The 72,089-nt window shown below is 47.0% G+C and overlaps 1 non-coding gene and 1 pseudogene across 1 annotated transcript; both read left to right on the top strand.

The window, feature by feature from the left end:
- Positions 1 to 11,358: 11,358 nt before the first annotated feature.
- TRNAS-CGA (transfer RNA serine (anticodon CGA)) lies at positions 11,359 to 11,432 on the top strand. The gene has a single exon. It is a non-coding gene; the product is annotated as a tRNA-Ser (tRNA).
- Positions 11,433 to 24,866: 13,434 nt separating this feature from the next.
- LOC144123742 (translocon-associated protein subunit alpha-like) lies at positions 24,867 to 39,297 on the top strand (annotated as a pseudogene).
- Positions 39,298 to 72,089: the final 32,792 nt, after the last annotated feature.

The following is a 72,089-nucleotide window of genomic DNA, read 5'->3' on the forward strand; positions in this document are numbered from 1 at the left end:
GGCCGGTGATGGCGACACCTATGCTTAATTTTTTAGCCATATATAACTTACAGAAGCTCCGTTTTTGCTTGAAGTAGCGTCTTTGTGGTTGTAATGAAGTAGAGTATTACACAGGCCAGCTTTATTAACCCTCAAAGTCTCCTTAAACATCGCAGAATTATGTGATTACGACGCATTGCTTGGTTCGCGCAGGCGCACAGAAAAGCAATATCGGTACCAAAGCACATAAACTCTCTCTGACATGCCTCCTGGATAGTATTAGAAAAGGCTAACTGTACACTGAAAAATGATCGGTCACATCAGCGCCAATAATTCTGCAAACAAACGCCAACACGGAAAGATCTTGCTTCTCTGGGCTTACTGCTTCAATTATTCGTATTATCTTCATACAGAACTGGGAGTAAACGAAGCCCCTAGCCAACCACAAAGATTGACCACTCCGTTTTTTTTTATTTGCGTGAACAGGCAAGGAGAGCTTTGTGCTTGACAGCGCCTCCAGTTGCCCCTCTTCTCAAGGGCGAAGAAATCCCTCTAGAACCAACGATTACGCACAACGCAGCTACCATACGCAATACACAACATATAGAATACGATGCACAAACAAGAAATGATGACAGTAAACGAAGCCAAATCGCTTAAATTTCGCTTTCGTAATTTCGACGAACCACGCCTCCTTGCAGTGAAAACAAACCTGTGCAGGGAAGTAGCGTCGAAGCCAGCGCGTCCTTCTTTCGACTATATAGAAAGAGAATAAAGCGGAGTTCATAATTCGTGCTGGCTATTAATACGAGCCCCGAAGCACTGAGGCCGTCATCGAGGCAGCCATTGTTGCTCTCACCCTTCTCCTCCTCGCTCTGTAATTTTGAGCACACGCGATCACGTATTACACAGTGGGAGCGATACGGAACCCAGGCAGCCACCGGCGAAGCCCTTCCGTGGCTGCGAAACGGGCGCCCGTCTGAGGGGTCGCCGCAATCCAATTTTCGGAAGCCTCGCGGGGCACATAGCGGCCGGCGGAGCGGCCTTTTCCGCCGCCGGGTCGCGTGCCTCCAATAAGGAACAAGTCGCTCGCGCGCGTGCTCCCGCCGAGAACACAAGGCGCGCCCCCTTCCCTCTTTTATCCCCTCTCGATTTTTGCTCTTTCTGTCCTTCTCTCCCCATTGGGGAGCGGATGTGGAGGGTGAAATGCGCAGGGAAGGAGAAAACGATGGATCCCTGACCGGGAGGGAAGAAATGGAGCTAAGCGGTGATGAGCGCAAATAAAATGCGGGGACGAAGGGAAACAGCGACTCAGTGAAGGGTAAATGTCACAAAAACAGGGGGCGGAGGGGATGTAAACGCTGTACAGGAACGTGACATGCGACGGGAAAGCAGACGGGAGAGAATGTACCCTGCTGGGGAAGGTCAAAAATGGCCCAGCAGGAGGCGAGGTTGTCACATAGGGAGAGAGAAGAGGAAGAGGGAGGTGGGCAAGAGGGAAAGACATGGCGGAAGCGCGGGGAAGAGGCGGAACGCGCGCAAGGGCGACGCGGCGCGTCTTGCTTGGGGTCGCTCCCTCGTCGGCGCACGCACGCAGGCTCGCTCGGGCCGATTGCAAACGTGATTTATAAGCATTTCTCCCGCAACGAGCCTCCTGAGATGAGCGAGACGCAGCGGTAAAAATCCGAGTGTGCCTTTCTTCCCGCCTTCATTCCCCGTTTCCCTTCCAGCGTTCCTTTATACTTGCGTTGCTCGAATCTTCTCTCTTCGGGCGCGTTCATCTGCAACAGAGTTTAGTGCTGTCCTTTTGGCTGTCACTCCGTGCCGCCGCAAACGGGTTCCTCGCCGTTTCGATACTGTGTTATTGCTGAAAGATACGACCGTTTGGTTGTTCCTGTCTTTGACACATTCGTAAAAGCCGCTGTTCGAGCGAACAACCAATAACACTTGCTGCATTTACGCATAACATTGTTTGATTTTGGCGCCACGGTTGTAACAAACTGAGCAGTATTTTTCTCCTTGCCTAGGGAGAATGTCTCATACAGCACTTTCATATTATGTTTACCCGTCTTTGGTTCATTGACCACGTGTGTGTTCCTTATACCTTGTAGATGTTTTCACGAAATCACTCGAATCTGGTCAAGTACCTAATGACTGGAAACGGGCTAAGGTAATGCCAATTCATAAACAAGGTCCCGAAGATGATGTCACGAATTACCGACCAGTTTCCCTGGCCAGCACATGTTGCAAAACACTTGAGCATATTTTGACCAACCACTTGATGGAATTTGTGGAGGACAACGGCATTCTAGGGACCAATGAGCACGGTTTTCGACGAGGGTACTCAACATCCACAATTCTGACTGAGCTTATACATGAGATTGGTGAATGCATTGACGGAAGGGAACAAATAGATATAATTTTTATCGATTTTCGGAAAGTTTTTTAATAGAATATCGCATAGAAAGCTGCTTATAAAACTGTCCTGCACCCTCGGCAACAATCAGCTAGTGAAATGGATAGAGGCATCCCTATCACAAAGTTAGTTTCATTAAATTCTACTCATAGTTCTAAAAAATCAGTTCGATCAGGTGTGCCGCAAGGATCGGTAATAGGGCCTTTACTGTTTTCCATATATATCAGTAATATGAGCACAATTTTTTCCCCGCAAAGTTGCGATGAAACATTATGCAGATGATACCGTTATGTATTCAAAAATATATTCCTCTTCTGACCAGCAAGAACTTCGCAACCATTTGGAGAAAAATAGTTTCTGGTGTGACGATTGGCAAATGGAACTGAACACATCAAAAACATTTTTTATGCGCATGACACGCAAAAAAAGACCGCTTAATCTTCCCATACAGCATCAATAGCGCAGCATTAACTCAAGTAACTGATGTCAAATACTTAGGAATTCATCTTAAACAAGACTGGACAATGCAGATTGACAACGTTTGCAATAAGGCAATGGGGAAGCTCTGGCTATTGCGAAGAAAACTTCATGATGCCAGTGCAGAGGTAAAACTAATAGCTTGCAAGATGGCTGTGCTTCCAGTGCTTTCCAGTCATGTTTGGGAGGCTTACACTCAACAAAACATTTCAAAATGTGAACGGGTACAAAACAAAGCTCTAAGATTTATCTTCAACTCGTACTCTAGAACCCAATCAGTGTCTGAACTTAGAAACAGGGCCGAGCTGACAACTGTGAAGCAGAAAATGCAGTTTCATAGGCTGATATTCTTTTTTCATGTGCTCACAGGTAGCTGTAAGGTCAATATTGACCGATACATCAAAGCACTGAATAGTTCTGGCAGCAGAACAAAACATTACAAACATATCACACCGCTGAATTTTATAACAAATTCTTTCAAATACTGTTTTCTTGTTCGCACTATTGACGAATGGAAATTACCAAAAGAGGTTGCACAATGTTCGGATTTAAAGGCTTTTGAAAACACCCTCACGAAGTATTTGTGAATGGTTTGAACTGGTATGTTTTTGACCCATATCACATGTCATTTTGTCTTAGTCCCTCCTATAATTTACTTTCCGCTGTTTGCGCCTGCTTGGGACACTGCACCGTTTCAAATTGCTTGAAGTATTACTCGTATTCCTCCTGAGGCGGTGATCTGCTGATGTATTGCATCTTGATTTTGATTAATTATTTCCGTTACATTTGTGGCTTTCGTTTGTAAATGATTTGAAGGAAACCAAGTTTGAACTATGAACTATGAATTTTGAACTATACATTTTGAACCAATTTTGATGCTATGTTGTGCTTTTTACCGTAAATGTTATGTACTGAAGTGTCGCATGCCTGAAAGTAGAATGTAGGTTTGTATTGCGTTTTATATTGTTACACTATCGCAACTCATGTCTTGGCAGCAGCTGACAGTATGATTAAGTAAATAAATAAATATTAAATATAAAAACGCATAACGTTTTTCTTCGTGCAGTTAGTTAACTTGAATAAAATACCTCGCAAAAACTGCTGAGCCAACAGACGAGGCTAGTCTGGGCCGTTTGTACGGTCGTGAGCAATATCAAAGGGAACTAGCTTTTTGAAGATTATTCCGAATTTTCCGATTTCTCTAGGGAATTGGAAAATCCTTATTAGATATCATATGCCAGAGTAAAACTACTTATAAAGCAGTGTAAAGTGTGCTTGTCACACAATGTTATGGAGCGAACAATAAATGAAAGCTCCAACTTGGTTCCCTTTCATGCTCACGGTTTGCACACGAGCGTACGCACGTTTTGATTGAAACAAGCAGATTAACAAAATATGAAACTCATTTAAATGTCCTTAATCAAATTGGAAAGAGGGACAAAGTGCAATTTGGCCACAAAGACAATGCAATGGCAATAAACAAACAAAAATCAGGACTCAGTAGCTCACAATAAAAGCTAATTCCCTCAAGCTAGGTACAAACCTTTGAGAGACGAATAGTTAGCCTTTTTTAGTTGTCGTGGTAAAGGCTTCCACACTTTCGCTCCACACAACGAAACTGAGCGATGTCCAGTGGCATTAGGGCAGTAGGCGAATTGAAACCACTGCTATTAGCAAGGACACTAATTGAGTGTGGGCAATTGTTCCAAATGATGGTTGCCTGCCATTGTACTTATAATTTATGACAACTAAGGAAAAGGAAACAATGCCGTATACTCACGATAGTTGTACCTGACTAATTTGTATTCGAGAGTATACTAACGCGCACTGCTTTTTTCTAGGAGAAATAATTGAACCAACGCAGATTTTTTTTTGTGCTGTGCCGATGACCAGCAGTAGTACGCCAAATTAGCGTGACAGAAAAATGATGGGCGATTCAGGGTAGAGCGTGACAGAAAAATAATGGGCGATTCATGGTAGTTAGGCCAAATGCGAATTTGGTCACTAGCACTTTGGTTGCTATGCCCATATATACGGAAATGGTCATTCTCTACTCCACATTCATAGATCGCTTGGAGTTCTCAAACCATTCTGGCACAGTGGTTCAGCGGTTAAACGATGCGCCACTGCACTGCGATAGCAGGTGCTGTCATCGGTCGGACTTGGTTGCTTGGGTTGGGTTGCAGCCGAGGTTGCTGTTCCCGAGCCTCTTTCGGTTAGCTGAGACGCCACCTGACACGGTGGGCAGGCTGCTATAAATATTAACGGAATGGAGTTGACACACGGTGGAAAAAATTAGCTGCGGTTTAAACTTTGGTTAACCCCGGTGAGAAGCGAAAGCTTCATTCGCATGGCAGCTGCGTTCACAAACGCCACACACACTACCGAACGGATTGCCTGTAAAGCGTCGATGAAATGCCCGATGGGGAGTTGCCACCTGCCACGGTGGGCAGATTGTGATGACGTCAGTAGGTCACATGACCTGCCACGTGACTGCACTGACGCTGCCCGCTTGAAAACCTACCGTAGTGAACCTTTCCCTTCAAAACAACTGTCTATATTTCACCATGTGTCGACTGCATTGCGTTTATGTTCTACCGGATCCATCCGATCTTCATCCCCTGCATATGTGCATATATATATATATATATATATATATATATATATATATATATATATATATATATATATATATATATATATATATATATATATATATATATATATATATATATATATATATATATATATATATGGGCATGTTCAGATAAGAACGGTAATCGAGGTCCCATGACCATTTTTTGTTTTCAATTATATTTTTATATGTGATGGGTAAATGTGTCCACACAAAGGAATGAACCTTAGTTTTGCAAGGAACTTTGTAGTTTTCTCGGAAAAAAATCGTATGTCACAAGAGGTGGAGAATGTCTTTTTTGCCACTTCTCAAAGTTGCAAGTTTGGAGCATCACTGCATGCACAATAAGTTGTTTTCGCGCATAATTATTTTTTCAGTACTTTATTACAACTTGTACTATACGAAGAAATAAAAAAAACGTTTTCTTTCTCTGTCAATCTTCTGAGTAAAAAATCGCAAATTTCGCTTCCGGAGCTGTGCGGTGCCAAAAAGGCACTTTTCAGGGCAGCCTTAGGGCAAGATGCGTAAAGATCTCCCGGCTGAATCTTTTTCTCTGTATTTTTTAGCTACTTTTAATCACTTCAGGCAAGTTTTCTGGCTCTACACTTGACCTATGTTTTTCAATATGGCCTCAAAATTGGCAGAAGTTCGAAAACGTCAAAAAAGTGACAACTTTGATTGAAGTTAAAAAAAACATCATAATCGAATTTTATTACAATTTTCCCTAATAATACTCAATACTTCATAATTTTAAGGCACCAAAAAAGTATTGCATTATATTGTTTTAAAGTATGAAAATAAATACAAAACGGACTTCATGATTTCAATCCATACGACTGCTCAGTATTCCCTCTTAGCATGCGCAATCGTCAGAAGCTGGTTTTAGTGTTGGTATTTTGTAAGTAAATTTTGAACGCTACAGTTTCTGAGTTCATAAGTGTAATTTGTAAGCATTTTTTTCTATTATAATCAAAGGTCTAAAGCTCCTATTCGCTTTCGTACTGTTCTAACGGTGGGACCTAAATTACTGTAAGCATATTTCAGCACGTTATTTTGGAGTGACGTGTGTGTAGGGGTAGTTTATGCAAACAATTAATGAACCCGTCGCACTCTCAAGATGACTTTAACTGCTACCGCCGCTCCAGGGATGAACCGCGCTTGGCAGTCGCTCCTATAGCTATATAACGCCCGGCGCGACCCTGAATTTCACAGCACCATGTGCGCCGCCGCCGCACCGAGGCTTTAGCCGCCACGATCATCTTTCCATCGCAACGCACCGAACGCCTGGCAGTTATGCCTCAGCCTTCGACCTTCGACCGAGATAACCCTTGTGAGCGGATGTTGTTCGGATCTCGAGTTTTGTGTGTCGTTTTCCAGGCCTGGTAGACCTGGTGGGGTCGTTTTCTGTACTCACGTGTTTTCTCTGCGCTGGAGCGCTCCCTCGGCAAGCATACTTGGTATCTCAGTCTCAGCTCGTACGCCAGACCGAAAGAACATCAGTGTCGACGGTGGGCAGCCTGTGTTAAAAATCCATTCATCTGTCCATCTCCTTTTTTTGGAAAAGCAGCTCTGGGCCCTGCATCCGTCACCTGCTCTTCTGTCTCGCGATAATCTCCGGAAGCGGTGAGCTTTTGCATTCATGAAGAGATTTCCGCGGCGAACGTTTTGTGCCGACTACTCAAAAAGGCACAAACAGAGAATTGAAAAAGGACGTAATTTTCGCAGTGTAAAGACACTCAATGTCGCTGCTCTCAAAAAAGTCCTACTTCCCGAAGAAGCTCTCTGAGTACGAGAAAGTGACTTCATCTGTCAGAATTGTTACCGTCGGTTCAAGGAAGACATAGATAATATGCAGGCAGAGTCAACCGAAACATTAGAAGAATTCCGCCCTGGGGAAGAAATCGTAGAAAATTTAAATTCAAGTGTCAGCCTTACCTCCGAAATCTCGCCCCTAAAGCCACCGAGCGCTCTAAAAAAACGCCTCAGACTTTCCTATGCAAAGCGAAAGCAGGAAGAGGTGGCAAGAGCTATGGTGACGAAAATACGATCGGGGATACAGGCAGCATATAATGTCCCAGAGACTTCGCGTGCGTCAGAAGGAAAGTGTGCGCAATGCAGCAGTTGGGAGGACAACCTACATGCTGCCTACAATAGGTGCACGTCCTTTGAAGAGCGTTGCCAGCTGCTGACACTGCTACCACGCAACCTAACCGTGAAATATGTGCAGGAAGTTATTCCAGAGGCAACGAGGTACGTTATCCAAAAATCGAAGAAGATGGTGGATGAGGAAGGCGTATGGTCAACACAGGAGAGATATACAAGATGTAAACTACAACAGGAAGACATTACCACCGTTTTAGAATATTACACCATGGATGAACTCGATTGCTCTAGACAGACTCCGAACAAAAAGGATGTTGTGAGAATCGAGAAGGAAGGAGAGAAAGAATGGATACCTAAACGCTTCATGACGCGGTCCTTGCGAGAAGCATTCCGCCTCTACAAGCAAGCTCACCCTGCCTCCCAGGTTGGCCTCACAAAATTCATATCCTTGCGTCCTAAGTGGGTGAAATGCTCGCCACAGTGGCAAGTGTGTGTTTGTGTGTGCTGTGCAAACTTTCAGTTGTGCCTCGTGGGACTGCAGAACGCGTCCGGAAGGTCGCTTTCTCCCGAAGATATGCAGAGCCTCTGCGTATGCCAGGAACCTACTGCGTCGTGTTTCCTTAGGAATTGTGAGCACTGTCCACAAGATGGCATTTTCACTTCGGAAAATTTTGAAATGAGCAGCGAGGACGAGGTGTTGATTGCTTCATGGGAATACGGTGAGCTCGTTAAAAAGACTCTGACCGCTTCATCATTTATGAGAGAATGTCTAAGAATGACCATGAAATGGATTCCCCACAACTATATTAGATCTGTGCAAGCAAGAGCAATACATGAAGAAAAACACAGCTGCAAGAGAGGTGCAATTGTTTTGCATTTTGATTTCGCCGAAAACTGGACAGTTGTGCTTCCAGACGCAGTACAAGCTTACCATTGGCAGAAAAAGCAGGTGACCGTGTTTACCTGCGTTGTCACGTCAAGAAAATCGACTCGGAACTACGCCGTAATTTCCGACGATATGTCTCATGATTCAGCTCATGCATGCTTGGCTCTGTCAAAAATCAAAGCACACCTCGAAGACAACGCGCCAATCTACACCAAGATAACATATGTGAGCGACGGGGCTCCCGCTCACTTCAAGAATAAATATCAGTTTCATGAGCTACAACGCAGTGAATGTCGAGAGACGAAATGGATGTTTTCGGCCACTGGACACGGCAAAAATGCTTGCGACGGCGTTGGTGGGCTTGTCAAACATCGAGCATCACACCACAACTTGCGGAAGCCTGCAAGTGAGTCCATACAAACAGCCAGCGGCTTCGTAGACGCAATTAAAGGAACGCTAAAGAACATCACCATTCTGGAGCTCCCACAGAGGGAGCTTGCAGACTTTCGCGAAACGAAAAAGGAAGAATGGAAAATGGCAAAGAAAGTGCCTGGAGTTCAGACGCTCCATATGTGGAAGTACGTTCAAACAAATGAAGGCAGTGCATCCTACGTGGCCTCCACCGCTGCTTCGGAATGGAAGAGACTGTGATCTGGTTTGTGCTTCGTGCTGGACAATATACTGTGCGCATACCGACTTCAACTGCTGCCGTTAATTTCTTGTTACGATTTTCTGAATTGCAATCTGCATATAAAGCGGCATCCCATTTGTAAATTGCGTTCCTATTAAAACTCCTCCTGATTAAAAATCTCGCAGATAAATTGTTCCTCTCAGAAGACGACGTTCTGTCTCCTGACATTGCCCTGTAGAACCTTTGAACACAGAGGTAAACAGATGCAGGTACGGAAACGTCGGCTTCAGAAATACATTAATATAAATTTTATATATAAAATTTTTTCTAGGAACCCACAAATTATCTAATATTTTTAAAAAAATCGATTACATACCAATGTACCTTACGATGATAAATTAGAGAATACAAAAAAAAAAACGTTTGACCGCCAGCAGTCAGTTCATCAGGTGAAATAACGAATTTGTTCCCATTTTGACGCATTAAGAACGCCGCTAACAAGCGAGTAGAAGCTGTACAAACATTCAGGATGGTTCGCATATTGTGGTAATTGAAATGTAACCACGTTCAGTGAGTGCTAAATCAAATTTCTGACAGTTACTATTTCTAAGAGGCAGTAATAAGCAATTCTAGGTAACAAAAACATGAACTCAGTTTTGCATTTATTTTTATACTTTAAAACAAAATAATGCAACACTTTTTTGGTGTTTTAAAATTATCGAGTATTGAGTATTATTAGGGCATTTTTAAATAAAATTCGATGATGACGTTTTTTTTTTAAATTCAAGTCAAAGTTCTCACTTTTTTGAAGTTTTTGAACTTCTGCCAATTTTGAGGCCATATTGAAAAATATAGGTCAAGTGTACAGCTACAAAACTTGCCTGAAGTGATTAAAAGTAGCTGAAAAATACAGACAAAAAAATTCAGTCGGGAGATCTTTACGCATCTTGCCCTAAGGCTGCCCTGAAAAGTGCCTTTTTGGCACCGCACAGCTCCGGAAGCGAAGTTTGCGATGTTTTACTCAGAAGACTGACACAGCAAGAAAACGTTTTTTATATTAATCGTATAGTGCAAGTTGTAATAAAGTGCTGAAAAAATACTTATGCGCGAAAACAACTTATTGTGCATGCAGTGATGCTCCAAACTTGCAACTTTGCGAAGTGGCAAAAACGACATACTCCACCTCTTGTGACATACAATTTTTTTCCGAGAAAACCATGAAGTTCCTTGCAAAACTAAGGTTCATTCCTTTGTGTGGACACATTTATCCATCACATATAAAAATTTAATTGAAAACAAAAAATGGTCATGGGACCTCGATTACCGTTCTTATCTGAACATGCCCATATATATATATTAGCAGACAAGGAAAATGAAGTGAGGGGCTCGTTTGACAAACATATTAAGGAAGCCAACAGTCAACGAAATCAAGGTGCATAAGGGAATGTTTCTTTTTTTTAATATCTAGTGCCAATCAATTAGTTTTTTTAGAGAAAATGACTTATAAAGCAGCAGAAAAAACAACCATGCCACCGGTGGGATCCGAACTCACGACCTCCGAATATCGCGTCCGGTGCTCTTGCCAACTGAGCTACGGCGACGGCTGTCCAATCTGCTGCTTTCGTGGGTATTTATGTTTTGCGTGCAAGCGAACCTTGAGAGTGTTCACCAGCGCTACCCTCGTCCATAGCGGTGGACGTAGCACGTCCTGTAATACCGCAAGTGTTACGTAGAACGTCATCTAACGGCGAGGGCGGAAACTGTGCGAGAGCCCTCTTATGCTACCTATGGCATCAAGACTGCCAGAACCGAGGACCTCATTAAGCTATTAGCAGACAAGGCAAATGAAGTGAGGGGCTCGTTTGACAAACATATTAAGGAAGCCAGCAGTCACCGAAATCAAGGTGCATAGGGGAATGTTTCTTTTTTTTAATATCTAGTGCCAATCAATTAGTTTTTTTTTAAAGAAAATGACTTATAAAGCAGCAGAAAAAACAACCATGCCGCCGGTGGGATCCGAACCCACGACCTCACGATATATATATATATATATATATATATATATATATATATATATATATATATATATATATATATATATATATATATATATATATATATATATATATATATATATATATATATATATATGGTGGCGCTGGTGAACACTCTCAAGGCTCGCTCACACGCAGTAAACATAAATACCCACGAGAGCAGCAGATTGGACAGCCGCCGCCGTAGCTCAGTTGGTAAGAGCACCGGACGCGATATTCGGAGGTCGTGGGTTCGGATCCCACCGGCGGCATGGTTGTTTTTTCTGCTGCTTTATAAGTAATTTTCTTTAAGCAATTTATTAATCTAAGTATTATTCTCCCCCTGATAAGCATAACACATTGAAAAAAATTATAATAAAATTAACGTTTCCCTATGCACCTTGGTTTCGGTGACTGTTGGCTCCCTTCATAAATATATATATATATATATATATTACACGAGGGGGGGGGGGAGAAACGGGCGCAGTGCTAGCACAAGGTATTAAGGGATGCGGTGCAGTGCCTTCCTTTACTGGCGAAGCGAAAAGGCTGAAGCGAGTGACCAGGAGCTGTATTGCAGTTGTGGTGCTAGCAATAATGACGACGGATAATTTTTGTCCAATATTGCGTCTGTTCTCGACTTTTTTTTATCTCTTCGTCAAAGCATATAGCCAGCGGCGGCTCTTAAAGCTTTCAAATGTCGAAATCGATTATCACTGATGATGCTTTTTGCACAGGGACAGACGGCTTCGCACTGGCACAAGTTTTTGAGTGAATTGCATACTGCGGGGAACAGATCCTTATATGCAGTGACCCATATGCTTTCTTAAATTTCTAGACCATCTCATAAATTCTACGAGCAAAGAAATAAAAATGTCGATTGTTGAAGTGATTCAAAGATAAATTTATCTCGAAGTTCGGAAAAAGCATACCGACGCGAACGGCCGCAGGAAAGCTAAGCAAAGCGATTATTCTCGAGAAGCGGCTCTGAAGAAAACGTATACAATGCGAAGTAAAAAAAGTAGCCGCCGAAGGCCGTCGCCCCGCAAATAAGACAGTAAGTATCGCCGCACATATTCGGCACGCAGTATAGAAGGCCACGTTGAAAGGCTGTAGCTACTACCGGAGGGTGCTCTATATTCTTCACGTCGGCACTTAGTTTTTGCGGGGATTTACTGCGAAAATCTTGCAGTGCCGAACGCACACCAGAGCGAGAAAGAAACAGAGAAAACTAAAAAAAGAAAGAAAATAACTCCGAAGTTTGGTTCGAAACGAACGGCGCGGGCGAGCCGAACAGCGCTCAATACGTTTCAAAAAAAAAAAAAAAAATGGCGGGGCTAATGGACGTCTCGCGTCACATTTCGAGTGAAAGAAAAACCTCCATAGTCCAGCTGTATTTCCTCCATCGGTCTCGTTCAGCGGATCCTTCGCGCGCCCTGCTCGGCGCGATTTTGGCGACCTTTATTTCTTCTTCGAACTCATTGTATACCTTCGCCTCCGGCTTGCGCAGAACAAAAGCGGAGGCATTGAAAGGGCCACCCAGTGCGCACCGCAAGGAAGGAAGCTGTTCACGCAGCGTAGATGTGCAACAACAACAAAGAAGAAAAGGCGAGCGAAGAGGGAGCCGGGAGTAGAGCGCGAGCTCCAAGCCGCGCACTCCAACGGGTGGCGACATGTGCCGTACAGACACAATAGGCGCGGCGCCGCCACTGCCTCTGGCGATCATGAGCCGAGGCTGCGAGGGAGATATGCGCGCAGCAGGGCCCGCTCTCGGAAGCTGCTCTCGGCGAGGCTGTCGCTGCAGGCCCCGTCGGTATATGGATGGATGCCGACAGCACCTGCTGGCACGCGCAAACAGCTCTCGGTGGCGGCGCTGACTTCGCGTTTTAAAAGCACCGCAGGTACAGACAGCTTCCAGAGAACCGACTAAAGTTAACAGAGAACAGAGGATCCGGGGTAGTGGCATTGATAATGAGGAACAAACAAGGCGCAGGACTGCTCCACTCTCGGCGGACATCTCCACCACGCCGTCAGGAAAGCGGTGGAGGAAGAAGCGAGAGAAGAGAGAGGAAGGGGTGCCGTAGCGGGAGGATCCGGATCAATTACCACCACCTGGGGATGAGGCACAGGCCCATGCACTGGTCGAATTTTGCGTTCCCCCCATCGAAACGTAGCAGCCGCGGTCGGGATTTGGTCTCGTGCCCCGTCGCGCTCAGCGGCCGAACACACACCACTGGGCCACCGCGGCGGGTGTGCTTGGTAGAACGAGAGGATAACTGACCTTTGCAGACCCGAAAAGTGCCATCGCGCCTTGAGAAAAACAAATTAGCTTTACCAGTCGGACAGGTGAAGCTATCACCGGTCACATCTCAAGGCGAGGAGAGTAATGAAATGCGAATGCATAACCCGGCCTCCTGCATGTTTTTATGTTCGACAGCTCGTCTTAACCAGCTACCACTCCATCCAGTGGCCAATCAGATTTCCTGCAGACAGTGGGAAGAAGCCACACCAGTACAGCGGCAACAGCTTTGTTGTTCAACTGCTTCATGCGATGTTGGGTTGATTGATTATTAGGATTGTTATCAATTTTGGCCACAGAAGACATGGTATAGGACAAAATAGGTATCGGAGCAACATCTGCTCTACTCCATAGCCTCACACGGGGAGCTGTTCTACGGCTCTGCCATACCGTAGTTCTAGTACACGCAAGCCTCCCGCCCCTGACACCCAGAAATAATAGCTAGAGCAAGAACGGCCGAAACCACCAATGCGTGTTATTTGCGTTGGTGGCATGCTGGCTCCCTTTTGCACTCTAAACAAATGGAGTAAAAAGGGAGTAAAACTGTCCTCTAGCGCACACCCTATTATAAAAGAGTGTGCGCTAAAAGACAGTTTACTCCATTTTTACTCTCTTATAGGTGTATTTGCGTTTAGAGTGTGCCATTCACACCTTCTTGGGACATGAACAAGAGGAAGCGATATGACAGCCTCAGGCATTTAGTCAACGACACACTGCGGTGCCTCAGTGGCTCTGGAGTTAAGCTGCTGATCCGAAGGTCGTGGGTTCGATCCTAGCTGCGGCGGCTGTATTTCTACATAGGCGAAATACAAAAACGCCCGCCTGCTGTGCAATGTCAGCGCGCGTTAAAGAACCTCAGGCGGTATACATTCATCCGGAGACCTCCACTGCGGCGTCCCTAATAGCACAAACGTGGCTTCGGGACGTTAAATCCCACAATTTGCGCCTAGGCAGGGAAGCTATCTCGCGTGAAACTTCCGGAGAGCGATGATGCTCTGGGTGGAGACGAGGCGTACTTCACGCAAAGATTGCTATACGTGAAACAAAGGAGAAACCGCCCGCATGCTCAGATGCCTGCGGCAGCAATCTCCGTACCAGTGGGCCGCCGTTCTGACAATAAGAGAAAGATGACTCAGAAAACGAGTGGGCGGCGGCACGGAGGGTGAGTGCGGGTGCAAGACGAAGGAGTCGCTCCGGTCAGCACTTCTGGCCCGGCCGAACCGTAAGGCGCGCGTTCGACAGAACCGCTGCAGGAGATGTGGCGACCAAGTGGCGCGCAAAGGGGAGAGGGTGCCACCCTGATTGACCTTGATGAATGGTTTATACGGCGGGCGATAAGGAATCGCGAATGAAGATCAAATGCCGCGGCCGCCACAGTCGGCCCATAAGGTGGCCACACCGCACAGCGGCATTGCTCTGCGGGTAAGCGAAAGAGGTGAAGAGACGGAGCGAGAGGAAGCACGGCATGCGGTAGAGCAGTAGCCGCCGCGGGGTCCCGGGAAAAGCTTTCCCTGGGGAGTGCTCACCGGCAGCGGAGATTTCTAGCTCCTCTTCCTCTGCACGGCGCGGTTCTTCCCTCTGCGGAGCTTGTTGGAGGGCTGCTTGGTCCTCGGTCTCCCCTCTCGTGTGCGCGCAGTTTCTGGGCCGGTTCCCTCTCACTACTCGCTTTCTGGCCGGAATGCACCCGCGAAACCTACGCGCCTCTCGCATCGTATATTCGCGGTGGCGATTCCAAGAGAAGAAAAGATTCCACGAAGTGCCGCACGAAGGGAGGCGATGCCGTGCAGCGCCTTCTCGCACGCATTGCATCGTTCTTGTCTCTTGGCCCTTTCATTGATTGTGAGTTTCGCGTTGTGTTTCTCTAGGGGGAGTTTTTCCGCATGAAGAAAAAAAGAAGAGATGTCTGCAACGTGAGTTGTGCGTTTCCGGGAAGAAAGTGATCTTTGGCCCCTGGCACCGCACGGGCAGATAAAATAGATCTCTTCTCCGTGTTCAGAATGATGACGCAGGAGTCCGCCGCCAGTGAAATAAAAAGACTGCTAGCAAGTTCGTTGACTGAAGCAGAGCACGACTAAGATTTGACGTCCAGTGTCTCAAACAATTTTACGAGACATGGAGTCTTCCTGGCCATTGTCACGTTTTCTCCACACCTTTTAAGTCTCAGGAGGCCGGCGCACCTACCTTTTGTCATTTGCACAGGTACCTGTGGTTGTGCGCTTCGGTTCCGCGCTTATATAGCATGTGCTTTCACTCATCCATACAGAGTTTGAAGTCTGCGCCCTGCGGTGTCATTTTCGTTTCTATGCCTCCTGTCCTGTCCTATTCAAGTAGCCCTAGCTTTTATTGAAATGAACCCAGTAACCTGCAAGAACCTTCTTTTACGTCATAAGTAGTAGCGGTAATTTTCCTATATGTATATGACGGCGAAAAAGTTGATATACTGACTTCGCGTTGGTATACTCTAAAGGAGATCGCTCTTGCGCCTTTTGATACATATAGCCACGACTCGATAAGTTTCAACGCCGTACTGCAGCGCCGCCCTAGCCTTTCGCTGTTTCTTACGATTTTTCGTCTCGCCCGAATATTCGCACAAGTAGCGAATATTGGTGAAACTAATCTATCCGGATTCGACCTTGTTCTGTCACTATCTAAATCGTTTTCTATTCGGATTTTACGAAAACTATTAGTGTTCGATTCAGTTCTGAAAAAGTAGTATGCACACACCCCTATTTAGCTTTGCAAGAGGTTTGCCAAAATGACACGTTTTCAGTCGACAAAACGGTGACAGGTAGTTTCCTTTTAACCTCGGGCGACACACTCGGAGCCAAGTTCTTATCGGTCAAGAAAGTAAGGCTATGTTACTCGGTTTCGTTTGATGTCATCATGGCAAGCAAATAGGAAACGGAAGGTCTTCCGCGTTTGACACATATACGGCTGGCTGCTCAAATGCTCTTGATGGAAGTCGTAAAAGGCAACGGCCAATACACGGTACGGAAGCATATCCTGTTGCCAACGCGCAACTACCGACTGACTGCTGCTAATGAGAAGGTCGTTGCATTCGCACTAGAAGCGTGTACAGACAACCTCTCGGGCTTATTCTAAAGGCGAGAGTGCGAACAAAACACAAGTCACGCCAGAGGCCAGGATCGCAAGAGCTACGTGGCAGTAAAAATATAAATCACCATAACCTAGCTGGTCTGCCGTTTGTTCACGGTAGTGCAAAGCGAAATAATGCACTAACTAGCCCAACATCGGCTCTCATTGCTATGCTTAGGAAAATCCGGCGAATGTTTGTAGATAGATTGACCTCTGAGCAAGAGAGAGATACTTTTAATGAAACAGGAGAGCTCTGCCTTGTTGGCCTGGCATGCACCTCCAGAACAAGGCGCAATGCTCACAGCAAGGTGTTACAGCGCTTTCGAAAATTACCTTCCAGAGAGAGTGCGCCTGCACCGTCGTGGGCACTCTCAGCTCTCACTAATCTCCATGGTCTCCTTACCCCCTCCTACCTCCGCATTCTTTTTGTGCCACTCCCTCTAGTTGCGGGCAGTGAAAGAAACTTTCCTGGACTCAAGTTAATTGCCTGATTAGCCTCCTTGATTCCCTCATATGCGTTTTTCTGTCTTGATGAACAGGTGGGGTCATGAGTAAACGGACCACGCTATTCTGTTCTAAGCGGAGACTCACTCTCCCTATCGGAAATCAAGAGACATTGTATGTTCATGACAATGCGCACGAACATCCGGTATACCATCATGTGCATACCGTAGCTAGCAATTTAAATTAGGCGAAGCGTGAAAACTATTAGAGGGGAATGTGCCCAGTACGTAGTACACATGCAGTCGTAAGCAATATAATTGAAAACAGACTTCTTGCCGAAAATACTCAATATTCTGGTGATAGACTGGCTTTGGATAATAAGCGCAAAGAAGAAAACTAGTCAGAAAAATTGCTTGTCACACATTATTATGGATCCATCAATAAATGAATGCACAAACTTTGTTCGCTCTCATACTGCTCCTGACTGTACATGTACACAAGTAGTACATGAACTTACGTAGTATTGCCGACGTACGGCAGCAAAAGGATCGAATTAGGGCAGCGGCTGCCGCGTTTCCGCGGAGGCAAAAGGCACAGGCTCTACGATGTCAGCGCACGCTAAAGAACCTCGGGTAGGCGAAATTAATCCGGGGTCCTCCACTGCAGCGCCTCTTCCTCTCCATCTTCATCCCTTGCGCACTCAGAGTAAGGCAGTTACCGCGTCTTCCTTTTCTTCATAACCGATTTTTCATTACGAATCCGACGCCCCGAAAAACGAAACAGTTGCTCGAATAGTGAATCGAAACCCTCGTATTCGAATTCGCCAACGAATAAAGTGTTGCACATTGAAGGGCATTCGAATGGCCGATAAGCTCTATTTAGGAGGTTTCCAAGCGAACATTTTCAGAATGCTCAGTTTAAGGCAGCACCAAAACGTTTCGACTCTAACTCTAAAACGGCGTTCATCGGGCCGCTTCCACACACGCTGACCCGATAGGGGCACTCGAAAGGCTGGCTGTAGCACTCACGCCGCTAGCTTCCAAGTACACCCCCCGCAAAAGTATACGCTCAAGCGGTTTGCTGGTTTCAACACCTTAGACACGCACGAACTATTATTTCGAACTTACTAATGGAATGATATCACCATTAAAAACTCTTTTTCAAGCGCTTCTGAATTCTTCATAGGCGGCGTGCATACAACTGGAACACCGCTATTTAAATGCTCTATTAGCATCCGACTGCGCTGGTTCGCTAACCAACTCGTGCTAGATTACGAAGTAAAGGTTGCGCGATTGCCACATAATGTGCATTTAGGAACGTGGTAGCAGTTTAGGCAACCTGCAGTGGACAGGCGGCGCTGCAGTTGCTCCACTGCCTCAAAACTGTTGCCTTAAGCGGCGGAGAACGCTAGACCACACTGGCAACGCTTAGAGACGCGCTCCTGGCTGATAGCATTCCTTGCCTAGGTGCTCTCGATGTAGTGCATCTAGCAGACACACGCCACGTGTGAGTTGTACACAGTGCGGAAGCGAGTGGCGTAGAAAAACACCATGGGTGCGCCTAAAAATAAAAAAAGAACTTTGAGGGGACGCTTAACCTACGCAATAGAAACCCTTCCCCCGCAGGTACTCCTTCTCTTTCATATGTTCATAGATCGCGGGGAGTCCTCATGTCACTGCCGGCGCATTCGGCGGCTGTTTCAAACACAGCCACCGGTGGAGGTAATAATAATAATAATAATAATAATAATAATAATAATAATAATAATAATAATAATAATAATAATAATAATAATAATAATAATAATAATAATAATAATAATTGGTTTTGGGGGAAAGGAAATGGCGCAGTATCTGTCTCATATATCGTTGGACACCTGAACCGCGCCGTAAGGGAAGGGATAAGGGAGGGAGTGAAAGAAGAAAGGAAGCAAGGTGCCGTAGTGGAGGGCTCCGGAATAATTTCGACCACCTGTGGATCTTTAACGTGCACTGACATCGCACAGCACACGGGCGCCTTAGCGTTTTTCCTCCATAAAAACGCAGCCGCCGCGGTCGGGTTCGATGGAGGTTCGGAGATTCAGGTTGCTCTCGCCTAGCTCCCGTAGTGTTCACTTTTGCTCAGATAAAACTTGGGGAGGCAAGTGGCAAACGCATTGAATTGATTTGAATTAATTTCACTGCCATCAGACAAGCCGGGCACGTTGCTCCAAAGCCCGGTTGGCAGGTGGACCACCCGCTTTTAGGCGGCACGAATGCCGGCTTTTCTCGTGAACGAGACCTCTGGTGCCATCGCATCTATTCTTGCTCCTGTCGGCAAGCTGTGTGTTATGGCGCTGCGTTAAACCCGATAAACGAAACGCCCCTACGTTCGACCCTAGCCTCACATCTGTGTGCTGATTCAGTCACACCGAATACAGAATTTACTGGGACCTTTGCCCACACGTTCCACTTTTCACCTCTCCCTCGCTCTGTTCCGCTATGTACAAAAAGAAGACCGCTTAGAAACACGCCGAATGCTTCTCGAGAAAACGAGCCACTCTTGCGACAGCCCATGGAAAGAAACAACTGAAAAAGCTATAGAAGCAGAAGTGAGCCATGTCGTCACGGCGGAAACCATGCGGAAACGCCACTTGCACAATCTATTGACTGGCCTCTCTGAAGCCGCCGCAGCCACCGCTGCTTGCCCCACGTTTCCGTTCCTGCGAAACCATTCCCTGCGCGGAGGTCTCACTGTGTGACCAAGAGAAAGAGAGGGGGGAGAGAAACAGTCAAGCGATATACCAGGCTTGCGTAACTCTCGCCCACACGCCGTTCTTTCTGCCGCCCACATATATTCGCGGATAATCTAGAAATATGCAATTGCCAAGCGTTGCATCTCGGAACAGACCTGTGTGTATATATACACACTCCCAGACACACTCTATAGCTGGGCCCGGGTCCTTCCTTTATCCTTTCTGCGAAGCCGTACAGTTATGTATACGAGGCACGGAGGGAGCCCGACCAACCGGGTGCCTGGACGGCGCCGGGAACGAATTTCTTTTGCTCGACAAAGTCACGCCACTGCGCAGCTGATATCCGAGAAAAACAAGCTCCGGTAGCGATCCGCGCAAAAGTCCTCCACGCGTATGAAAGCGAATGCTGGAACAGGAAGCCGTACAGCCTTTGATTCCCAGACATGTGCGCCGATATGCGAGGGCGAGCGATCGGAAATCATTGATTGGCTGTAAGTTAAACCTCCAGACTGTCGACATCATGGCTAACAAGCTTTGGAACACCGCAGCAGCGTGGAGAAGCACATTGAGAGAGGGATATTTGTTGCGAAATCGCGTGAAAGTAAGGCAGTGCACTGCTGCATTAAAATGAGCCGCAACTGGTTTGTGGAACAGAAAGCATCGTTTACTCGACAGCGCGAGAGACTGGTCAAAAAAGAGTACTGCGTTCGCAAAGCCCGGACGGGATTTGAAGAGCGCGATTGTGCTCCTCGACTGATTGGAGTCCGCGGCGACCCGGGACACGGGAGGAAAATAAGTGTGTTTTCTCTCTCTTTCTCTCTTGAGGTGCACAATGTGGTTCATGCACATGTCTTTAAAAAAAAATGGAGGCGACACTTAAGCGCCGCACTTAAGGGTATGACGCGATAGGGTTAATGGGTTGTTGCCCATATGTGCGGAGTTGGTCATTCTGGACTTGACATTCATAAATCCCCGAGAGTACTGATACCACTCCTGCACAGTGGTTATGCGGTTAAGCGACGCGCTGCTGCCCCTCGATGGAAGGTGCTGCCACCGGTGTGTCTTGTGCGACCCAGGTTGCTCTTGCCGAGCAAGCTCTCGCGATCAATCCTTGATTTAGCAGCCACCTGCCACGGTGGTCAGTTTGCTCATAATCCGATGGGCTGTTTGTGATTACGCCGCAAGGGCACGTGACCTACGTGGTCCATCTGGGTTGCTTCTCCGGGGATTTTTCGCTCACAACGCCGACACCGACTACGTCCGATTTTCTGCAGAACGAGAGCCATAACACTATGGCGTTAAACGTGTGCATAGGGGTGGCGGGGGTGGATTATATGTCTATGACTTGAACGAGAGGAGGCAACTCTACTATTCACATAGCACACCGGTCACATTTCATGGACAGCACAGAGCAGCAGCAGGAGGGAGAGGAGGTTTTTACTTTTGGGCATGGCTCTGGGTTTTTGGTCAAGATGCGTGTGCCGTCTGAAATTCAATCCATTCTGTCTGTACAGAGTGCCAGACGAAGGCCGTGGTGAGGAAGTTGAACGTAAATCGATAATTTTGTGCAGATTTAGCTAGACATCCTAGTTACTGTTAGTTAATAGCAGGATAAGATTTCCCGGAGGCCGAAAATTTGGACAGACGCGCCGCCTTCCTTAGGAAGGACAGTACTGAAACGGAAGAATAATTTTAGAAGAATCAGGATCGAAATCAAACTTTATTCCGTCACTGAAAGAGAAAAGGGCGTGATGGTTAAAAGCCGTTAAAGTGCGGCTTGACGAGAACCGGCCTCCGCTGTGTACCGCACGTTATCTAACAGCTAACATGAGCTTCGAATAAGAGCTAAGTGCACTAGACTGGCACCAACTCGAAAGAACAGGCGTAAAATTCATGGTAAATAGATACTGTCTCCTCCGTACAGTATAGAAGCATTGCCAACCGCTATTATTGCAAGACCGAAAGGTCACACGGCCATCTCCGACTCCCTTTCTCATTCTCCTCCAGGGGACCCACTGTTACAGCATATGGCCGCAGTTAGCGACACTACATCTTAATTTACGCGCATGCAGCTCGCATCAGGAAGACGGCGGTACCATGAATGAGCCTGCAGTGTGCGCATGGTGTCCATGCAGATTACACAACCTGCCAAAAATCCAAGCCCGCCCGAACCTGGTCGGCCAGCTTTCTGCCCCGGGGGTACGTGCGCTCAGGAGCTGGCGAGAAAGAAAACAAAGGAAACAAAAAAAACAGAAGGAAGCGGGTCCCGCGGCGGGAAATTCCAGCCACCGCCGGCGGACGATTATATTAGCCAGGCGATTTCGCAACAACTTCACCCCGGCAGGTGGCAATGCAAGCGAGAGGGAAGGTTATGGTTAGAGCCATACCGCACGTCCCGGGGCGAGGCGTGGTAATTAAAACGCGCGGCCCAACTATCGCACTGTGCCAGGACGTGGCCGCGCCTTCCTTTTACGCCGATCGTGCGGCGCATTTGCTGACGCTCTTTCTTTTTCAGTTTTGTTTTCGTCCCGTGAGCAAAACTCGGAGCCGCGGGGCAGCATGAGGATCACGCCGACCGAACGTGCGCTAAGGGGGAAGGAAGCCGCGGGGGTTGAGAAATAGAGAAAGAAAGGTAAGAAGGAAGGAAGAGGAGGAAAGAAGGTAGGAAAAGCAGGGAAGAAAGAAGGAAAGCAGAAAGGAGAACAATAACAACCAAGAGGGAAGAAAGAGAGAAAAAAGAAAGAAGGAAGGAAGCAAAGAAAGAACGAAGGAAAGAAAGAAAGAAAAAAAGAGGACAAAGGAAAGCAATAAACAAGGAAGAAAGAAAGAAACAAAGAAAGGAGGAAGTAAAAATATGTTTGAAGTACCCGTACTCGCACTTTGTCTTGAAACCTAACTTAACCGCGCTGCCACAACGGCCAATCATACCCAAAAATTGTGGACAAAAGCATTTTAAAAAGCTTTTGTTACGTTTATCAAGGACGCGTCAGTCTGAATGAAGGTCAGATTCACCAGAACAGTAACACTATACCATATAGCACATAGCACTACTATCCACATAGCACTATACCAGACACAAGACACTAAACCGCATAACAACAGTGGGCGCGCAGCGTCTCAAATGAAACGTGTGCTTTCGATCCGTTATAATATATGTGCCACTATACAGGAAATCAAAGTGGGACCCCCCTCCCCCCGTCATGGACAACCATTTGCTTAAAATTTGGGGGCCACCAGCGTGACGCAGAATGTTCGAAGTAGTGTCAAATGACTTGGCTCGTTCCTCAGGGATGAAATTACTAATAGAGATGAAACCCCAAATATGTGTGGGATTCGCGACGAGCTGTCCGCTCCCAAACCATGTATTCCGAGGACATTCAGACGGCCATTGCAGCCGAACCGTTAGTCGCAGGGCTTTCCGGATGGTGTCAAAGAACTCGTCATGTTGTGATGCACACGTTTATAGAATTTATTAACTGATATAGCGAGAAAATATACCGGATATAGCGAAAGTGGCGGCAAATCGCAATAGTAGTGCAAAACTCATGAGGTAGATGGCGCTGCTTTTTCTTAGAAACCCGCGTATGTTAGGATTCGTTCTTCTCCACTTTTGCTGAGCACACCAATGCACCAATGCAAACATTTCAACCCCCCATGGCAAACGCTCTTAAGTCGAACACTGAGGGAGTGCTGGTGGAGAAATTTTTTGAACGCGAAAGAGTTTATGAGCGCAGTTTTTTCTTACATTGCAAGAGCTCACTATAACAATCAATGGATCCACAGATCTCCCCTTGGTAGGTTTGAATTGCGTTGATATTAACGTTTATAAGACAAAAGTAGCGCCATCTACCTCATGAGTTTTGCGCTACTATTGCGATTTGGCGCCAATTTAGCTGTATCCGGTATATTTCCTCGTTATATCAGTTAATAAATTTTATAAACGTGAGCATCAGATCATGAGGAGTTGTTTGACACCACCTGGAACCTCCTGCGACAAACGGTTCGGCCGCAATGACCGCCTGAAGGTCCCGCCGCGGTGACTCAGTGGTTAGGCGCTCAGCTACTGATCCGGAGTTCCCGGGTTCGAACCCGATCGCGGCGGCTGCGTTTTTATGGAGGCAACACGCTAAGGCGCCAGTGTGCTGTGCGATGTCAGGGCACGTTAAAGATCCCCAAGTGGTGGAAATTATTCCGGAGCCGTCCACTTCGGCAACTTTCTCTTCCTTTCTTCTTTCACTCCCTCCTTTATCCCTTCCGTTACGGCGCGGTTCAGGTGTCCGGCGATATATGAGACAGATACTGCGCCATTTCCTTCCCCAAAAAAACAATTTTTATTTCGTGGCAGGCGGATCCAACTGGGGGTCCACAGTAGGCTGAGTGTCCATACGAATACATGCAAGTAAACGTTTTGAAAGCAGTTTCCTGATTTCGCAGTGCACCTATGATATTGTCCCTACGTGAAAAACAAGGAGATTCATTCTAGATCAGATTCTGGAAATATGAAGCGTGATTTCGAGCGCGATACATTTCTAAAACACCTTGCTTGAAATTGCGCATGGGTCGCCCACCGCTGAGAGTACTTTTTGCGCGATCCATAGAGCACACGTAAAGAAAGCTTACCAAATGATATATCGCGTTCGACACAGTACCCACGGAGGCGTCCCTTCGTTAACAGATGGCGAGTGCTTTGAAGAAGGGTGTTACACAGTACGCTTCATCATTTTGAAGCTATCTTCTTAAAACGCCACGTTAAATGTGAAGCCGGCCATACGCCAAGAAGAGCTACCTATCCGCTGGTTGTTTTCCCGAATCGCGCAAGCTTCTCGTTCAGTCCTAGAGGCTTCCGCGTGTGCTACAATTCGTCACTGATGGCGCAGTTCAAACTAGACAGCCTAGACAGCGTTACCCGAAAAAGGAGTTCTCAAACACCATGAAAAGGTCATGAGAGAGAAACGGGCACTGTAGCAGACGGCGGCGCAGACGATACCCCCGGCCACTTCCGGATCGCCACCTGCGTGCGTGCGTGTGCGTGTGTGCGTGTGCGTGCGCGCGCGCTCGTGTGTGTGTGTTTTAATCGGTTTTAATCCACTGACGTTTAGCCATTTCGTCTGCATATTCTCTCACTGCTGAGAAATGTTATTCCGTTACATTATCGTAGCGCTTCTTATTGTACCTCTGGCGACTATATTTCATCAGGGAGGCCCACCCTGTGCGCTAGCACAAGAGGAGGATGATGTTGTTGAAGACACTGCACCAAGTGGCTCTGGGCGGCAAGGAGCAGCAGTGAATGAACAGAATGACGACGATGAAGGTGATGATGACAGCGCATCGGGGGACCACTGAAACCCTCCCCTCATGGTCAAACTTACCTGCTGTTCACAAAGCCTCAGAACTTCCAGTCAAAGTTGCCTGCTGGCAAGGAAGTGCACTTTCTTGTGGGCTTTAGCAACAAGGGTGAGAGGGACTTTGTGTTGGATACCATGGGCGCGTCCTTCTGTTACCCAATGGACTTCACTTTTTACATACAGAATTTGAGAACCATTGGTTAAAGCAAGGTGGTAAAGCCCAAGCAGCAGGCCACTACGTCTTACAGCTTCTTCAGCAGTGACAGCTTCAGTGCTAGGCCATTTTGTCTGGCTGTGAATGTTCGGTACAGAGATGCTGATGGCAATGCCTTCCAAGATGCTGTCTTCAACGAAACAATCCAAGTAGTGGAAATCGATGAAGGACTTCAAGGAGAGACGTTCTTCTCGTACATATTCTTGGCTACATGTCTGGCCCCTCTGTTGGTAGCTGCACAGCACTTCCTGGGAACTCTCAATAAGAAGAAGCCAGCCAGTAAGCAAAAGGTGGAAATGGGTACTACAAATGGCAGTGATGTGGACTATGATTGGCTGTCCAAGGAAACTCGCGACCTGAACCGGCCACCAAAGAGGTCACCACGTCAGTCACGAAGGTCACGACGACTCAAGAGAGGCACTCCCATACAAAAAAGTCCTATGGGCGTCTATGGAAAAAGCTATGTCCGTCTATGGCCTTTTATGAACGTCTATAAGCACTCACAGAGGTGCTTATTGCCAGCTACTGAAAAATCTATGCCACTAAAGCTATAGCTTTGGAACCATACAACTGTCTTAAGCTCTCTATAGAAAAATATATCAGCCTGTATAGACAGCTATAGACAGAAATAGGAAAGGTCTATAGCTATTTGGGCCAAAATTCTATAGCCGGCCATAGGACATTTTTGTATGGGCTGAAACAGGAGAGGAGTAGTGAGCGATCGAAGTTGCCCGTGACACTCATGCTGTGCACCACATCTTATCACAGTCGCCTGTCATATCGTTGGATCTACTGCCACAGGCATCCTCCTTGAGTGCTGAAATAACAGAGAGAGAGAGAGAGAGAGAGTGAGTGCGTGCGTGTGTGTGTGTGTGTCTGTGTGTGTGTGTGAGAGAGAGAGGACTGTTCCCTAAGTAAACCATGTAAACCTTGCCACAGGTTGAAGGTAAGTATTTACGAGGGTCGAGGGATTGCAGCGTGCGCGGCAGACATGTCAAACTACACCAGAGGCATGCTCAATTTAGAGGAACACTCAACGGATAGAGCGCACATTTATCGCACAACGCGCACTTATCGTGGTGTTTTAAAAAGCGGTAGGGTCTTAACGTAGCTAAACTGAGTAGACGTGCATGTGTTTATATAGCCCCTTAGGCTCATAGTGCTCTCGTGCCGTGGCCAGCGAAGATGATCTGTTCGAGCCGACGGGGGTTCGAATCCCAGTCGCTGCAATGCTTGTTTGATTTATTTATTTATGATTTGGCCAAGGTCACTCTCAAGGTCAAGCTTCACACAAACTCGGTCAGCCGGTAGGACCTCTGTGTGCGCTTTCGCACAGAAACGATAGCTCAAAAACGACGAAACATGCTTCGACACACGGTTCTTCAAAGGTGTCAACTTTTACCGCCGGTTCCATAGGTGCTCTGTTAACAGAGAATTATAATTTGTTAAGTTTTGCTCACACGTGTTTTTATGGGTCGCTCGTCCGCCTCGCACTCGCGGCGGCGGGAGACTCGCGTGCGCACGGTTCGCGGTGTTTTAAAAATACATCGTCTCGGAAATCAGGCTTGATAATTTCAGAACCTGTTCCAGGATGACTTTGGTTGTTGTTCGCGAAGAGAAGGCGTCATGGGTGCACTGCGAAATCAGGAAACTGCTTTCAAAACTTCTGCTCGCATCTATTCATACGGACGACAAGCGTACTTTTCACCCCCAAGTTTTACCCGAGTCGTGCCTGCCGGCGACGGCAGCGCCACCGTATCTTGCTTACGACACAGGTCGGTGTTGGTCTGAGCTAGCATGCGCGGGGAAGCATTAATCGCACGCAGGCTGCCCCGCACGTGCCAAGTAGCGCCATACGCGGTGCAGAATGCATTGAACTCATCCGTTTATATATATTTATAATTGGTTTTTGCGGAAAGGAAATGGCGCAGTATCTGTCCCATATATCGGCTGACACCTGAACCGCGCCGTAAGAGAAGGGATAAAGGAGGGAGTGAAAGAAGAAAGGAAGAGAGAGGTGCCGTAGTGGAGGGCTCCGGAATAATCTCGACCACCTGGGGATCTTTAACTTGCGCTGATATCGCACAGTACACGGGCGCCTTAGCGTTTTTCCTCCATAAACTCATCCGTTTCATGATGTTCAGATGCTGTGAAGGGCGAAGTGAGAAACCCTGGAAAGTGTCTCTGTGATGCTGCATCCCTATCCGATTTGAAAAGAGCTAGTGTATGCAAAGAAAAAGAATGCAAACAACAGAAAGACTTCAAGCAGCCGCAACAATACTCAAAGAAATATATGCTAACTAGTTTCAAGGCCTTGATCTTCAAGAAATGATAAATAGTACATCGACTAGAAAAAAAAAGGCGTATAAGCAGGAACGCAGCGCCGCGGAATGCTGCAGAATATCGCACCATGCAAGCCGGCGCACGCACAGCACCTAGACCTCGGCCGTTCGCGGCTCTCTAATCGCGGCCGCCATTTGGCGGTTTAAAGCCGTTCGCAAGAGAAACACGACACGATGGGGCCTCCCCGCGCGCTCATTAGCGGCCTCCACGCGACTCCTTGCCGTGCACGTCAAGGCGCGCGTACCCTTCGGCGTCTCGACTCGACGCAGCACGGCGCGTCGTGTGTGGCCTCCGTGCAGCACGCATTGGGACGCGCTCGTCGAGAAAGCACGAACTTCCGCAGCTGCGAGAGGACAAACACCCACCGCGCTGGCTTCTCGGGCTTTTTTTTTAAGCGCTTCTTCTCTCTCACAACGCTGTTTAGTTTTCCACTATCCTTCTTTTTTCTCGCTCATGCAGAGATTTAAACATCATAGGACGTGGTTCTCAAGCGGACGGCCACCGGCGCTTTAGCGCAGTTTGTTTTTCGCCTGCTTCCACAAAAGTTCGCGCAACTCTAATAAGCAATGTGTATGCGATGCTGAGCAGGCTGGTGCTCAGTTAATGTGGACCAGGTTTCTCCGAAACGAGAGAAAACATTTTCTCTCTCTATATGTCACACATCCAATCTAAAAACACAACACATAATTTCGTGTCGTCACAACAGATCTTCTGCAATAATTTTGCCCGTGAACTTCAACAGAAATTTGTGTGCTTACTGCGCGAAACTGCTAGAGAACTACATACTGCAGAGATGTAGTACAGAAAAATACTGCAAAACCGCAAAAAATATGTCGTGACGACAAAACGAAAAACATATTTTCGTATTTGGTATTTTTACTGGCACACAAGTGTACGCGCCGCACTTTATATAGTCTTGAGGCGGAACGGAAATTAGCTATATGTATACCTTCAGGTACACTCTCGAGTTTCGTAGAAACAGACGTGCATGTTCTCGAGAGTTATGGAACAACAGTGTCGCGAAAACATCTAGATTATTTGGCCAGTGAAGCGAAGTTGAAGCATATAACACGGCGTATTTACGACGATAGGAACCGTACGACTACATTGTTTTTCAGTGGTACCATTCTTCCGTCCTTAGACTTTCTTCAGCCTCGTGCAGTTGAAGTTGCCACCAGCTCAGGGCTTAAATTTGCCACGTGTAGAAACATGTGGACCCATTTGCATGAGATTGCCCTGCTCTGTTATTAACGGAAGTAGATATCGAAAATATTTATCTAACGAAGCCTCGTTCATATCCCATTCTATCAAATACACATATAATTAGATCAGCTGAATCGGGTATAAATTTTCTCACCAGAATTTTTTAAAACACTTGTGTTTACCTTTTCTTGAAATATTCCAATTAAGTAACGGTCCTTGAATGCTGCCCTTTGAAACTATCTTTTACCGCGAAACTGTTAGGAAAGAATAGAAGTCCACACTTATGAAATTCTAGGATTATGTAGGTACTTTTGTATCGTTAATTACTGAGGCCTTAAACTATGCACTGAGGAGTGAATATAGTTACGTCGGTTTGTTAGATGGACGAAGTTTCAGTAGAATCCAGGCGCTTAAGCTCGAACCACAGCGTTCCGTTTCTCTCTCAGTTGGTGCAAAAAAGAGTATAAGCTAGCCTTGGCTCTAAAGATTGCTTCGAAACGCTCATCTGAAAAGGCTCCGCTCGGAGCAACTGTTTAAGGCTCCTCTCCGTGATCTGGGTCAACAACTGTCTGTTCTTCCTCCTCCAGGCTACCGCTTCAGTTGTCTTCTGTGTGCCTTGATTTTAATGCCCAACAAATCAATTTCTTCGCCCCGCACCTCTCTTCCCCTGCTGCTCGCGCTGGAAACGGCCAAATAAGGCGACAACCGGAAACCACAGCCACCCGATTCGCGCCCTATATATACTAAGGGCAAACACTCGGGAGACGAAACACGTAGGACCGACCCTTGAAACAAGGCCAATCAAACCTACCGGAAACAGTCCGCAAGGAAAACAAACATCAGGCAAGCAAACCGGGCGCGGCGAATCGGCCAGCTCAATCACAGTGGGCAGAAAAAAAAGAAAAGAAAAATAAACAATAGGAAAAAAAAGACCGGCAAACAAGAAGAGAAAAGAAAAAAAAAGAAAGGAGCTTACAGTTTCTTTATGCGAAATGGGAGGCCCACGGGGCGGATTGAAATTAAGTTTCTAAGAGGGGAGAAAAGAAGTTATCTCTGAAAGCAAACTTGGGGCTCGCTTTAATCTAGAAGAAAGCGAAGGGAATGTGAAGGAATTCGTATATGTTAGGGAGGGGGCAGGTGGCGAGAGGGGCGTTGCAGAGATTTCGTGTTTGAGACAAAACGCCGAGGGAAAGGGGGCTGGAAAAAGGCAGCGGGAGAAGTACCACTTACGACGAGGCCGCGTAGGGAAGGATACGCAGTGCGACACCGTAGTTCAAGAGCACCAGGTACGGTGTCGCGCTCACGGGGAGAAAGCAGAGACGGAAAGTCAATAAGAAAAAGAAAGCAGAACAGTAAATTATGAAATGAACAGCCAACTCGTGGACAGAGGGCGATAAAGAGTGGAACTTGCCACTGAACAAAGGTGCGCCAATAGGAAGAGACTGCGATATCGTCGAGGCTAAATAAAGCTGGGTCGGAATGAAAACTGACGCGGAATGCGCAGAAGAGGGGATCAGATAGACAGATGTATGCGAATGCAGGGAAAGAAGAGCAACAGAGAGAGACGGCGAATGAGATGAAGAGAGGACAACTCTGGGATTCGACTCGACAAAAGGAGGCCGAAGTCAGGGGGAAGGTCACGCAGCGTAAAGCGAAAGAGGCGCCTCAAGGAAAGGAAAAGAAGGAACAGAGCAAATAAGGCGGCTAGAGGGAGAGGAGAGGAGGTCGTGCGTTCTTCGAGTCCCGCAGGACCCCGAGCGCTAATCGATGGCTCCGAGAAAATGGAAATTGGCAAACACAGGCGGGAGGGGGATGAAATTTAAACAAAGGCCGAGGGAGCGGCGTCGTAGTTATAGGCGAGCAAGATGAAAAAAAAAAAAAGAATATTAGGAGGCAGGAAGAAATGGACGAGGGATGCCTTATAAGTGCACGCGAAGCCATGGGGGCGGCAGCCATAGGCGCAGCAGCGGAGATTTGTTCGCGCAGCGCCCCGAGGAAAACGAGGGAGAGGAGGGAGCTCACCCGTGGCCTGTACACCTGCGCGGGTTCCTGGATATTGAAATCTCGCGCCCGAGCAAAAGGCTCCCCCGGGGGGGGGGGGGGGGGGGGGGGGATATGAAGGAACTCCGGCACGCTGCTGCGTACAGGCGCGTGCGAACGCGCACGGGCAGGGTCAGGAATAATTCGCCAGGGCGCGCACGAGTCAGAGGAGAGAAAGGAGAGATCGAGGCACGCGTGCGTTGAGGTAAGCGTAAAAACGAAGGTAAACGGTAGTAATTTGTAAGGCAAATTTTCGAAGCAAATACCGGGATACGCGAACGGAAAGCAAACATATAATTGGAGGTAGGAAGCCCGATTCGAGGAACTTCGACTGAAGACATTCGGTGGCCCCTTTTTTTGTGTTTCTCCTTTTTCTTTTCATTTTGATTTCTGCGTGCATATTATGAGGAAACCACTGGGAAAGGAAGAAAAATATTGGCCGCACGACCTCGGGATTGAGAAACAGAAAGAAAAATTGAAAGAATTAATAAAGAATCTTAATTCGTTTGACATGAAGACAAGGCGAGCGGGGACATTTTTAACCGGGCAGCTCTATAACGCCTAGGAAGGAAGGCGATATGTGCACGGAAGCAGTAGTATGACGAGACAGGATTAAGAGATTAAAAAGATGCGATGGGGAGTTGCTTGGAACGGAGCAGGTTTGACACGGCGAACACGGAGCCTTCATGTGACAGCGCCATTAATTAAAGTGGTTCGGTTTCGAAATGCTTCAGTTCGGTAGGTGCGGCCGTTGTTTGGCACCCATCTCTGCAGCGATCTCATTAATCAACTCTTAACGTGGCAGTCTTCGGTCAAGACGCGTATATACTTGTCGGCGGGCGACCGAGCAGCGGCCGAGATCCGCCAGGTCAGGTCGGCAGCACCGCACCCCCTGACAAGCGACAACTCCACCGAAGATTACTCAGTCACTGCAAGACGAACTCGACTTCAAGCGGCGCCACCCTACCGATGCCCAGTGACCACTCCGTGCGAAGCACACAGATGAATATCGGGCGTGTATCGTCCAAAAGAATTCCCTGTTGTAATCAGCAGCATCTAAAATGTTCAAAGTACGCTGACAACTAATTGATATTGACCTGTATCGACAGATTCTCCGCGTTATAATGACAGAAAGCTATTTTCCCTCACGGAGCTGTACTCTGCTACAGAAAAGGCAACAGGAAATTAAACAAAGGTATTGACAAGTTTTCACGAGCAAATAGCGGTGACGCCATATATACAGCGGATCCCTGAGGCTAGGCTGCATGGGCAATCACTCCCAAAGCGGCGATCACAGAGATGTGTTTCATCTGCCTTCTGTCCTCGTCTTTCGCGCTGTTTACCCTTAAGAAGACCAAGGAGTCCTCTGTCGCGACGTCTTGAGTATGAATTGGCTGTAGCGAAGAAAAAAAAACATACCGCATTTTAAAATTCGTTTTCTTTTTCGAGCAGCAACTTAGTCAAATGAGCCAAAAAAAGCCAAGAAAATTATGTCCATTTGTTCACAGTGTTCCTTTGACCTAATTAGGGGCACCTGGTTCATTGAATTTGTCATCACCGAGCTTCGACATCATGTGTTCCCCGACTGCATACTGAAGTAACGCTCAGGACATGATCTTGTATGGACGCACTGTGTTCACTGTGTTCTCCACGTGCTAAAAAAATGAGTATTTCAGCACGAGCTCCCAATAAGTGTCATATGCATGAAGCACAGACGCAGTAACAGACTGTGAGGAACATAATATCTTAATACGTAAGCTAGCCTTCGCCAGTGCATTATATGGCAAGCAGGATGAGGATTTCAGAGATATTTTTTTTGAACTGGTATCAATTCAAAAGGCGCTACAGAACACGTACGACAACAGAGAGAGAGAGAGAGAGGGAGAAAAAATATGAAAAGAAGGGCACACAACGTTGGCCTTAGATGGCCTGCTTCTGTGATCTGGTTTAAAGAAGGGAGGGAAAAGCGCTTGAATTAGTGAAGTGAGAGTAGAATGAGAATGGCTGCAAGTGTATGCGGAGCAAAGACCTAAATGCAAATGCGCACCTGCCAATTTTTACGTGCAAAATAAAAAAAAGACATTATTGCCGATAATATGCCGGCTAAACGTAACGAAGACTCGAACTGACGTCAGGGCTTCGCGAATAGTATGGTTTTACTCACCGCCACAACAGAAATCAGAAAGCTCATGCACCAAGAGGAATGCCTTCCCCTCCACTGTCAGGATCTCCTCGTGCATTTTATATCGTTAGCTCTTATTAGCTCATTTATCAATTTCGCGGCGTCTGTAGCGCCACCTGCCAACTACATCGGTTGGTAGGTGACAATGTGGGGGAGAGGAAAGAGCGAAGAAAGTGAGAGGGTGGGGGATGACGAGGTGCAAAGTGGAGAGAGAACATCCGCCGCCACTTTTAGGCGAAAGAGTGAGGTGGAGAGAAAAGAGGAGGAAAGCGTAGGAGGCTACGCGTGGCCTTGCGGCTAGCGCATCCGCCTCGGCTGTGGGAGGCGATTGGTTAGGAACCCATGAAAACCCACTGCCGAATTTCACTACAGTCTTGGTCATATCCGGACTCACAGAAAAAACTCACTAATTTTCAAGTCCAGTTATCTTGGACATATATTTTAATTATGAGGGAACTGTGGAATATTGTAAATTACTGTTATGAAAATATTGCAGGTAGCGAGGAATTCTTCCGGGGCGTAGCAAAATCTTTCATTTAATGTTTGTAAATCTCTCGCATCGAGTAGTTCAGACTGCCATAGAAAACAACGACGCACCCTTTTGACGGCAGCAAAGACGTCGATAGCAAAAAAAAAAAAATGCAAACCTGCAAGGCGAGATCTGCAGATTATTAACTGTTATAGTGGAAACTTACCATATATGAAAGAAATTGCGTTAATACACAACTTCCCGCTACAAAATGCGTTTGTGCAGATTTTCTGTGCATGGAGAGACCGCATAAAAAAGCTTAGCGCACAGAGGCTTATAGTTACTGTGTGTGCTCTTGGCAGTTTATCGTAGCTGCGGCTAAGGGTTAGGTTAGCGTTTAAATTGAGGCGTTAAGAATTAGCGGTTAGTAATTAACTCTGTGCTTTCATAACGGCTTTTTATGTGCTTCCTTAGAGACGAATTAAAGACTAGATTAGCCTTTGCCACAGGCTTTGCTAGGCTTCAGGTACGGTAGCTAAGGTTAGGATTAGGTTTTAAATAGATGCGTTAACAATGGACAGTTTTGTAAAGACATTAGCAGGCTTCGTGGCGGTGAGCTTTTGTCCGGTATCTTGAAAGTAAGTGGTGCGCTTCTGTCCTGTCAGACAAAAAAATGATGAGCTTGAGATTTTGTCCGGTGAGCTTTCTTCCGGGATTCACGCGACACTAATTAGTACAGAAGCCTTCAGAGGAGGTCGTTTTTTTATTCGTGATGTTTGCCATTAGACATAACGAGGAAGGGAGAGAAAGTTAGAAGAAGGAGTGTAAACAAGCCTTGCTTAAAAAGTGGCAAAAGTTCGCGATAAAGCAATTATCAAGAGTCCAGTTGCGATAGTCGTCTTCAACGCCCCATCGCAGGGCCTACCTTCCTTAGGAGGCGTCGTATCACCGCGGCTGTAGCCGGACAAGTCCACAGCAAGTGTTTTGCGTCACACAGTTCAGGCGCAGCACCACAACGGGGACAGTTGTCAGTCTCTTCTAAGCGCTTGTCACGCCCTCGATGACGCACAGAGGCAGTCAGAGCCGTTCCTGCCCGAATCCGGCGCACAGATACCTCCTCCTCCTCCCGAGGGAGACTACGGGGGCGAGGGTACGAACACGGAATCTTGTTCAGAGGCGGTCACACCGGTTCAGGCCTGTTGTCTACAGTTGGATGCTACAGAAAGGTAAACTTGAAACGAACTGAAAGGTAATAAAAAGAAAAGGGTAATTATGCGCAGTCAATGCATAAAGTATAGGCAGAAGGTCTCTTTTTTTTTTATTGCACCCCATTCAGGGTACATATGTGCGTCGAGTTCGACGCTTGTTTACGTTTGCGATAGCTCGTTACGTTTCTGAGCTATGCGCAGTTGCAACAACTGGCTCCAAAGAACGCCATTCTTTGCACGCTGTAGAAACACGGAAGCGGAAGCTTCAGAGCTGGCCTGCCTTTCTACTGCTCCGCTATGCAGGCGCAAACGAACACCAATAGCGGTGACAAGGCGCTAGATTCTGGCACACGTATAACGTGCTTCCCACCCGATCAAAGCAGCGCCCGCGATTTGGGAAACTTTGTATTCGGTCTCAGTGCAGTCTGCACACACCCTGGCTTTTTGCCGAAGCCATAAAAGAGTCCAAATTTGAGAGAGCCACAGCCGGCGCTTTCCGCAAGCGCGTGTACACAGTGCCCGGGAGCGAGCGGATGTTGCGAGAACAATATCGTGCCCGTTTACAGTTTCCTTTCTTGTCGTTCGATGCGTCTAGGTTGGGGAGCCACTGACCAAATATCGGACCGGGAATTTATATAGAAAACATCAAACGCGCCGCCTAACCAGCGCTCACACAAGTAAATACACGTTCCACAGTTTCAATACGTTCCTAGCACGAGAGACGCTGTTTGCGCAATGTTACTGCGAACACGAACCTAGAACTAGCGTAGGGACAGTATTGTTGACCTGTAGAGCTTAAACGTGCACAAAACAGGAATCTCAACTCGTCTTTTCACCGCGGGAACTCTATCTACACGTTCCGGGCATTCTTAGAAACTTCGAATTATTGTCCTGTGTGGCCGATTGCACTAATTAAATCAGATTAAACGTCCCGGCTCCCACTTTTTTTTTTTTAACTCAACGCGGAAGGTAGGAGGAGTCAACTAACGCGTCAGCCAGTCCCCGCGGCGGCTTGCCGCGCTGCCATCGGCGGAGTGATATGTAAATAAAAGAGTCCACGTGTATTTTATTTCCGTGGGCCTAATTTGCGGCTATATTATCTGTGACTGAAACGGTTTATTCACAGAAATCTAAAGAACAAAATAAAAGCGAAAGAGAGCCGCCACTGGACTGGCTGAAAGGCACTCCACGCGTTTGTTGACTCCGCCTACCTACCGCGTTCAGTTGAAAAAAAGGCGGGAGCCGGGGCGTTTAATCCAATTTAATTAGGGCAGTCGGCCGCACAGGATAATAATTCGAAGTTTCGAAGAATGCCCTGAACGTGTAGATACAGTTCCCGCGGTAAAATGTCGAGTTTAGATTCCCCTTTAGTGCACCTTTAAGACTGGGTGAGATAGATAATAGAGGCCTTTAGCACAGCGCGTACTACCACCGCAACTGCTTACTAAAGTCACTGGAACTCCGAAAGTACCGCAGCTGTTTTCTCTTTGCCGCGGCGCCGCCTATTGGCCAGTTGCGATCGGGTGGTTAGGCGCCGCAATGGATGGTCCACTCGCAGCAGACGGGGCGCCGTCGCGCAGAGCTTCTGAAGTGGTTGGCCGGCGTGGTTTACGAAGTAGCTTTCTTAGTATCGCGCTCTGTGCACAAAACAGGCACATAGGTCTCCAAGAATGCCCGGATGTTGCGCCATCGGATGCACCGATCGAAGAGAATGCGGCAAAGCTCTATTTGTGATCCCAAGCGGGAAGTCTGAAAGCAAACGAAGGGCTGTATGGCTGCACCGCATTCGGCGCGACAAATTTGTCCCAACAAAAGACATCCGGTTCTGCGAGGTAAGCATTGTGCAAAATCATCAGCTGAGACCGCAGCCAGTTATTTATTTATCCTGCAATTCACCAGTTGACAGCTTTACGTGGTCTGCATTGCAAGGTTCTCTCGATGTTTTTGTGCGCGCGAGCGTGACTGTGCATGTGCGTGTGATGCCTGTGGGATCGCGCGCGTGTTTGTGCGCTCGCGTATGTGCGTGTGTGCTCGCGGATGTGTTGTGACAGCCATGTTTTCGGAGACGTTGCTGTACGAGATTTTTTCTCTCTCTGCTGGTCATCGATCTTGGTATTGAGGATCAAATAAAAAGAACAAATCGTAGAGTTAACGTCCCGAAACGACACATTAATTGTGAGGGACGCCGAAGTGGAGGGCTTTGAGTGAATTTAGACCACCTGGGATTCTTTAACGCGCACTAACAACGCACTGCACACAGGCGTTTTTGTATTTTGCCTCCATCGAAATACGCTCACCGCGGCCGGGATCGAGCCAGAGATCTGGGATTAGTAGCCGAACGCCAAAGCAACTCGGCCACCGAAGCTGGTTTAGATTGAATAAGTACGCTGAGAGAGTGCTGACGCAATCTAGGAAACGCATCTCTTGAAAAATCTGTAATTTCACCGCAAGATACTGTATGTCATTCAGCATTTGTTTAGGGGTTTGAAAAACGCTAACATACATTTCCATATTTTAGGGCAACGTGCTTCAGTTGCTGTTCCTTGTTATTCCTCGTTGGCAGGACCATTTTGCTCCAGACCAGTTTGAAAAGGTTCATGTTGATGGGGAAAAAAATCTGAAGTGGAACGCAGTTTCAACCATTTTCGCTCATGCACCACCAAAAGCGAACGGAAACCGCCTTTCCCTCGTGTACCTCCTGCTCTGTCATTTGCTATTACTGCAGCAGCAGAACAGCAAGATAATCACCTGAGTTAGCCTATTTTTATTATCTTGTTCAAACGATTTTGATCAGAAAATTCGAGGATCTCTTTTTTTCTTCTGCAGGCGCCAATGTTAACCACTCCTTACTGGAAGAGAATGAAGCGCAGCCAGGCTGTGAAACCGACACTGGCAGCCAAGGTGACATTCACCTTTTGGAAGAGAAAGGTTTGTGCTGCTGCTGGTTGTCTTTTGCAGCGTTGGTTAAAAGAAAAGCATTCTGAACATGCACTAGGCTGGCTTGCAAGTTATCTGGAAAGATTTACAAACTGAATGACAGTGTGCAAAATGATTCTTCTCCAGGTCTTTCTGAACCTACTTCATCAGAAAGAAATGAGTTGGGTAATTTTGACTGCAATGAAATAGATACAATTAAAGGCCGTCGATACTTGGAGGCAAAGAGACGGAGAAAGGCTGAGTCTGAACGAGACCAGCTGAGAGAATCCCTCGGATGCCTTCTTGCAGACGACCACATCTATATGCTGGAAAAGGGCACCATGAGAGGTTCTTCCCGGACAAAAGCTACGGTGGAAGGCGCACTGAAGCTGCGACTTGCATGTGGCTCTCGTGGCAACGAGTATCTGCGAGAAACTGGCTAGCCTCTTCCAGCGGAAAGGACCCTGCAAAGCCACATAGAGGACGTCAGAATGGCTCCAGGTAAAAACGTATTATTTGCGTGACCTTTAAATTACTTAACTAAGTGGGTTTTGTGACCCAGGAATCCTTGAAGAGGTGTTTTAGGCCCTTGCAAAGAAAGTGGCTACACTTCAAGTTGAAGAGCATTATGCAGCAGTGCTGATTGATGAAATTCAGCTTAATCCGGGGCTTGATTATGACAACTCTACAAGGGCAGTTGTTGGTAAGTTGACAACTAAACGCGGTTGATGCTTAGACTAAATGCTACAATCCGCGGGCCACGCTACAATTTCACCACCAGAACCAAGTGCATCTCCTGCCATAGCAACACGTGGTATCGTTGTGATGCTTGCTGGCGTGACCTCAAGATGGAAGCAGACTGTTGCCTACCACTTTACTGGTAAGCTCACGTTATATAGCTTAGAAAATGCACAAGTGAGTGTAGCTAATACTGTGTGTCTGATTTGTTCCTATAAGTACTGGTATCCATAAAGCCAAGTTTCCACACAACAAGACAAGCAATACCAAAAAGCCCATTACTCACACATGAGAAGGTGTAATCCATACATCTTATCTTATTCACATGAGTAGAATTAAAACTTAAAATAGATGCAAAGACACAAGCTAACAACACTCCAATTTTTTGCTTTTCATTTCAGCTAGCTCATTCGATGCATCCAAAGTGCTTGAGCTTCTCTATGACGTCATCCGCAGAAGTGAGCAAATTGGCATCTGTGTAGACTGCGTTACATCCGACATGGGCGCTGGAAACCAAACAGTATGGCGGTTGTGTGGTACAATATATGGGCGACCGAAAACAACTTGCCCCGCACCCATGTGAAAATGCACTTTTTAACAGATGCTCCACACTCGCTAAGAAATGTGCGTGGGCACCAAGTTCGAGAACAGAATATCTGCTTGGATGCTGAGACTGTTCAGAAGCACAGGCTTCCATGTAACGAGGTAAGCTTTTCATTGTGCCGAGATACTCCATAACCAACCCTTGTAAGTTAAGCCAAAATATAAGGCTGTTTTGCACACTGCAGAAGAGAGAATAGATCAACAGTATCGAGAATATGTAGCAAATGCCATTACATTTTATTTTATGCGGTATGCTAAGTGGTATTGCATCTTGTTTTCTGTTTATGTGCAGGTGCGGCTTGATTACATTAAGCGCTTGTGTGAGACCGACGGGAAACATGACCTCAAGCCTGCCCCAAACCTCAAGCCAAAGTACCTTTCCCCAAACCATTATTAAAAAAAATGAATGTATGCCCCGCTTGCACAATATTTGACCATGGCGTAGCTTCAGCAATTAGGTTTCTTGTTGAGTAAGACAAATTGCCGAAAGGAGCTCTCACAACAGCTTGGTTTTTGCAGTTTGTGCACTTACCTTGAGAAAAAAGAAAATACCTTGTGTCACGGCGCTCTTTGGCCATAGACGCCCTTGCGCCATAAAAATCCAGCATCATCATCATCAGCAGTTTGTACGCCAGTGGTTTGCTCTGATGTCATCGCGCACCTCGAAAATGGTTATTAGTGACCTTTGCCCAGAAAAAGGCATTGGGGCAGTGAATTTTCTTCAAGATGTCATTGAAGTGTTCACGAAGCTGCAGATATTTGATGCAGGCGGATCTTCCTCAGTATGGAAACCAGTAGTCTGGTGTCATCATCACAACATGCACAGCACTGAGGTTGAAAGAACTCATGATAAAAGAGAGAGGCCTTAAATATCTTTTGTTAAGCCGCTTTGCCCAAGACGCACTGGAAAACTTTTTCAGTACCATACGTCTCAAATCCCCAGTGCCAAGGGCACGTGAATTCAAGTATGATCTGCGCATGATTACATTGGCTTAGTTTTTTCGACCAGTAAAAAAGGATCTTATCAAACTGATGATGGAGTGCAGCTGGCTCAGTTTGTTTCCACAAAACCTAATGTCCTTAAGCCTCTCGAGGAAGAAGTTGAGCAAAATGATGTAAGCCTTCCAGCTGAGGAGCAAGAGAGTATTCACTACTTGGCAGGCTACATAACATGCAACGTTCTCAGGAAAAACAAGCTGTGTGGCGTGTGCAGTGTTGCCTTGAAAGGTGGACGGCTCTTGAAAATGAAAAACTATGTCGAAGGCAAGCAGTCCTTGTGTCACAACCTGTACCAGGGCTTCATCAGGAGGTAGAAGGATATTTTTGTAGCAACGAGAAGCACCTTATTGAAGGCAAAACGACTGTTGAGGGTCTGCAGGAAGTCGTCGTCAAAAAACTTGAATGTAACACACAACTCCTTTCTTGCCACAAAGTCATGGAAAAGGTTATTGGGGAGTTCTTCTTGTGCAGATTGAGATTCTTTCTCAGAAAAAGAAATAATGAAATGCTTAAACTGCTGAAGGACAAGCCAAAGTGTGGTTATAAACGTATTGGCATGCGAGCAGCTGTCGCCAAAATTGTGTGATGATATGTTCTGCAGATTCTCTTCCTTCAATTTTGTGGTTCGGTTTCTTATGGTGTGTAAAACTGCATCCTTGCTGCATGGTATTGAATTACGGAAATTATTTAGCTGTAACAAAGTGACCAGCACTTTAATCAGCATTACAGTACAACTAATCTGATTATTTAACTAGTATAAATACTATAGGAAGGATTAGACTGGGATGAGATGACTAGTATGCTATGATTGGAATGTATCAACTACAATATAGCTAACTAAAATAACCGTGTCCATAGGGTTCTGTACACACAGTAGAATTTGACACGTGTGTAAAGCTGTGTGCGACCCATACATACGTAGAATTGCTACTTGGTAGTTTTTATAATGCATATAGACCGCAGTTGTTTATATAGTTCGAGTCAGATTGTTTCTAGGCTAGCACTAGAATTGTAATCAAAAGTTAATTGGTCTACTACATTAATAGGTAGTTGGTGGCGGACCAGTTATTTCAGTGCAAATGCAGCTTGCAGCCTTGCTCATAGCACCTATAAAATATAAAACATCAAGACTTGCAGTGCTTATCTTTGTGTTTATAAGTAAACCAATCTGGTCTATTTTAGGCACATTTTATAGGTTTAGTTAATACATATTGCTTTTTTATGTCTGTGAGGTGTGGATGTGACGGTTCGAGTTCAGCTTGCATGTTTGTTCAGGCTATGCTCCCTCTGTTCCTTGCACCTTTTTACACATTTTTATGGTTCTCTGTATGTAATCTTCATGTGAGTATGAAAATAAATGGTTGAAAATTTTTGTCAGCTGATTTGGCTTCTATTGTGGTTAAAACTTATATGAGATTGTGGTAAGTTTTTATGCCTTCTAAGCATGCTACACATTGGGAATAGGAATTGCATAGAGACGGGGCATATGTCCAGCCCAGCTGATTGTAAAACTTCCTTTCGAATTGAAGGTATGCTGTTATAAAGGGAGGCGTCAACCGAATTAGAGCACTAAAATTATATTTTCAAGCAATAAGCAATATTGGTAAAAGCAATAAAAGCTCTGTTGGGTTATTTACCCAAGTGCACTTCTTTACGGCTGTAAAAAAAAGGAACGCAGCAGCAGAACGACTGCGTCTGTTGTCACCTGCAGGTAGAGACAGGGTGGAGAACACGCAGTTCTGCGCCGTGCAAAACAAATGCACTTCGCAAACGCCGACCACCGACCGCTTGATCTGGGCTCGCAGCACAAGCGGCAGACAGGAACAAAAGGGAAGAGATACAAACTCCTGCCCTTGTGCTCGCATATCTGTCAGTTGCACTATACATAACTCCAGAACGTCCACCTACCTGCTCGACACTAAGACTTTTGTGAATGTTATTTTTGCAGCACACCTGATCAGCCCCCTGCCAAAGCAGGCGGAAGGAGAAATTTCAAACAAGGAGTTTCCCAGAACAAGGTAGCGCACAAAATGTTTACAAGAAACAAATGTTCACAAGAAGCAGTGTAAGCTTCGAAAATGCCACAATTGACAAACAGGAAACCAAAGAATACATTAATACTAATTCAAAATCTTGTGGGCATGGATTGCGTGCTGAAGTGAAAGAGTTTACAAAGTATTACGTGAATAAGGGAACAAGAGCAGGCGAGGTACGTGCCTACAGGAGAACGCAAACAAAAAGAATAGTTGCTGAGAGAAGGGAGAGCTGAGCGATTAGCAACAAGTAGCTACTTTACTACGAGTACGATGGTTCGGTCACTCGCTGTGGGACAAATGCGCTGTCAAAGATGCCGACGACCACGGAACGCGCACTGGTCTTTTCACTGACTTCGGGAGCGCAAACTCTCTGCGGTCGACAAGTCGTGCTCTGGCTGGAGTTCGCACAAAGCGTCCGCACGCCAAAACACACGCTTATTTCCCAACTGCTCTCCACGGCTTTGCGTCTCTTTCGCCGACAGGCTGGATATCCCTCACCATCTCCACCACCTCCCGTATATCTGGACGCGGAGAGCGTTCGCCCGCGCGTCGGCCTTGGAGTCGCCCAATTGCCTCCCGCAAGCCTCCGACCGGCGACTGACAGCACGGAAGGAAGAACAGGCGGTCAGGAAATAGCTATCATAAAGGGAACGTTTTCGACGCATTACACTTCCAAGCGAACCGATTTACTAAGCATTTTGTTATATCCCGCACGTATGTACCCAGCCTGCCCGCTTTAAAGTTTTCCCGTTCCCGAAAACACGCATCTGCGAGCCTCTCACCATCACTCGTTAGAGCCTCTCACGACAGCGTTAGAAAAAGCCTGCTTCTTGCGTTGTCCGAGCACTCCCGGGGACTCAAGAAAATCAGAGGTTGCGCAGCTTCCGTACGATATTTCAAAGCTTTCCTAAACTGTTATCTCATCTAAGCTCTCAATCATTAATACTGTCATTGGCTATTTTTTGCGCAAAAACGATCAACAACGCGGCCGCAAGGGAGACTTTCTTCGCCCAGCAGACGATGCGCTCGCCGCGTTGGACCATTTCTGGCAACAACAGCCCAATGTTGCCCGCGCGCCGCCCGCTGATTGCGGTACTTTCACAGAGTTCCAGTGACTTCACTGCTTACCGCAACCGCGCGCCGCCGCTGCACATGCGCAGATAGCCGTGAGAACGCTAGATGGCGCCAGTTCCCGGTCATGACTGCGCGCATGCGTGCGCAAAGCCGGTGACCGGCAAATGGTAGCCGAATGCGCGAAATGCTCAAAATGACTAATATTTGAGAAATATGAAATAGCGCTTTGCACCAGATCTTTCGCTCTACTCCGAGTCGAAGAAGCAACAGCGACCACTGCACCACATCTCCTTTCGCAAAAGTATGCTCCCACACTTATGGTGTCTTCGGCTGAAAAGCAGTGCATCCGTGCCGGTGCGTAGGAAGTGACGTCGAATACTACCCGAGTGGCACGTCCCTTTGCACCTGAACGGAACGTTCGAAACGTCGCAGAGTGCCGTTGCTCTTTCTGCCCTCTGTTCACCGTGGCCTCCGAAACCCTAAGTTTTTCAGAGGCCATTCTTACGAGTGCCCACAGCAAACAAGCGCAGTCAGCAGTTTGTACTATTAGCAACATCCTCTTCAGGACCGGCGCGCATGACCTCGTTTGTAAGAGGCGTTCATAGAAATGGTGGGAGACGTGGGACACACGAGCTTGCTTATGAAATGCTGCGATTATGGTGGTGCAAGTTTGTCAGACACCACACCACGGCGTTATTCTTGCCGGTTTCGATGTACACGCTTTATAGCCTAAGCTAGAGTAACTTACTATGAGCAGGCGATCCTCAATGCAATCTCAGCTCGCCACATTGTCGCTTCATTGATATCCTTTAAAGTGCGTTTACGTCGACAAAAAGTACGGCACGGAACATGGCTCGTCGACCGGTAGCTGCGTGATTGCAGCGTGAATAAATTCTTTATAAATTCGGCCTACATGAGATGTTTCGTCTGTTTTTCCTCGTCGTCGGAGCTTCCAATCGGTCACTGCACAGAGAAATTCTCTGCGTCGACAGCATAGTACGCCCCTTGGTCTGCCTGCGGCGTCTGCATGCGCGCACTGCACGATGGGATTGCACCACGCTCCACTGTTGGCATCCGCGAAGGCGTGGTGCTGCGCACTCATGTCGTGCTGGTCCCAGCCGAACATACGGCACCGCACGAGTGCGCAGAAAACTACACGAGTGCCGTCAGCCGAAGACACTATCAATGTGAGGCACAGACATCGCAAAAGGATGAGATGGGAAGAAGACTAGGAAATGGGCCGTTCTTGTAATTGGTGTATTATGACACAAAGCCGTTGTTTATGCGTTCAGGTGAGAATTGAAACCTTAAATACCAACACAGTAACAAACAAAAACTTTTTAGGTGTAAATTTTACAGGTTTTAGAGGATTCAATAACAAAGGACGCACAAAATGGGTTCGCTTCTTTCATAATCAGGCGGCGTGGGAAATCCCACAGACGTAGGTCCTAGAAATCACAGAGAGTGACCAAAAAAGCGTTAGCGCTTTGAAAGGCACATAAAAAGGAAACATGAGCACCTACAGAGCCTCGTCGCCACAAGCGGACTCGTTTCCGTAACCAGCATAGCCACGCGGCCTGACGCAGAACGAGCGCAGCCCCACAAGCGCCGTTCAACAAAGCAGCGGTAAATGTACAGTAGCCACGACAATTTGCTTAACGAGATGCTCCTCAGCTCAGTCCTTCGCCAACACGCCGGTCATAGCGCTATAGGGACTGTATCGTATCGCGCCTGGCTTCGAGCGACAAGCTTGATAAGCCGAAGGGGCAAAAGCAAGCGCGCAATAAAGCTTGGGGGATTCGCGGCATGGCACTGCGCTCATGCTGGTCTCGTCGGTCAACCCAGTCGACGTGAAGTCGATACAGGGACAAGAACACCTTTCAGCTCAGGGAAAATATGCGGTGAAATAAATCTACCATTATCGCCACCAGGATTACGCTCCCTACACGGCACACGCTTCTCCCATGGATGCGCAGTGAGCGTTGCCCTGCGCCAGTCGCGGCTACGCTAACCCAGAAAATTTGTTCACCTCATCCCCCAATCCCCATCTTTGGCGCTGACGGCTGGGTTCAGCATCCCTTGAAATCCGCACTGATGTTCAAACAGACCATCGGTTAAAAATGCAATGCACTGCGACGAAACTGCGATAGCTGCACCGTTCGTCCTCGCTGGTTCTAGAAAACTGAGCCGCAGGCATCCGCTCTGGCCATCAGCAGAACGCAGCAATTATCGGGCGAAGACACACTATGACGCCAACAGCGGGCGCAACAAGCTGCGAAAAAAATAGAAAAAAGACCGCCACCGTCTGGAAGACGTTGAAATAATGAGCGTTAGCTGCTTGGTTTACTAGAAGAAGAAAGCGAAGAAGAACGCGCCCGTTGTCGAGTTACACCCCCTCAAGATACGTCCCAAACGGAATTCGCTTCATTTGGGGGGTCACGGTGGGCCTAGAATTCGGCTTTCGGTGCGACATGGTAAAGCTTCAATTAGTAATTGCACGTATACAATGTTTACCTATTATTCATTTGTGGTTTTATTTCTATACCGCAACGCATGGGCTCTTATTTGCCTACCAAATCCGGTACACAACTGTCCCTGGATGGGTGCCGCTTATTGTCGGAGTATATATAACGGAACGAATGTATACACACACCGTGACGTTCCCACCTGTCGGGGGTCAGTCACAGAATCTACGGGTCCTGCTGAAGCGAGGAGAAATGAGCCAACAAGGCGGTAACCCGGCAAAACAATATTTATTCTTCTCTGCCTGAAGGCGAAACTGGTGGTCCGCTCACCGCTGGCTTTCAGGAGCCTCTGGCTGTAGGTCCGGCAGATCGGGGCTCCACTCCAATCGTCTCGCGTCGGCGGGCCGCGGCTGCTTCGGCTCTCCCGGGGTCTGCCTCTCTTCCCGGCATCTCTCGGCTGGCGGTGCTGTGACGGGTCGAGGCCATAGGACTCTTGGGCGTTTCGGCTGGCGGTCAGTTTGCTACGGACGCTGAAGTCCGGCTTCGCTGACTATAGACCAGCGCGACATCTTGCGTCCGTTCGCCTCGCCCGTCTCTGCTCGACTTCTTTCCTTTGTCTCCCTGCCCCCGCCGCGTCTCTCCGGAGATTCCGTTTCTCTCTCTCTCCCTCTCTGGGTAATCTTCGCCCAACGGTTTTTCGTCGTCGCTGCTCACACAGCCTACCAAGGGCACCCGCCAAACTTCTAGGAATCCGCGGCTGTTACGACGGGAAGGCTGATGGCCTCGCTGGGGTGGGTCGAAGGGGATCAGGTGTCCCTCGGAGAGCGACGCGTCTCTGCAGTCAGTCCGTCTGGTACCAGCCGCCGACCTCCGCCGACCGCAAAAACCGCAGGGAAGACTGCGGTTGCGCAGGGCACCGCGCGCAGCCTCTCCTCTTTAGCCGTCTGGCTGTCTTTGCGCGTCTGTCTTCTGCATCGCCCGCCCATTCCCCACCAGCGTCTTTGCTGACATGTCTGGGTCGATAAATTTGAAGGCAGGGAAAATGTCTTGGGCACTGGTCGCCGGGTTAGTTCTTTTCAACAGTGCCGGGGCCTCCCTCACACACAGCGGTCCCGTAACGGGACAGGTTTCCTCCCGTTATATGATATTTTTTGGGGTGAGGGGAAAGGGATGGGAGGGCACAACCAATCTTCATGGCCGCGATCTTGGAGTCGAGAAACCGAAACTATCCCGCCATTTCGTCCCCTGACGTCACACCCACATAGTTCCACCTCTATCCACCATATTAAACCATGACACCATCATTGACACGTGGCAGGTGGTTGTTTCTGCAATGCTATTGTAGATGGCGCTAGAAGTCTCATGCCAGATGTGCTGTTTTCTAGTTGCTGTCACAGATGGCGCGGTGTTCTCAGGTGGTAGCAGACCCCACGAAATCTCGAAACGTGATGAGAGGTAACGCTCTGAAAAAAACTTCCGGTAAAGCATTTCACCGTAACACTTGGGAGCACTAATGGCCGGCGCCAAGTATTGATTACACAAGACTTAATAGGTTATCGCTCTGGACACTAATACGCCTATATTTCAGTAAAAAGGGAGTAAGCCGTCCTCTAACGCGCTCCCTTTTATAAAAGGGAGTGCCATAGCCTATATGTCAGTAAAAAGGGAGAAAGCCGTCTTATAACGCAGTCCTTTTATAAAAGGGAGTGCCCTGGCCTATATGGGAGTAAAAAAGACTTAAGATGTCTTCTAACGCACCCCCTTTCATAAAAGGGAGTGCCCTAGTCTATATGGGAGTAAAAAGGGAGTAAGCCGTCCTTTAACGCGATCCCTTTTATAAAAGGGAGTGCCCTAGCCTATATGGCAGTAAAAAGAGTAAGCCGACCTTTAACGCGCTCCCTTTTATAAAAGGGAGTACCCTAGCCTATATGGCAGTAAAAAGGGAGAAAGCCGTCTTATAACGCAGTCCTTTTATAAAAGGGAGTGCCCTGGCCTATATGGGAGTAAAAAAGACTTAAGATGTCTTCTAACGCACCCCCTTTCATAAAAGGGAGTGCCCTAGTCTATATGGGAGTAAAAAGGGAGTAAGCCGTCCTTTAACGCGATCCCTTTTATAAAAGGGAGTGCCCTAGCCTATATGGCAGTAAAAAGAGTAAGCCGACCTTTAACGCGCTCCCTTTTATAAAAGGGAGTACCCTAGCCTATATGGCAGTAAAAAGGGAGAAAGCCGTCTTATAACGCAGTCCTTTTATAAAAGGGAGTGCCCTGGCCTATATGGGAGTAAAAAAGACTTAAGATGTCCTCTAACGCACCCCCTTTCATAAAAGGGAGTGCCCTAGTCTATATGGGAGTAAAAAGGGAGTAAGCCGTCCTTTAACGCGATCCCTTTTATAAAAGGGAGTGCCCTAGCCTATATGGGAGTAAAAAAGACTTAAGATGTCCTCTAACGCACCCCCTTTCATAAAAGGGAGTGCCCTAGTCTATATGGCAGTAAAAAGGGAGAAAGCCGTCTTATATCGCAGTCCTTTTATAAAAGGGAGTGCCCTGGCCTATATGGAAGTAAAAAGGGAGTAAGCCGTCCTCTATCGCGCTCCCTTTTTAAAAGGGCGCGCCCTAACCTATATGGCAGCAAAAAGGGAGTAAGCTGCCCTCTAACACGCTCCGTTTTATAAAAGGGAGCGCCTTAGCCTATATGGCAGTAAAGAGGGAGTAAGCTGTCTTCTAACGCGCTCCCTTTTATAAAAGGCAGTTCCCTAGCTTATATGGGAGTAAAAAGGGAGTAAGCCGTCCTCTATCGCGCTCCGTTTTATAAAAGGGCGTGCCCTAGCCTATATGGCAGTAAAACGGGAGTAAGCTGTGGAGTGCCTTAGCCTATATGGCAGTAAAAAAGAAGCAAACCGTCCTCTAACGCGCTCCCTTTTATAAAAGGCAGTTCCCTAGCTTATATGGCAGTAAAAAGGGAGTAAGCCGTCCTCTAACGCGATCCCATTTATAAAAGGAAGTGCCCTAGCCTATATGGCAGTAAAACGGGAGTAAGCTGTGGAGTGCCTTAGCCTATATGGCAGTAAAAAAGAAGCAAACCGTCCTCTAACGCGCTCCCTTTTATAAAAGGCAGTTCCCTAGCTTATATGGCAGTAAAAAGGGAGTAAGCCGTCCTCTAACGCGATCCCATTTATAAAAGGAAGTGCCCTAGCCTATATGGCAGTAAAACGGGAGTAAGCTGTGGAGTGCCTTAGCCTATATGGCAGTAAAAAAGAAGCAAACCGTCCTCTAACGCGCTCCCTTTTATAAAAGGCAGTTCCCTAGCTTATATGGCAGTAAAAAGGGAGTAAGCCGTCCTCTAACGCGATCCCATTTATAAAAGGAAGTGCCCTAGCCTATATGGCAGTAAAACGGGAGTAAGCTGTGGAGTGCCTTAGCCTATATGGCAGTAAAAAAGAAGCAAACCGTCCTCTAACGCGCTCCCTTTTATAAAAGGCAGTTCCCTAGCTTATATGGCAGTAAAAAGGGAGTAAGCCGTCCTCTAACGCGATCCCATTTATAAAAGGAAGTGCCCTAGCCTATATGGCAGTAAAACGGGAGTAAGCTGTGGAGTGCCTTAGCCTATATGGCAGTAAAAAAGAAGCAAACCGTCCTCTAACGCGCTCCCTTTTATAAAAGGCAGTTCCCTAGCTTATATGGCAGTAAAAAGGGAGTAAGCCGTCCTCTAACGCGATCCCATTTATAAAAGGAAGTGCCCTAGCCTATATGGCAGTAAAACGGGAGTAAGCTGTGGAGTGCCTTAGCCTATATGGCAGTAAAAAAGAAGCAAACCGTCCTCTAACGCGCTCCCTTTTATAAAAGGCAGTTCCCTAGCTTATATGGCAGTAAAAAGGGAGTAAGCCGTCCTCTAACGCGATCCCATTTATAAAAGGAAGTGCCCTAGCCTATATGGCAGTAAAACGGGAGTAAGCTGTGGAGTGCCTTAGCCTATATGGCAGTAAAAAAGAAGCAAACCGTCCTCTAACGCGCTCCCTTTTATAAAAGGCAGTTCCCTAGCTTATATGGCAGTAAAAAGGGAGTAAGCCGTCCTCTAACGCGATCCCATTTATAAAAGGAAGTGCCCTAGCCTATATGGCAGTAAAACGGGAGTAAGCTGTGGAGTGCCTTAGCCTATATGGCAGTAAAAAAGAAGCAAACCGTCCTCTAACGCGCTCCCTTTTATAAAAGGCAGTTCCCTAGCTTATATGGCAGTAAAAAGGGAGTAAGCCGTCCTCTAACGCGATCCCATTTATAAAAGGAAGTGCCCTAGCCTATATGGCAGTAAAACGGGAGTAAGCTGTGGAGTGCCTTAGCCTATATGGCAGTAAAAAAGAAGCAAACCGTCCTCTAACGCGCTCCCTTTTATAAAAGGCAGTTCCCTAGCTTATATGGCAGTAAAAAGGGAGTAAGCCGTCCTCTAACGCGATCCCATTTATAAAAGGGCGTGCCCTAGCCTATATGGCAGTAAAACGGGAGTAAGCTGTGGAGTGCCTTAGCCTATATGGCAGTAAAAAAGAAGCAAACCGTCCTCTAACGCGCTCCCTTTTATAAAAGGCAGTTCCCTAGCTTATATGGCAGTAAAAAGGGAGTAAGCCGTCCTCTAACGCGATCCCATTTATAAAAGGAAGTGCCCTAGCCTATATGGCAGTAAAACGGGAGTAAGCTGTGGAGTGCCTTAGCCTATATGGCAGTAAAAAAGAAGCAAACCGTCCTCTAACGCGCTCCCTTTTATAAAAGGCAGTTCCCTAGCTTATATGGCAGTAAAAAGGGAGTAAGCCGTCCTCTAACGCGATCCCATTTATAAAAGGAAGTGCCCTAGCCTATATGGCAGTAAAACGGGAGTAAGCTGTGGAGTGCCTTAGCCTATATGGCAGTAAAAAAGAAGCAAACCGTCCTCTAACGCGCTCCCTTTTATAAAAGGCAGTTCCCTAGCTTATATGGCAGTAAAAAGGGAGTAAGCCGTCCTCTAACGCGATCCCATTTATAAAAGGGCGTGCCCTAGCCTATATGGCAGTAAAACGGGAGTAAGCTGTGGAGTGCCTTAGCCTATATGGCAGTAAAAAAGAAGCAAACCGTCCTCTAACGCGCTCCCTTTTATAAAAGGCAGTTCCCTAGCTTATATGGCAGTAAAAAGGGAGTAAGCCGTCCTCTAACGCGATCCCATTTATAAAAGGAAGTGCCCTAGCCTATATGGCAGTAAAACGGGAGTAAGCTGTGGAGTGCCTTAGCCTATATGGCAGTAAAAAAGAAGCAAACCGTCCTCTAACGCGCTCCCTTTTATAAAAGGCAGTTCCCTAGCTTATATGGCAGTAAAAAGGGAGTAAGCCGTCCTCTAACGCGATCCCATTTATAAAAGGAAGTGCCCTAGCCTATATGGCAGTAAAACGGGAGTAAGCTGTGGAGTGCCTTAGCCTATATGGCAGTAAAAAAGAAGCAAACCGTCCTCTAACGCGCTCCCTTTTATAAAAGGCAGTTCCCTAGCTTATATGGCAGTAAAAAGGGAGTAAGCCGTCCTCTAACGCGATCCCATTTATAAAAGGAAGTGCCCTAGCCTATATGGCAGTAAAACGGGAGTAAGCTGTGGAGTGCCTTAGCCTATATGGCAGTAAAAAAGAAGCAAACCGTCCTCTAACGCGCTCCCTTTTATAAAAGGCAGTTCCCTAGCTTATATGGCAGTAAAAAGGGAGTAAGCCGTCCTCTAACGCGATCCCATTTATAAAAGGAAGTGCCCTAGCCTATATGGCAGTAAAACGGGAGTAAGCTGTGGAGTGCCTTAGCCTATATGGCAGTAAAAAAGAAGCAAACCGTCCTCTAACGCGCTCCCTTTTATAAAAGGCAGTTCCCTAGCTTATATGGCAGTAAAAAGGGAGTAAGCCGTCCTCTAACGCGATCCCATTTATAAAAGGAAGTGCCCTAGCCTATATGGCAGTAAAACGGGAGTAAGCTGTGGAGTGCCTTAGCCTATATGGCAGTAAAAAAGAAGCAAACCGTCCTCTAACGCGCTCCCTTTTATAAAAGGCAGTTCCCTAGCTTATATGGCAGTAAAAAGGGAGTAAGCCGTCCTCTAACGCGATCCCATTTATAAAAGGAAGTGCCCTAGCCTATATGGCAGTAAAACGGGAGTAAGCTGTGGAGTGCCTTAGCCTATATGGCAGTAAAAAAGAAGCAAACCGTCCTCTAACGCGCTCCCTTTTATAAAAGGCAGTTCCCTAGCTTATATGGCAGTAAAAAGGGAGTAAGCCGTCCTCTAACGCGATCCCATTTATAAAAGGAAGTGCCCTAGCCTATATGGCAGTAAAACGGGAGTAAGCTGTGGAGTGCCTTAGCCTATATGGCAGTAAAAAAGAAGCAAACAGTCCTCTAACGCGCTCCCTTTTATAAAAGGGAGTGCCTTAGAAAACGGTTACTCCCTTTTTACTCCTTTCTGCTTAGAGATACCCCGCCCTGGATGCGGCGCGCGGGTGCTTGTCGCTAATGGCATGCCGTGCTTTAGCACCGCCCCATGTGTCCTATTTGCCACAACCATTTTTCTTGTGCGAGACACACAAGAGGCCAGGAAAGTAAATCTTTCCATGTTAAAACGCGCTTCTAAAGGCGCGCTCACACTGGCGGGAAGCTTCCCGCGCCGGCACAGCGTCAACGTCGACGCTGCCTCGCAGCTCCTCGGAATGACGCTCACACTACGCGCGTTTTCTCGCTGCGGTTGTCTTGGAATGTGGAGAGAGGAGGCGCTGAGGGAGGACCCGAACGAGCAGAAAGAGAAGGGGATAGTCACGTGACACTAGAGAAGACTGGAAAGCGCACCCTGCTAGCTCCCCTCCCGTCGCCCTGGCAAAGCAGCCGCCGAGTGCCCCGGCCGGCCGGGGCCGGCCGGCCGGACGCGCGCAGCCTCCGCCGACGGGGTCACTGAGCTGGGACCGACGTCACGGTTCACGGTCGGCGCCCATTGGCTGTCCTTAATCACCGGCACGGGAAAAATAGGTACCGAACCCATCGCTCCGCGGGACGGGAGAGCAGGCTGTCCGCGGGAGAAAAACCGGCTTGGGCGGGAAGCGGCACGCGGGAAACGCCCGGCGTTGCGCGTTTTCCCGCTAATGTGAGCGCCCCTTTAGTCAGGAAGGCTAAACTTGGTTATTTTAATTTCGAGGATTATAACTAGGAGTTGGGCTTTTCGGTTCTTGTTTTTTAGAAATTCGGCGGACTTTTTTTCGTTTATTTCGGAAGGGAACTTATGTTTATTTTTCGGGAAATATTATTTCTTATATACAAAATTTTCGTTTTTTTTTGTTGAAATATAATGTCCATTGGCGGTTAAAAGTGACGTAGAAATTAATTTGAAATTTTAGCACTAATAACACACAAAAAAGTCGTATTAAGATTTATATCCTAGGAGAAGGAAGTTGTGCAGTCGTAAAAATGTGAAAATGCTGGAGGTAAACGACTGCGTAGCAAGACAAAAATGTAAGCGGGCCCGCATCGTATTGCCCGCGTGCTGAAGGCATCGATCGAACTGTCTCTTAGCCATCGTGGAAGCAATTACATGAAACTTCTGCTTCGTTTATAGATAGTTTCGCTTTGAGAGTGGTTACGGTTAGAGAAGTTGTCAGCGTACTTACATGCAGTGCCGAAACCTATGTAACCAAGCAGCGCACCTACGCCGGTGACAACACTCTGTAGAAGGAGTGTAATCTAGCCGACAGCAATTTGCTAGGATGAGGAGCCTCTTCATCTGCAATGGCGAGCGTGTATGAGTTCGCGGATCAAGCCTCAAAACTCACAACCACCGAACCACAGCACTAAATTCCAAAGATTCCGTTGTCTCAGCGCGCTTCTGGTTACTGCCCTTTTATGATCTTCTGCTGTGACTTACCCTATCTGGTACTGTATAGATAGCTAGCTGTGACATGCATCCCATAAATAATGACCTTCTTCGGTTGAAACCAAATTTCAATGAATTATCTGGGCGTACTTTTATTGGTGTTTTTCGATTCAAACAGAAAAGTACAACCCCCAAACACAGCCTGACCGGATTTTGTGTCGCGGGACACATGCCACGCTATTGTCAAGGGGTCTTCATAGCAAGGAAAGCATGAAATATTTAGCATGCAACGTCGACGCAAACACCGCCATGGCTGCGTTTGTGTTGTGACAGCACTTTGGTCATGCAATTGCTGGCGTCCTCCGGAGTCGGTCCTATTGTTTTCTAAGAGCGTTAGCTTGCAAAGGGCCACACAAAGGGGCTCTCAATAAAGTTGGGATATGTCCGGGATGTTAAAGGACGCCGCTTCATAATTATCCTCAAGCAATATTTTTTTTAATGCGTTTTGTGGAAGCTGAGTAATATGTAGACAAAATTTGAACTTCCGCGTCCTCGCGTCTTTCCCTCTTCTCTCGCACGCCAAAACGGCGGCATTCCTCCACTGGCCCCGCCCGCTCGTCCCCTCCCCTACCTCCGCCAGCTGCAGCGCGCATGGAGTGGCCGCGGCCGCGGTAGCGCGTGATGTCTGAAAGAATTTGGCGCTGTGAATCAAGGATAGCCCGCGGCTGCTGTCGTCACTTGCACGACGTGACGTCGTATGCCAGGTTTCGCGCGAAAGCCCGGCACCGCGCGTCGCCGCGAGTTGCAAAAGTGGGAATTTTTAAAAATATGTTGTAAATTTTCCGCTCGCTTTTTCTCAAACCATTCCCAAATCAATAAGGTCGAATTTTGGCAAACGCCCGGACAAATCCGGAGGTCGCCATCGTGTCGGGCACGTTCACATATCCAACGTTTTTGCACAAAAAACTTTAATCTTGCAATATTGTAAGGTATCATTATGGAAATATTGAACGTAATGGTCCATTCTTCACTAGTGTAGCAAAATCTTTCCTCTAGAGTGTTTCCATCACTAGCATCAAGCAGTTAAAAGGAGGAGGAGGAAGAAGAGGAAAGTCAGGGAGGTTACTCGGAAGAATAATCGGGGAAAAGGGTGAAAGGATAAAAAATGAAAGAGAAAGGAGAGTCACTATGAAAGGATCAGCGTTCGTTAAAGTCACAGCCTATCGTGCAGGCCAGAAGTTCGCAAGAAGCGGAGCAGTGCTTTGGAGGCCTTCACCGCCGACGATCGCCGCGGCCAGTGGTCGAGAATCTTCATTTCTGCCAGTGGGCGTGGATCTAGACGCTTCAGCGCACGGCAGAGCGACTGCCTTTCAGCGCTGTGGGTAGGGCAGTAACAAAGAATGTGGGATATAGTCTCGTCATACCCGCAGATGGCACATGCAGGGCTATCAGCCATACCGATTAAGAACGAGTAATAGTTGGTGGAAGCTACACCAAGCCACAGGCGACACAGCAATGTTTCTTCGCGTCGTGGTAGGCCGGATGGAAGCCGCAGCTTCAGGTCTGGGTCCAAGGCTGTTAAACGTGAATTGAAAAATTGGCCGGAATTCCACGCGCAAGCATGATGTCCCGCGCAAGAGCGCGAAGCCTGCCCGCTGCGTCTGATCTCCAAGAGGGGCTCGATTCAAAATCGCCGTCGTGGTGAGCATTCCGCGCGATCTCATCCGCGCAGTGATTGCCTGCTATGCCGCTGTGACCCGGTAGCCATTGGTAGATAACGCCGTGCCCGTTATTTATGGCACAGTAATGTAGTTGTCCGATTTCCGCGACCAGTTGTTCATGGACTCAATGGCGAAGAGAAGCTTGTAAGCCTTGGAGGGCAGCTTTAGATGCGGTGGAAATAGACCACTGCTGAGGGCGCTGCTGACTGATGCGTTCAATGGCGACACGAAGAACGGTGAGTTCTGCATCCGTCGAAGAAGTGTGGTGAGCTATCCTAACTCTAATTTCTGTAGTCCTTGCAGGGATGACCAAGGAGCCCGAAGAACTAGTATGGTTCACGGAGCCGTCGGTGTAGACGTGCACTCGGTTTGCATGGAGCTAATGGAAATATTCAAGAGTGATTTGTATTAGTTCTATAGGCGATAAATCGATGTTCTTCCTGATGCCAGCTATTGAAAGAAGCACACAGGGATTGTGCAGGCTCTAAAATGGAGAGGACGGTCGAGAGGCAGATGTAAACTGGGACGGCAGAATGGCGCGATGTGCATTACTGGCGTTTATAAACGATGTGCGAGGCCTTGTAATAGGTAGAACAGGCAAGATGGGGAGATGGAACCCGGGATATGTGTGGAAAAAGTGTCCTCAGTGCGTCAACTGTTAGGTGGGTAGGGACTGGATGCTCCTGGGCGATGAGTACAGATGCGGCCGTAGAGGCACATTTCGGCAATCCGAGGCAAGTCCGGAGTGCTTCATCTTTAACGCTTTGCAGACTTCGTATGTTTGTTTTTCGAATGTTCCCATGTGCAGCGAGGCTGTAGCGAAGACCTCCCATGAATAAGGCGTTGTAGAGCTGCATCATCGACCGCACTGACGCTCCCCACGACTTTCCCCCAAGAACGGCAAGAACGTGAGAAATCGCTGTCAGTCTCTTTTTCATGTATGAAATATGGGGGGTCCAGGATATATCTCGGTCGATGATTACTCCCAGAAACCAATGGCTCTTTGCGTAGGGTATTGCTGAGCCGTTTATGCATACGGTAAAATGGAACATGTTCTTGCTTGTAAACGCTTGTGGGAACTAGTGGGCGCGTAACTCCAGCTTCCCAGATACAGATGTCGTCCACATAGATTGAGAGTTGCGCTGACTGTGGTAGTATGTCGGCAAGCCCGACAAGTGTAACGTTGAACAGCGCTGGGCTAAGCACTCCACCCTGCGGTACTCCACGGGTAGTGAAATGAGAAGATGTTGGGCCATCCTCAGTCTGCACAAAGAGAGATCTGTTGGATACTGCGTACCCAGCAGAATACGCGACCACCACGCTCGGCAGCTTCCAGAGCGTCCAAAAGAGCCTGGTGAGTTACATTGTCGTATGCGCCCTATATATCCAGGAACAATGCCGTGGTCAAGCGCTTCAAATGTTTTTGGCGCTGGACGGATGACACCAGGTCGACCACGTTGTCAATTGAAGAGCGTCCACATCGAAAGCCGGACATTAAAGCCGGATATATGCGGTAGCGCTCCAGGTACCACTCAATAGGGGTAAGTACCATCCTCTCCAGTAGTTTACCAACGCAGCTAGTCAGCGCAACTGGACGGTATGATGTCAGGTCAAGTGGCGATTTCCCTGTTTTCAGGAGTGGTACAGAAGACTTAACTTCCACTCGTCTGGAACTGTGCCCTCATTTCATATGATCTGTTGTAATACTCCAAAAGGACACGCCTAGCTTCTTGTCCAAGGTTTGCAACTGCAGAGTATGGCACACCATCGGGTCCCGGCGATGATGACAGTCTGCAACGAGCCAGCGCGGCATCAAATTCCTCCACGGAGAAGGGAAGGTCCATCCGAGAATTCCGAAAAGCGGGAACATCGCTGCAATGCAGCGCTGCGGATGGGGTGGATGGTCCTGCTATACCTAGCGCAGAAATCGTCAGCTACCTCGACCTCGCCACGTCGTTGGTAGAGTGCGAGAGACTTGAAAGGGTGCAGCTGGTGTGAGGATGTTCGGAGGCCACGAACGACATTCCAGATGCGTGACAAATGTTTCCGTGGATCAATCGTTTCAGAGAATGACCTCCAACCTTGTGCCTGGAGGGCTTGAATTCTGAGCTGAATTTTCTTTTGCATGCGCCTCGCATCTCTGAGGTCAAGGCTCGACTTTGTGCGTCGGTATCTACGCTCTGCCCTCCGTCGCAGTGATCGCAGGCGCTGCAATTCCATATCAAATTCCGTGTGCTTTGTAATTGGGGTCAATGACCGTGTCGCGTTTTCCATGGCCTCCTGAATTTTCCCTTCCAAACAAACAGTTAAAACGACCATAGAAGTCCAATGAGGAACACTTTTGACGGCAGCGAAAACGTTAATAGCAAAAAAAGAAATGAAAGTCTGCCGATGGGAGATCTGCGGACCTATTTATTGTTATACTAAAATCTTACAAAATATGAAAAAATTGTGTCCATCAACTGGTTCTCGTTAAAAATGCTTTTCTCCAGAATTGTTTGTTATTATTATTATGGTTGGAGATCGATTTTGGTCCAAATCGGCCAAGGTCAAATTTCGGGAGTAGCCCAGGCCAAATTTTGGAAATGTCCCGGGCTAAGGTGAACGTCATGCCACCATGGTGAATCGTGGTTGCCATGGTATACCCCCTGCTATGCGTATTTTGACATAAAGTGATGCTGTTGCTACGCTGGCTCACCAAGGTCAGCCAAGGACAAGGATAGCATTGACACGGATATCGACTTCTGCATCGAGCAGAGCTATTGCTCCAAAAAAGCAGGTAGGAAAATATTAGTTACGTTCATGAATGCACCACGCGTGTCACAAAGCCAGATTTAGAAATGCAGCGGGCTATTGCGGATAGCGAGGCAGGAAGGTGTATACGCGGCCTTCTGCGTGTGGGCAAAAGCTGAAACAAGAGCATAGCAAGCTTGGGGACAAGCAAGATTTTAAGGCACGAGTTAACAACAATCCATCAATAGGCAAATTCATGAAGGCGCCTTAAAAGGTGGGCTCAATAAAATGCTCGCATATTTAGATGATGCTCGACAAGAAAAAGCTTAGAGCCGCAGCTTAAAAGACGGGGGAAATTGAAGGAAAAAATACAAGTTGCGTAACGAATATAGACAACATAACACGATTGGTGCAGCACACCGCAGTTCGCTTTGTGTGCCGTTTGAAAGAATGAATGTTCATAATTTTCGAGTCAAAAATAAGAGATACAAAGATGACCTTAGGGAGTCGCGGAGGTATTTCTTTCGCTCATCCGCTTCTTTCCTCCGCCCCCTCCCTCTCTATCTGACACACACACACATACGCGCGCACACAGGCACGCACGCACGCACGCACGCGCGATCGCATGTCAAAAATCAATCCTCGGCGCTCTAGAACAGTTCTCCCCCTATCCTCTCTTCCTGTGCCGTCACCTCTTTCATTTCTCCATTCTGCCTGCTATCCTTTATTTACGCTGCCCCAGCTCAGGTGCTTCAGCATCGATGGGAGATGCCGGGGCTAGCAAAAATCTTTTCCTTCCTTTTTATTATTTAAAAAAAAGCCACTTACCATCTAGAACGGCTTGCCTTATAGCACATGCTATGACATGCTGCAATCAAATAATGAATGCAGCATTATAGATTTTTAACAAATCTATAAGGGCATTATTTTTCTGCAAAGATACCTTTAGCGCTTCGTTTCCGCCTTATCATTGGTGGTTGACGCTTCCCACGTTGCTCTACTCCGCGCTCTATGGAGTGAAGCATTTCCGGGAATCCCTTTCGAGGGAGGCTTGTCGCGGATTTCGCGGCACACCCGCTAAGCCGCAGGGAAAAAGGGGTGTATCCCACTTCTTGTGGGATTTGAAGAACGGCTTCCCTAATGAAGGGCCTAAGAAGAAAACGCGCGGGCAATCTAAGCGCAGAAAAAGTGGTGAGGAGCGAGACACGTAAGCGCTAGACAACCGCTGCTACGGTCGTCCGTGCTTTCATTCTGTTTCACTCTCGCGGCATCAGTAGGCGATTTGAGAATTCCAGCGATCAACCTATGGTATTCATTGATCGCGGCCGCATTGCAGAGCTTTATTGCACAGCGCGATAAATTAGGTGGTAATCAAGAGAGGAGGGAGAAAGAGCCTCACAAACGGCCGATATTCCCGCTCGACCAAGTCCTTTTTGCCAAATGCACGTAACATTCTTCCCCATTCAGGATGACGGGCAGATTTATGGTAGCAGCGGACGCTCCTCGCCCCGCTCCTCTCAGCGAGCAATTTTCCGCGGGAAAATCAAGACAAGACCGTTTTTAACGCAAAGTCACACACACAAAAAAATGTATCACGGACACAGGGCCGTCTCTCCACGAGGCGCACAATAATCCGCCCGCGGTTCAGGAGAATGTTCATGGTGCAGGTTGAATGTTTTATTTTGAGAACGAAAAGCCCTGGCGTTCAGTTACACATCGTTCGCGTAACCGAGAAACTAATGCAGCTTCACTTGCACTCGCCTCGTTTACTGACATCAGAAAGGAGCTACACAGTATAGGAAATACAATACTTCTAGCGGCGTTTTTCGGAAAATAATGGGAAGTGCTTGGCTGCCTGCCGCAGCGACCGGCGTTTGTGGTACGCTTTTTTCTCGAAAACACACGGTTTCGAAATAAATGCACGAAAACGAGAATGAGGCTTCTACGTCCTGATTCTGCCGGGGTTATCTTCTACCTTAACGCTTCTCCTGTTGCTCGGTGAATAAGGAATAGACGAGCTCTTGACCGAGAACCGAGACGAGCGGTTTACGCCTCTTAAGTAACTAATAATGACTGAATGCGTGGACATCTGTTGAACATTCTGGGCTTTCTGAATTGTTTCATTGCCAAAGGAAAATGTGAAACGATTGCTCAATTTATTATATACGACAGTTTTATTTATGACTCCATTATGAGAAAAAACACGCATTGTTGACGGGGTCACAATGACGGTCTCAGCATACGGTAGATTTCATATCAGGAGCCTTACTTTCTATACAGTCCGTGAGACATTCCGCGAGCTCTACTATACACTGGTTCGGATTACAGAATGCAAATGCGCTTGGTTCTACAAAGTTGATGCGATTGACGAAAGTCAAAGTAATGAAGAAATCTATTGCTGCTACGTCAGCGCGTTGTGCTTAATGATGGCATTCCCACATAAGGGCCAAGGCTGCCAAGCGTGCCGGGGGCACGTGTTCTAAGGGGTTATTTATGCTTACTTTAGTCGGGAACTCCAAAAGACAAGTTGCCTGTACAGCGTTTGCTGAACCTATTACACTGTCAATTGCGGTATAAACAAAGATGATTTCGCCCCATTCTTGAAATTTGTAAAAAAAAAAAAGGCATCCGCAATTCTCTCCAGGGAAATCAACACTGCGTCGCATGAATGTTCGTTATCTCGCAGCTGCTCACGTTCACACCGTGGTATATCCTGTGAGCACCCACACCCTCAACCTCGCGCTTGTGACTTGCTTACTGACCTCCCGGACTAGTGTCAGTCTCCTTATCACGGTAACTGCTTTGCGTTCATTGCGGATGGTATTATGGCTACATCAATGTCTCACGCATTCATTCGTGTTTGCGAGCCCACGCTAAAGCCCACTGCTCGAACTCCAAAGCATCACAACCGACGCGTCCGCGCTCTGACGCCGTCGGCTTGGCAGCAGTCCCGCCGCACGCGTGAGGTCAGACAGATATCCGGCGAGCCGCCACCCACCGCAAAGCGCGCAGGGGCGGCCAACCTACACCGGCCCGTCGGGCGCTCGCATCCTGTTCTTCGGCACACCGCTCGGCCCATGTATTACGAATATAAGCGATCGGCGAACAAGATCCTCCTCGGATGGCGCATCCATCTGGGCGGTGCTCCCCCTCTCCAGGACGACACGGCCACCAACGAGCGGAACAGCAGCCGCGAGATTTATGCCACCCGCTCTCGGCGACGAAAGCAAGCCGACGCAGGAGAGGGAACAGGAAAAATTAGCGCCGGTACACGGCTTTCGAAGCGACCACCTCGCAAGACACGCGGCCGGCCCTAAGTGCGCCCATACGTCAACGGCATCGCGGACTACGCTGTCGGCGCTGCAGCGTGTACGGCACGCGCGTGTGCGGTCGGCACAGCGCGCTCTCGCTCCGCGAACTCTCCCCAGCCCGGATCGGGAGCCTTCCCGCGGCGCAGCAGGCACGTCGCGGCCCTCCCCTCTCGAGGCGACGATGACGGCGGCAGGAAATCCGCGCAACACGAGACCCTGCTCGCCGCGACATTAGCGGGGGTCTCCTCGTTTGGCGAGCGACGCTGATGGCCGACGACGCTGCTTGGATTTGTGCTTGGCACTGAAAGAGCCGCAGCCACTTCTTAGGAGAAGATAGGGCACGAACGCGACACAGTGCTTCAAGTGTGACACGGCGACGAACCAGCTTGTCTGTAGCGAGCGGCTGAATTTTTCCCGGTGGTTTCTTAAGAAGGCTCATCGATGGCCGACTATTCCACTTGCTGCCATAGGCTAGTGATGAACTCTTAACACTGTAGGCAGCCCCGCTTCACGAGGCTCACCTAAATCACATGACCGAGGCAGCGCATTCAGCATCCTTATGTCGACAGCGGACACAGATTTCTGTGTCGTCAGTGTTCACATTCAAATTCGTTTATTTCTTGCCTTGCAGGAAATACAGACAGTGGAGCTGCAGAAAAAACCGTGAAGCGCAGCTTGACAAAGGCGCAGCTCCCTTTTGCTTAGCAGTGGCTAAGCAGCATAGTTTTATGTCGTTTTATGTTCCTTGCTGCAACCGAAAATTCTCTCAGACACGAAAATTCATATTTCAGGCCTTTTTTCCCCTGCGTAAAAAGCGCAAAAAGGGCGTCTTCTTTGGTATATAATTCACTCTGCTCTTCGCTTTCGTCAGTAGTCTCTATACCTTGTTTACAACAAAATAAGCGTCACTAACGGCCGCGCTGCAGGTTTGTTATGTTTGTAACAACTGACATCAGGCATGAATGAAAAAATTATGTTCACCGAGGCTTTGTTAGCCTTGAACTGTATTAATAAACCTTGAAGGATCTCACCGCCTTATGGCAGACACCATGCTCACTAAACGAGAGCTCTGTCAGTCAGTCCGTTTTGAGTCATTAAACGACACAATAAAGGGCGCCTTACTTGATATCAAATGCAACATTTACGGGGAACAAGACCCGACGCAGGTGACTGCTGTACTGCTTACGGGTGCAACATCCAACTAGATCGGCGCTTTTGAATTGAGGCACATACCGAATTGCATGGGGAAAGATAAGTCACTTGACCGTGAGGATACGGTGAATTTCAGCAGGAAATCAATGACTGCGTACTCCCTGGCATGTCGACACAGTGCCAGTGGTTACAAAGAACAATGCGGAAGGACCGAGGGCGCGCCACCGACGGGTGTATAAAGCAGAATGAAAGATCCAAACATGTTCACCACTTGTATATGCCTGTTTTTTTTTTCTCTTGTCATCTTTCACAACTGAATTCATATTGTCATCTGTGGTCTGATATTGTTTCTTTCCCTCCCTTCTTTCCCTTCATAGCCTGAGTCGCTTTGGGGCGTTAAATCCCCATAAACCATAAATCATCTTTCACTCTCTCCTACACTAATGACCGCAAGGGCGCTGTAGGTATGTAAATAAATAAATAAATAAGTGAGCGTGTATGTTCCCGCCACACTTGCTGAGAATCGCGCGGAGAGTGAAAAAAAGTCTCGACTCACGGCGATCTCAAAGTCCACTTGCGGCACTTCGTCGGCGTCCACTCGGACCAGACGGCTCTCGATCCAGGGTCGGTGGCAGTCGGAGCTCTCGAACTGCCTCTCGAGCACCACTTCAGAGGCTGCGAAAGAGAGAGGGACAACTGCAGGGTTCCTCTTTCCCCAGTCAATGGCGAGTCAATAGGCCCAGCGCGAGACGCGTAATGTTGTAACACTTTCTTCCATTTCGCTCTCTTTTTAAGCCGCCGGCTTTGAGTTTGCACCGTGGCATTCGAAAACGCGGTCACAGGCGGATTTATAATGTAAATGCCACTGGGTTCGAGCACCTGCCATAAGGTGCAAGTCCACGGTGTAGAATTGACCAAAAAACACTCGGGACGACGACGATGCTCAGCAATGAGTTGTTGCGGTGCAGCTGTTGTGATTAAAATGCACTCTCTATTACAGCTACTACAGGTTCATTTTCAAGCGTCACCAGATCATTGCGACGGCAGTGCTAAAGTTCTTATGTCGAATGTCGACGTTGAGATCCCCAATCAGTGACATGGGGGACAAATGTCAACGGCATCTAATATACCCTTGAAGGTGATGTCAAAAAATTCTGAGCACAATTCAGAGGCGCGCCTGAGAGGTCACGCGAATGATGACGTCACGTCCTAGTAGTAAATGCCGGTTAATGCAGAGCTACAAGTTAATAGCGCGAGGCAACAGATGGGACTGAATAATATGCTAGTCGTAGTCAAGAAGACGAGATGGGCAAGAAGAAGAGGTGGACACGGGCAGGGAATGTAATGTGAACGAATAACAACCAATGTTTCCTTGCGTGACGAAGTTTACTGCAAGAGAGGGCCAGCTTAGAAGAGGGCCCCAAGAATCACGTGGGGCCGCCGTGGTGGCTCAGTGGTTATGGCGCACGGCTGCTGACCCGAAAGACGCGTGTTCGATCCCGGCCGCGGCGGCCGCATTTCGATAGAGGAGAAAATCTAGAGGCCCGTGTACTGTACGATGTCCGTGCACGTTAAAGAACCCCAGGTGGACAAAATTTCCGAAGCTCTTCACTACGGCGTCCCTCATAGCCTGAGTCGGTTTGGGACGTTAAGCCCCCATAAAACGAAAATGAATCAGGCGGGCGGATATATATTAGCAATTTTGTGGGGTAACGTGATTGCAGCTACCTGGCGTAGGACAGAGTTAACTGGTGGCACGTCGCAGAAGCCTTTGTCCTGCAATGGATGCAGTTAGGCTGATGATGATGGCGATACAGCTAAGGGAATACCTGGCAAGCCCTAACTTAGATGATGAGTACGCAGCGAGGTGCAATTTCGTTCTAGTTGGTGATACACTGACCGAGTGGAGCAGAGGAGAAACGTGCCAAGAGGCAAAAGCAAGGCAGGGGCTCGGTTTTGACATTCCTCTCCTCTTCCTGTATTTCTGCGCTACTCCTCTCCGTCAATAAATACGCAGCGTCGGGGCGAAAACACGATTAGCTTAAAGGTAGCAACAAGCCAGTGTATTCCACGCTGCGAATTCGCGCAGTGACAGCGGCATCATTTACGAGAGCCGAAGTATGTAAATTTCATGCGCGGGGACAGAGCACTGCCGAAATATTGAAGCACACGAGCGTCCTGGTTGTGCAGGCAGCCTGCAGGTGCAGCAGTGTAGCGGCTATAGGCGTGCGGTTTCGTGGACAGCAAGGACCACGCCCTTCGATGTCGGGCTTCCGCAGGCGAAACACAAACAGAAAGCGGTGGGGGGGGGGGGGGGGGGGGGGGGCGGAGCGGACAGCTTCCGCACCCGCACCTGGACGCTGACAGTGGCGAAAGCTGCGGGACTACGCCCACATGACTCGTCCGCTGGCTGTCAGCGCCGACGACGGCTTCCGCAGAAAGTAGGGCGACGCTGTGCACAAACCTGCACGGCTGCGCAGCCAGGAGAGGTCGCGCTATTTGCAAGACAAAAAGTAACTACAAAAATTCGCCGTATATTTCTAGAAGGTGTCGCCATCTGGAAGCATCCAAGAAAGAAAAAGTGCGACAATTGTTCGAAATAAGATATATTGCGCAAAGACGCAACACTTCCAGAATAAAACAACTGCAAACACGTAGTTGATTCCAACGATGACGTAGAGGTAGAGCATCTTCCTCGCGTGAAAGAGGACCGGGGTTCGACTGCCTGCGCGCGCAATTCTCCACCGGGTTTTAAAACAAACTCCGCGTGTTAATGGAATTCCATAATCCAGGCCTGAGGTGCGGCCTGATCTCGGTGGCTACTGCCTCCTATATGAACGAACTAATTTATTTACCCTCGGCCCTCAGTCCCCAGCAGCTGCGGTGATGCCTGTTGTGCAGCGAGGGGGGGGTGCTAAGAATCTCTGGCTCCGGAGAGGCCACCATTGAAAACAGAACTTGGCAATGTTTAACGCTAGAACTTTATCTAGCGAGGCTAGTCTAGCAGTGCTGTTAGAGGAAATAGCGGGATGTCATGGGTATTAGTGAGTTTAGGACAGATGAGGCGTAAACAGTGTTAAAGGGTGGGCACGTACTATTCTATCTTGGATTAGCGGACAGAGGAGAACTAGGTGTGAGATTCCTCATCAATTAGGATATAGGCGGCAGCATAGAGGAATTATATACTATTAACAAAAGGGTGCATGACAGCTATCGTGATTATGCTTAATAGGAGGTACAAGCTGAAGGCGGTACAGGCCTACGCGCCTGCATCTATATATGATGACCAGATAGTAGAAAGCTTCTATATGAGGACGTGGAATCGGCAATGGAGAAAGTAAAAACAAGTGCACTGTACTGATGGGCGGCGACTTCAATGCCAAGGTAGAGAAGAAGCAAGCTAGAGGCCAGGCAGTAGGCGGCTATGGGACAGGCTCTAAGAATAGCGGGGGGGGGGGGGGGGGGGGGAGGGGAGTTATTATTAGAGTTCGCAGATAGAAATAATTTACGGATCAGGAATACGTTCTTCCGCAAACGAGAAAACAGGAAATCGACGTAAACAAGCCCCAGTGGTGAGACTAAAAATCAAATACACTTCACACTCTGAGAGCACCCTGGCATCGTGCACGATGTGAAGGTGATCGGAAAGGTGCGTTGTAGCGACCACAGAATGGTAAGGTCTCGAATTAGCCTAGACTTGAAGAGGAAGTGGAAGAAATTAGTGAAGCGGAAGTCCATTAACGAGTTATATAGCCCAAAGAGAGAAAATAAAGGAATTCAAGCTATCGTTGCAGAACGGATATCGGCTTTAACTGAGGACGACGAACTCAATGTTCAAGTAATCAACGATAATCTCATTGCTATCATTACGGAATGCGCTGTAGAAGTAGGCGAAAGGTTGGTTCCACTGGATACCGGCAAGCTATCTTAGGAGACGAAAAATCTGATTAAGAAACGCCAAAGCATGAAGGCGTCTAACCCTACAGACAGAATATAACTGGCAGAGCTGTCAACGTTAATCAATAAGCGCAAGATAGCCGACATAATGAAGTTTAATATGGAGAGAATCGAGCATGCCCTAAAGTACGGAGGTATCCTAAAAGCGTTGAAAAGAAAACCAGGCATAGGTAAAAACTAGATATATTCGTTAAGAGAGAAAGAGGATAATTTCATTCGCAATATGGACAAGATAGTTAATGTAGCCGAAGAGTTCTACACAAATCTCTACAGTAGCAAAACGCAATCAGGACGTTAATGAGAGAGGCACTAGCGCACAGCACTGGGACATCCGCTCAGTGACGAAGGAGGAAGTAAAGAAAGCCTTAGGAGCAATGCAAAGGGGAAAAGCAGCTGGTGAGGATCAGAAAACAGCAGATGTAGAAATCTTCCTGATGAGCTCATAATTTTGAACCTAAATGCAAGGAGTATTTTCAACAAGATGTCACATTTCGAAGCTGTCCTCTTCGAACACGAACCGGATATCGTGATTGTCACTGAAACTTGGTTAAATGATTCCATTGAGAGTGCTGAATTTCTTCCTCCGAATTATGCAGCATATCGCAAAGACCGTGGATCTCGAGGAGGAGGAGTTGCCATTATATATAAAACTTCAATTGTTTGTACAGAAATTGCTTCCCCACCTGATTTGGAGTGTGTCGTGTGTTCCATGGAAATTGCGTGTTTGTTAATTGTAGTTGTCGCAGTATATCGTCCTCCAGGAACCACTGAGGAATACATGATTTTACTTAATGATTTCTTAACTGACAAGTTTGGTCACAGTAAATGCAGGATCATAATGGCTGGGGATTTTAATCTGCCACTTATTGACTGGACAAACCTTAAAGAAGGTCAGAATGAACAGGCAACTTCTCGCGCTCTTCCAGACATTGCTTTCTCCCTAGATTTATTGCAAATTGTGAGCACACCCACGCGAATTCATGAATCGGGAGAGTCGCTGCTTGACCTGGTCTTTTTAAATAAGTCTGTTTCACAGCTAAATTATTTGTATGGAGTCTTAGAAGGGATCTCTGATCACAAGATGGTCATTACGCACATATCCACTAAATACCACACCGTTGAAAACAATAAAACCTTGACCATCCCGGACTTCTCTAAAGCTGATGACATCGTAATATTAGATAACCTTGAACTAGGGTATGATGATTTCACTCGTTATATCTCTCTAGAATTTACGTCTGTAAACGATGCGTGGGAGAGGTTTAAAACAGTGGTGTTTGACTCGATAAATCGATTTGTTCCCATGCGCACTAAAAAAGTCAACAAAAGAAACCCATGGATTACACGAACGATTATTTATAAAAAAAAACGCCTTTTGAAACGTCTCAGGGCTAAACAATCCACTTCTAAAACAGCGCGCGAGTCTATTAAAGTACTCTCTCAGGAGTTGAAAATGGAAATTATCCAAGCAAAGCAATTTTATATGAGTCAAACATTAACTAGTTTTATCAAAACGGCTCCTGGAAAATTTTGGAGATGCGTTTCAAAGCCAAAATCTGGCATAGAATTTACGACAAGCAAAGATAGAACTACCACTGATAGGACAGAAATGGCATGCCTCGCAAATGAATACTTTGAATCAGTTTTTATTTTGGATGACGGTACTACGCCCCAAGCGGAATCTCTTGCTATGCAACTTTTACCCGAGCTTAAAGTAAGTCAGACGGGCATTTTCAATTTACTTCTTAAACTGGAGGAAAAAAAAAAATCCCCAGGTCCTGATGAAATTCCTAATACTTTTTTAAAGCGATATAGAGAGTGGTGTTCCTTTTACCTAGTAGATGTTTTCAAGAAATCCCTTGAATATGGTCAAGCGCCTAATGATTGGAAGCGGACTAGGGTTATGCAAATTCATAAACAACGTCCCAAAGATGATGTCACGAATTACTGACCAATGTCCCTGGCCAGCACATGTTGCAAAACGCTGGAGCATATTTTGACCAACCACTTGATGAAATTTGTGGAGGACAACGGCATTCTGGGGACCAATCACCGCGGTTTTCGACGACGGTACTCAACATCCACAATTCTGACTGAGCTTATACATGAGATTGGTGAATGTATTAATGGAAGGGGACAAATCGATATAATTTTTATAGATTTCTGGAAAGCTTTCGACAGAATATCGCGTAGAAAGCTGCTTATAAAACTGTCCTGTACCCTCGGCAACAATCAGCTAGTGAATTGGATAGAGGCATACCTATCACAAAGGGAGAAATTTGTTTCATTAAACTCTACTCATAGTTCTAAAAAATCAGTTCGATCAGGTGTGCCTCAATGATCGGTAATAGGGCCTTTACTGTTTTCGATATATATCAGTGATATGAGCACAGGTTTTTCCCCAGAAGTTGCGATGAAACATTATGCAGATGATACCATTGTGTATTCAAAAATATATTCCTCTTCTGACCAGCAAAAACTTAGCAATCATTTGGAGAAAATTAGTTTCGGGTGTGATGAGTGGCAAATGGAATTAAATGCATCGAAAACATCTTTTCTGTGCATGACACGCAAAAAAGACCTCTTAACGTTCCCTTACAGTATCAATGGTGAAGCATTAACTCAAGTAACCGATGTCAAATAGTTAGGAATTCATCCTAAACAAGACCTAAACTGGACAACGCACATTGACAACGTTTGCAATAAGGCCACGCGGAAGCTCTGGTTATTGCGAACAAAACTTCATGATGCCACTGTAGAGGTAAAGCTACTAGCTTACAAGATGGCTGCTCTTCCAGTGCTGACTTAACGCTAGTCATGTTTGGGAGCCGTATACTAAACAAAACATATCAAAATGTGAACGGGTACAAAACAAAGCTCTAAGATTTATTTTCAACTCGTAATCTAGAACCCAATCAGTGTCTGACCTTAGAAACAGGGCCGGGCTGACAACTGTGAAGCATAAACTGCAGTTTAACAGGCTGGTATTCTTTTTTCATGTGTTGACAGGTAGCTATAAGCTCAATCTAGACCAATACATCAAACCACTGAATACCTCTGGCAGCAGAACAAAACATTCCAAGCATATCACACCTCTGGATTTTAGAACAAATTCTTTCAAATACTCTTTTCTGGTTCGCACTATTGACGAATGGAAAAATTTACCAAAAGTAGTAGTTCAATGTTCGGATTTAAAGGCTTTTGAAAACGCCCTCATGAAGTATTTATGACTGGTTTGACTGGTATGTTTTTGACCCATATGACGTCATTTTGTCTTAATCCCTCCTGTAATGTTTTTTTTTATTTGTATGTCTCCTAAGGCGGTGATCTGCTAATGTATTGCATCTAGTTTTTGATCATTTCGCCTACTACTGTTTTGGCAGTTGCTGACAGTATGAATAAATAAATAAATAAATAAATAAATAAATAAATAAATAAATAAATAAATAAATAAATAAATAAATAAATAAACAAATACGCAATGCCTTATGACCTCGAACGTACAAGAGTCTTGGAAGAACGCAAATATAATATTAATCCATAAGAAAGGAGACATCAAGCACCTGAAAAATTACAGGTCGATCAGCTAGTTAGTTGCCCACAAATTATTTATTAATGTAATTGCTAAAAGAGTCAGGACAACCTCAGACTTCAGTCAACCAAACGATCAGGCAGGCTTTCGTTAAGGTTACTCGACAGTAGACCATATTCACACTATCATTCAGGTCATCATGCAGCCATTGCGGAATCAGGGTGTAGAAAAGTGTAATGTGAAAATACTCGAAGATATCTAAAAGAGGTGTACAGCTACCGTAATCCTACATAAAAGCTGCAATAAAAATTCAGGGGGACACTTTGTTGACCTAAAGAGCAGTGAGGCGAAAGCCTTTAGCACGGTGTTGGTGTTTGTGTCACTGACGTGTAGTTATTAAACTAAAAACTATGTTATTAAACTTAAAAACGAAAACGTCATGTGGTCCTGATAATATTCCAAATGTATTCCTTCGTCGTTATGCTGAAACCCTGGCGAAATTCCTCGTGATCATATTTCGTGCTTCTTTGCTGACAAGCAAATTACGTGATGACTGGAGGACAGCCCGAATTGTCCCCGTTTGCAAAAAAAGGAAATCGTCTTTTGTTACAAAACTATCTTCCCATATCATTGACTTCATCGTGCTGTAAGCTACTAGAGCATATAGTTGCACACTGTGTGAATGAATTTCTAGAAAAAAATTTGGTCATAAACGAATTCCAACACGGGTTCAGAAGGGGTTTCTCCACAGTAACACAACTGATTACGGTAATTAACTCATTCGCATCCTGTATAGATAGTAAGGGCCAAATTGATGCAATTTTTTTAGATTTCAGCAAGGCGTTCGACAAAGTTCCTCATGATAAATTAATTCTAAAAATGAAACATATTGGCATACATGAGATTTTCATAACTTGGATAACCGCATACTTAAAGGACCGCAGGCAGTTTGTTGAAGTTGGTGGACAATGTTCGGGCTCTCTTCCAGTTTCATCCGGTGTACCACAGGCAAGTGTCTTGGGTCCTCTGCTTTTTCTTTTATATATTAATGGCATTGTTCAAGTAATTAGCCCATCAGTGCATATTAGATTGTTCGCAGACGATTGTATATTATTCAAAGAAATTAATAATAGGGATGACCAGAATGTTTTGAACAATGCTGTGAACAATGTTTTGAAATGGTGCGACCAATGGGGCATGGTTCTCAATGCTGACAAAAGTGTGTATCTTCCGATAACAAGAAAAAACATGCCACATAGTTACACATACAAATTAATTTCGTCCCCTCTTGAACAAGTATCTAACTACAAATACTTAGGCATAACTATAACTAGCAAATTAACGTGGAACTTGCATATCAATAACATTTGCTCTTCCGCATTTCGCAAATTGTGCTGCTTAAGACATAAACTGAAGAACGCGCCTCCTAACATCAAGCTACTTTGTTATTGTTCTATAATCAGACCGAAACTCGAATACGCATGCGTAGTGTGGGACCCGTATACTAAATCTAACATAGCCAATTTGGAACGAATACAGAGAAAGGCTGTTAGACTCATCTTTAATAAATATGCAAAGACTGACTCCCCCACCACTTTGATGGAAATTAACCAAATTGAACGACTTGAACTCCGAGGAAAAAAGTTCAGGTTAGAGTTTCTTGTGCTTTTATTAGAGAACAAATTTGGTCTGGACCCCTCATTATACTTAAAGCCGTTATCTGCCAGACAAACTCGACATTACCACCCTAGTTTTCTAACCCATATATTCGCCAAAACAGACACTTACAGTTTTCATTTTTCCCAGGAACTATAATAGATTGGAATCAAATAAACCAACCATTGCCCCATGAGGTCTAACCAATTAGTGCTATTTCTGCCTATTTTCCAGTGTTATTTCTTTCTTATTTCGCTCACTTGTACGCTCACCCTGCTTGGGCTTAGTGTCCGCAGTATTTCATAAATAAAATAAAATAAAATAAAAAATATGTAAATTAAGTGCGCAGTTATTACTACGCATGCGTTGAGCTAGGAGAAAGTTTGCACGGCACCCGACTCGGTCGACAACTGCAAGGCGTCTGGCGCGGGCGCGGCGCGCGCGCCGGTGGCGCCATCTCGCGCATGCGCAGTGAACTACCAACTACTCGGAGGCCATGGGCGTAAGAGCGTAACGGACGGACGCGAGCATGAGCCATTGAAGGCTTTCGCTTTAAAATTCCAGTAAGAAAGTGTCAGGCAGGGAGACACGATCTCGCCAGTGCTGTTAACAGCCTCTA

The sequence above is a fragment of the Amblyomma americanum genome, chromosome 3 (genome assembly GCF_052857255.1).
Source record: "Amblyomma americanum isolate KBUSLIRL-KWMA chromosome 3, ASM5285725v1, whole genome shotgun sequence".
In the NCBI taxonomy this organism is placed as follows: Eukaryota; Metazoa; Arthropoda; class Arachnida; order Ixodida; family Ixodidae; genus Amblyomma; species Amblyomma americanum.